At 44.6% G+C, this 72,089-nt stretch overlaps 1 pseudogene; it reads left to right on the top strand.

Moving 5' to 3' along the window:
- The first annotated feature begins 19,144 nt into the window (after nucleotides 1–19,144).
- LOC125541762 (monooxygenase 1-like) lies at nucleotides 19,145–68,716 on the top strand (annotated as a pseudogene).
- Nucleotides 68,717–72,089: the final 3,373 nt, after the last annotated feature.

The raw sequence follows: 72,089 nt of genomic DNA, 5'->3' as shown, positions 1-72,089 counted from the left end.
ATCGCCCGGTGCAACGCACGGGCATTTGTACTAGTTACAATTAAGACCGAAGAAACATTTAAACTTGACCCTAATGCACGTCACAGGCCTCCGGGACCACCATAGCAGCCACCAAAGGAAACAATGACGGACCACCTTCACATCCGAGCTCGAAGCGGCTTCATCGCTGATATGCAGCTTTGCGGACCTTCAAAGTGGTTCACCAAAAGCGAAACCATTACCGTTGAACGAATCAGACCGGGGCAACATCTCGGACACGCCATCAAACTCCAGATCTGGCACCCCCATACGACTAAGATGCCGGAGGAGAAAACCATACCTGTCATCCACGAACCACGAACCCAGCACACGATCCACCAACAAAGAGCTCAGCTTGGCGGCCACGATGTAAAGTAGGGTCTAGTATATTGTCCTTGTACACGTATTTTTATACGTATGTAATTGTAATTGTGATCTATATATTGAGACATGAGGCTAGATGTCAACCACCCACGCAAAACCCTAAACCTGTGTTTTAACTTGGTATCAAAGCCAGGTCAGGCCGCCGCCGCAGGTCCCTCGCACCGCCGCCCGATCCCATCTTTCGCGTCGCCGCCGCCTCTTGCTACTTCACGTACACGCATACGCAGGAATCCATCCAGCTGCTTGCTAGCTAGCTAGCTAGCTTTGCCCGTACGCTGCCGCCGCTTCCGATCGCTGCTGCGCATGCCATCTCCCGCGCCGCCGTCGTGCGCTGCTCCATCCGCGCCGTCGCTGCGATGTCATCCTCCACTATGTCCGTCGGCCAAACTGCCGACACCCTCGTCTCTTTCCCCGTCGCCACGATCCCCGCCGTGCTCGCCGTCCCGATGATCTCCGTCCGCCTCGGTCGCCAGAACTTCATGCTCTAGGGGGGCATCACCAGCACCGTTCTTGCCGGTGCCAACCTCCACGGACACCTCGATGGCACCAAGGCGGCACCGGCCAAAACACTCGTTGTCGGCATCGGCGACGCTGCCACTACCGTCGCCAACCCGGAGTACCACCAATGGTGGGTTCAAGATCAGCGCGTCAAGGGGCTTCTTCTCACCTCCATGGATGAGGATATTGCATGCCAACTCATTGGCTGCGAGTCAGCGCATGCTGTGTGGACAGCCCCGCCATGTTCGGCGTCCAGACCCGTGCCAATGTCCGCCACATCCGGCGGCAACTTCAGTCACTGAGGAAGGATGATTTGTCCGCTGCGGAATACATGCACAAGATGAAGGCCCTTGCCTACACTATGGCCGTCGCAGCTCCCCGATCTGCGAGGATGAGCTTATCGATCACATCCTCACTGGCCTCGGCTCCGCCTACAACTCCATCACCGCCTCCTTGGGCGTGAGTAACGCACCCATGCCCTACTCCAGCTTTTACTCTTTGGTTCTGTCCTTCGAGGCGCTGCAGGCACAACATGTTGGAAATATGCCCTAGAGGCAATAATAAAAGCATTATTATTATATTTCCTTATTCATGATAATTGTCTTTATTCATGCTATAATTGTGTTATCCGGAAATCGTAATACATGTGTGAATAACAGACACCAACATGTCCCTAGTAAGCCTCTAGTTGACTAGCTCGTTGATCAACAGATAGTCATGGTTTCCTAACTATGGACATTGGATGTCATTGATAACGAGATCACATCATTAGGAGAATGATGTGATGGACAAGACCCAATCCTAAACATAGCACAAGATCGTATAGTTCGTTTGCTAGAGTTTTTCCAATGTCAAGTATCTTTTCCTTAGACCATGAGATCATGTAACTCCCGGATACCGTAGGAGTGCTTTGGGTATACCAAATGTCACAACGTAACTGGGTGACTATAAAGGTAGACTACGGGTATCTCCGAAAGTGTCTGTTGGGTTGACATGGATCAAGACTGGGATTTGTCACTCCGTATGACGGAGAGGTATCACTGGGCCCACTCGGTAATGCATCATCATAATGAGCTCAAAGTGACCAAGTGTCTGGTCACGGGATCATGCATTACGGTACGAGTAAAGTGACTTGCCGGTAACGAGATTGAACGAGGTATTGGGATACCGACGATCGAATCTCGGGCAAGTAACATATCGATTGGCAAAAGGAATTGTATACGGGGTTGATTGAATCCTCGATGTCGTGGTTCATCCGATGAGATCATCGTGGAGCATGTGGGAGCCAACATGGGTATCCAGATCCCGCTGTTGGTTATTGACCGGAGAGTCGTCTCGGTCATGTCTGCTTGTCTCCCGAACCCGTAGGGTCTACACACTTAAGGTTCGGTGACGCTAGGGTTGTGAAGATATGTATATGCAGTAACCCGAATGTTGTTCGGAGTCCTGGATGAGATCCCGGACGTCACGAGGAGTTCCGGAATGGTCCGGAGGTAAAGAATTATATATAGGAAGTGCTGTTTCAGCCATCGGGACAAGTTTCGGGGTCACCGGTATTGTACCGGGACCACCGGAAGGGTCCCGGGGGTCCACCGGGTGGGGCCACCTATCCCGGGGGGCCCCATGGGCTGAAGTGGGAGGGAACCCAGCCCAAAGTGGGCTGGGGCGCCACCCCCCCAAGGGCCCATGCGCCTAGGGTTGGGGGAAACCCTAAGGGGGGCGCCCCCGTGCTTGGGGGGCAAGCCCCCCACCCCTTGGCCGCCGCCCCCCCTAGGAGATCCCATATCCTAGGGCCGGCCACCCCCCCTTGGCACCCCTATATATAGTTGAGGAGAGGGGAGGACTTGATACCTCAGCCTTGGCGCCTCCCTCTCTCCCCGTTACGTCTCTCCCTCGTAGTATAGGCGAAGCCCTGCTACTGTGACGCCCTGCATCCACCACCACGCCGTCGTGCTGCTGGATCTTCATCAAACTCTCCTTCCCCCTTGCTGGATCAAGAAGGAGGAGACGTCTCCCATCCCGTACGTGTGTTGAACGCGGAGGTGCCGTCCGTTCGGCGCTTGGTCATCAGTGATTTGGATCACGTCGTGTTCGACTACATCATCACCGTTCTTTGAACGCTTCCGCACGCGATCTACAAAGGTATGTAGATGCATCTGATGACTCGTTGCTAGATGAACTCCTAGATGGATCTTGGTGAAACGAGTAGGAATTTTTTTTTTCTGCAACGTTCCCCAACAGTGGCATCATGAGCTAGGTCTATGCGTAGTTCTTCTTGCGCGAGTAGAACACAATTTGTTGTGGGCGTAGATTTGTCAACTTTCTTGCCGCTACTAGTCTTTTCTTGCTTCAGCGGCATTGTGGGATGAAGCGGCCCGGACCAACCTTACACGTACGCTTACGTGAGACCGGTTCCACCGACTAACATGCACTAGTTGCATAAGGTGGCTGGTGGGTGTCTGTCTCTCCCACTTTAGTTGGAGCGGATTCGATGAACAGGGTCCTTATGAAGGGTAAATAGAAGTTGACAAATCACGTTGTGGCTTTAACGTAGGTAAGAAGACGTTCTTGCTAGAACCCTAATTCAGCCACGTAAAAACTTGCAACAACAATTAGAGGACGTCTAACTTGTTTTTGCAGCAAGTGGTTTGTGATATGATATGGCCAAAGTTGTGATGAATGATGAATGATCTATATGTGATGTATGAGATGTTCATGCTATTGTAATAGGAATCACGACTTGCATGTCGATGAGTATGACAACCGGCAGGAGCCATAGGAGTTGTCTTTATTTTTATATGACCTGCGTGTCATTGAGAAACGCCATGTAAATTACTTTACTTTATTGCTAAACGCGTTAGCCATAGTAGTAGAAGTAATAGTTGGCGAGCAACTTCATGGAGACACGATGATGGAGATCATGATGATGGAGATCATGGTGTCAAGCCGGTGACAAGATGATCATGGAGCCCCAAGATGGAGATCAAAGGAGCTGCGTGATATTGGCCATATCATGTCACGTTTATTATTTGATTGCATGTGATGTTTATCATGTTTTGCATCTTGTTTACTTAGAACGACGGTAGTAAATAAGATGATCCCTCAAACTAATTTCAAGAAGTGTTCCCCCTAACTGTGCACCGTTGCGACAATTCGCTCTTTCAAAACACCACGTGATGATCGGGTGTTTTATTCAGACGTTCACATACAACGGGTGTAAGACAGATTTACACATGCAAACACTTAGGTTGACTTGACGAGCCTAGCATGTACAGACATGGCCTCGGAACACAGAAGACCGAAAGGTCGAGCATGAGTCGTAGAGAAGATACGATCAACATGAAGATGTTCACCGATGATGACTAGTCCGTCTCACGTGATGATCGGACACGGCCTAGTTAACTCGGATCATGTAATACTTAGATGACTAGAGGGATGTCTAATCTAAGTGGGAGTTCATTAATAATTTGATTAGATGAACTTAATTATCATGAACTTAGTCTAAAATATATGTCTTGTAGATCAAATGGCCCACGTAGTCCTCAACTTCAACGCGTTCCTAGAGAAAACCAAGCTGAAAGACGATGGCAGCAACTATACGGACTGGGTCCGGAACCTGAGGATCATCCTCATAGCTGCCAAGAAAGATTATGTCCTACAAGCACTGCTAGGTGAAGCTCCCGTCCCACAGAACCAAGACGTTATGAACGCTTGGCAGACACGTGTTGACGACTACTCCCTCGTTCAGTGCGGCATGCTTTACAGCTTAGAGCCGGGACTCCAAAAGCGTTTTGAGAGACATGGAGCATATGAGATGTTCGAAGAGCTGAAAATGGTTTTTCAAGCTCATGCCCGGATCGAGAGATATGAAGTCTCCGATAAGTTCTTCAGCTGTAAGATGGAGGAAAATAGTTCTGTCAGTGAGCACATACTCACTATGTCTGGGTTGCATAACCGCTTGTCTCAGCTGGGAGTTAATCTCCCGGATGATGCGGTCATTGACAGAATCCTCCAGTCGCTTCCACCAAGCTACAAGAGCTTTGTGATGAACTTCAACATGCAGGGGATGCAAAAGACCATTCCTGAGTTGTTCTCAATGCTGAAATCAGCGGAGGTAGAAGTCAAGAAGGAACATCAAGTGTTGATGGTCAATAAAACCACTAAGTTCAAGAAAGGCAAGGGTAAAAAGAACTTCAAGAAGGACGGCAAGGAGGTTGCCGCGCCCGGCAAGCAAGCTGCCGGGAAGAAGCCAAAGAATGGACCCAAGCCCGAGACTGAGTGCTTTTATTACAAGGGAAGCGGTCATTGGAAGCGGAACTGCCCTAAATACTTAGCAGACAAGAAGGCCGGCAAAACAAAAGGTATATGTGATATACATGTAATTGATGTGTACCTTACTAGTGTCCGTAGTAGCTCCTGGGTATTTGATACCGGTGCAGTTGCACACATTTGTAACTCAAAGCAGGGGCTGCGGAATAAGCGGAAACTGGCAAAGGACGAGGTGACGATGCGCGTTGGGAATGGTTCCAAGGTCAATGTGATCGCCGTCGGCACGCTGCCTCTATATCTACCTTCGGGATTAGTTTTAAACCTTAATAATTGTTATTTAGTGCCAGCTTTGAGCATGAACATTGTATCGGGATCTCGTTTAATTCGAGATGGCTACTCATTTAAATCCGAGAATAATGGTTGTTCTATTTATATGAGAGATATGTTTTATGGTCATGCTCCTATGGTGAATGGTTTATTCTTTATGAATCTCGAACGTGATACTACACATGTTCATAATGTGAGTACCAAAAGATGTAAGGTTGATAATGATAGTTCCACATACTTGTGGCACTGCCGCCTTGGTCACATAGGTGTCAAACGCATGAAGAAGCTCCATGCAGATGGACTTTTAGAGTCACTTGATTATGAATCATTTGACACGTGCGAACCATGCCTCATGGGTAAGATGACCAAGACTCCGTTCTCAGGAACAATGGAGCGAGCAACCAACTTATTGGAAATCATACATACTGATGTGTGCGGTCCAATGAGTGTTGAGGCTCGCGGTGGCTATCGTTATGTTCTCACCCTCACTAACGACTTGAGTAGATATGGGTATATCTACTTAATGAAACACAAGTCTGAAACCTTTGAAAAGTTCAAGGAATTTCAGAGTGAGGTTGAAAATCAACGTGACAAGAAAATCAAGTTTCTACGATCAGATCGTGGAGGAGAATACTTGAGTCACGAATTTGTCACACACTTAAGAAAATGTGGAATAGTTTCACAACTCACGCCGCCTGGAACACCTCAGCGTAACGGTGTGGCCGAACGTCGTAATCGCACTCTATTAGATATGGTGCGATCTATGATGTCTCTTACCGATTTACCGCTATCTTTTTGGGGCTATGCTTTAGAGACTGCCGCATTCACTTTAAATAGGGCTCCGTCGAAATCCGTTGAGACGACACCGTATGAATTATGGTTTGGGAAGAAACCTAAGCTGTCATTTCTAAAAGTTTGGGGATGCGATGCTTATGTCAAGAAACTTCAACCTGAAAAGCTCGAACCCAAGTCGGAAAAATGCGTCTTCATAGGATACCCAAAAGAAACTATTGGGTACACCTTCTACCTCAGATCCGAAGGCAAGATCTTTGTTGCCAAGAATGGGTCCTTTCTAGAAAAAGAGTTTCTCTCGAAAGAAGTAAGTGGGAGGAAAGTAGAGCTTGATGAAGTATTACCTCTTGAACCGGAAAATGGCGCAACTCAAGAAAATGTTCCTGAGGTGCCTGCACCGACTAGAGAGGAAGTTAATGATAATGATCAAGATACTTCTGATCAAGCTCCTACTGAAATTCGAAGGTCCACAAGGACACGTTCCGCACCAGAGTGGTACGGCAACCCTGTCTTGGAAATCATGTTGTTAGACAACGGTGAACCTTCGAACTATGAAGAAGCGATGGCGGGCCCGGATTCCGACAAATGGCTAGAAGCCATGAAATCCGAGATAGGATCCATGTATGAAAATGAAGTATGGACTTTGACTGACTTGCCCGTTGAACGGCGAGCCATAGAAAATAAATGGATCTTTAAGAAGAAGACAGACGCAGATGGTAATGTGACCATCTATAAAGCTCGACTTGTCGCTAAGGGTTATCGACAAGTTCAAGGGGTTGACTACGATGAGACTTTCTCACCGGTAGGGAAGCTAAAGTCTGTCCTAATCATGTTAGCAATTGCCGCATTCTATGATTATGAAATATGGCAAATGGACGTCAAAACGGCATTCCTTAATGGTTTCCTTAAGGAAGAATTGTATATGATGCAGCCGGAAGGTTTTGTCGATCCTAAGAATGCTGACAAGGTGTGCAAGCTCCAACGCTCGATTTATGGGCTGGTGCAAGCATCTCGGAGTTGGAACATTCGCTTTGATGAGATGATCAAAGCGTTTGGGTTTACGCAGACTTATGGAGAAGCCTGCGTTTACAAGAAAGTGAGTGGGAGCTCTGTAGCATTTCTCATATTATATGTAGATGACATACTATTGATGGGAAATGATATAGAACTCTTGGACAGCATCAAGGCCTACTTGAATAAGAGTTTTTCAATGAAGGACCTTGGAGAAGCTGCTTATATATTAGGCATCAAAATCTATAGAGATAGATCGAGATGCCTCATAGGTCTTTCACAAAGCACGTACCTTGATAAGATATTGAAGAAGTTCAATATGGATCAATCTAAGAAGGGGTTCTTGCCTGTGTTACAAGGTATGAAATTGAGCTCAGCTCAATGTCCGACCACGGCAGAAGATATAGAAGAGATGAGCGTCATCCCCTATGCATCAGCCATAGGTTCTATTATGTATGCCATGCTGTGTACCAGACCTGATGTAAACCTTGCCGTAAGTTTGGTAGGAAGGTACCAAAGTAATCCCGGCAAGGAATACTGGACAGCGGTCAAGAATATCCTGAAGTACCTGAAAAGGACTAAGGAAATGTTTCTCGTTTATGGAGGTGACGAAGAGCTCGTCGTAAAGGGTTACGTCGACGCTAGCTTCGACACAGATCTGGATGACTCTAAGTCACAAACCGGATACGTGTATATTTTGAATGGTGGGGCAGTAAGCTGGTGCAGTTGCAAGCAAAGCGTCGTGGCGGGATCTACATGTGAAGCGGAGTACATGGCAGCCTCGGAGGCAGCACATGAAGCAATATGGGTGAAGGAGTTCATCACCGACCTAGGAGTCATACCCAATGCATCGGGGCCGATCAAACTCTTTTGTGACAACACTGGAGCTATTGCTCTTGCCAAGGAGCCCAGGTTTCACAAGAAGACAAGGCACATCAAGCGTCGCTTCAACTCCATTCGTGAAAATATTCAAGATGGAGACATAGAGATTTGTAAAGTACATACGGACCTGAATGTAGCAGATCCGTTGACTAAACCTCTCCCTAGGGCAAAACATGATCAGCACCAGAATTCCATGGGTGTTCGATTCATCACAATGTAACCAGATTATTGACTCTAGTGCAAGTGGGAGACTGTTGGAAATATGCCCTAGAAGCAATAATAAAAGCATTATTATTATATTTCCTTATTCATGATAATTGTCTTTATTCATGCTATAATTGTGTTATCCGGAAATCGTAATACATGTGTGAATAACAGACACCAACATGTCCCTAGTAAGCCTCTAGTTGACTAGCTCGTTGATCAACAGATAGTCATGGTTTCCTGACTATGGACATTGGATGTCATTGATAACGAGATCACATCATTAGGAGAATGATGTGATGGACAAGACCCAATCCTAAACATAGCACAAGATCGTATAGTTCGTTTGCTAGAGTTTTTCCAATGTCAAGTATCTTTTCCTTAGACCATGAGATCGTGTAACTCCCGGATACCGTAGGAGTGCTTTGGGTATACCAAACGTCACAACGTAACTGGGTGACTATAAAGGTAGACTACGGGTATCTCCGAAAGTGTCTGTTGGGTTGACATGGATCAAGACTGGGATTTGTCACTCCGTATGACGGAGAGGTATCACTGGGCCCACTCGGTAATGCATCATCATAATGAGCTCAAAGTGACCAAGTGTCTGGTCACGGGATCATGCATTACGGTACGAGTAAAGTGACTTGCCGGTAACGAGATTGAACGAGGTATTGGGATACCGACGATCGAATCTCGGGCAAGTAACATATCGATTGGCAAAAGGAATTGTATACGGGGTTGATTGAATCCTCGACGTCGTGGTTCATCCGATGAGATCATCGTGGAGCATGTGGGAGCCAACATGGGTATCCAGATCCCGCTGTTGGTTATTGACCGGAGAGTCGTCTCGGTCATGTCTGCTTGTCTCCCGAACCCGTAGGGTCTACACACTTAAGGTTCGGTGACGCTAGGGTTGTGAAGATATGTATATGCAGTAACCCGAATGTTGTTCAGAGTCCCGGATGAGATCCCGGACGTCACGAGGAGTTCCGGAATGGTCCGGAGGTAAAGAATTATATATAGGAAGTGCTGTTTCAGCCATCGGGACAAGTTTCGGGGTCACCGGTATTGTACCGGGACCACCGGAAGGGTCCCGGGGGTCCACCGGGTGGGGCCACCTATCCCGGGGGGCCCCATGGGCTGAAGTGGGAGGGAACCCAGCCCAAAGTGGGCTGGGGCTCCACCCCCCCAAGGGCCCATGCGCCTAGGGTTGGGGGAAACCCTAAGGGGGGCGCCCCCTTGCTTGGGGGGCAAGCCCCCCACCCCTTGGCCGCCGCCGCCCCCCCAGGAGATCCCATCTCCTAGGGCCGGCCACCCCCCCTTGGCACCCCTATATATAGTTGAGGAGAGGGGAGGACTTGATACCTCAGCCTTGGCGCCTCCCTCTCTCCCCGTTACGTCTCTTCCTCGTAGTATAGGCGAAGCCCTGCTACTGTGACGCCCTGCATCCACCACCACGCCGTCGTGCTGCTGGATCTTCATCAACCTCTCCTTCCCCCTTGCTGGATCAAGAAGGAGGAGACGTCTCCCGTCCCGTACGTGTGTTGAACGCGGAGGTGCCGTCCGTTCGGCGCTTGGTCATCGGTGATTTGGATCACGTCGTGTTCGACTACATCATCACCGTTCTTTGAACGCTTCCGCACGCGATCTACAAAGGTATGTAGATGCATCTGATGACTCGTTGCTAGATGAACTCCTAGATGGATCTTGGTGAAACGAGTAGGAAATTTTTTGTTTTCTGCAACGTTCCCCAACACAACAGAGTGCGGTGGAGGGGTGGTCTCCCTCCGCGAACGCCATGACCCGCTCGGGTGCATACGGCGCGGGAGAACGCGCGCCCTACTCCAATCCATATCCCTCCCAAGAGGGGGGGGGCGCCCGGCTGATGGAAATGGCCAGCCAGGGCAGAGCCGCCGGGGCGGTAATGGCGGCAACACCGGCGGCCGTGACCGCAACGCTGGGTATGCTGGCAATGGCCGACAAGGAGGAGGGGGCAACAACGGCGGAGGCGGTGGGCGTCGCAACCGCTAGCGTCCCCGGTGCCAAGGTTGCAAGAACCGGGGCCATGAAGCCGACGACTGCCGGAAGCACTATGATTAGGATCACAACTCCCGCTCCGCCAACTCGGCCTCCACCAACACCGTCGATTTTCCTTGGGTGCTGGATACCGGGGCTACGGATCACTTGACTAATGATCTTGAGAGCCTCCAGGTTCACGAGCGCTATGGCGGCAAGGATCAGGTTCGGGTGGCCAATGATGCATGTTTGTCTATTTCACACATTGGTCATTCGCGTTTACCCGGTTCATCTCTTACACTGCGTACCATCCTTCATGTTCCACACATCAGCCAACATCTTCTCTCTATTTATCGTCTTTGTGATAATGAAGTGTTTGTTGAATTTCACCGTCGTTTTATCCTTGTTAAGGACAAAGCAACCAGGCGCGTCACCCTTCACGGTAGAAGTTACCGGAGGGGGTCTATCCGGTCCCTTTCGCTCGTGTGTCATCTTCATCATCTCGCCATGCCCACTCTGGTGTTCAAGTTTCGTCGTCGCAATGGCATCAACATCTTGGTCATCCTACAAATAATGTGGTCACTTCCATTGTTCGGAGTCATGAACTTCCGTGTTCTAGTTCAAATAATTCACCGTTAGTTTGTGATGCCTGTCAACGTGCTAAGAGTCATCAACTACCTTATTCTACTCCGTTTCATATCACTACTGTACCTCTTGAATTAATACATTCAGATGTTTGGGGTCCCGCTCTTGCTTCATCGGGAGGGTACAAGTATTATGTTAGTTTTATTGATGACTACACGCGCTTCACTTGGATTTATTTTCTCAAACACAAGTCTGATGTTGAGCAAGTTTTCTGCAACTTTCAGGCTCATGTCGAATGCCTTCTGGATTATAAAATCAAGGTTGTTCAGTCCGATTGGGGTGGTGAATACCACAAACTCCATCGCTACTTTCAGCGCACGGGCATCTCTCACCGAGTGTCATGTCCACATACCTCTCAGCAGAACGGTATTGCTGAGCGCAAACACCGACATTTGGTCGAGACCGGTCTTGCTTTGCTTGCGCACTCCTCTCTTCCACTTCGGTTTTGGGATGATGCTTTATGGCATGTTACCTCATCAACCGTATGCCCACTCCGGTTCTCAATAAGGACACGCCTCTGTTTCGTCTGTTTCACGTTCAGCCCAACTACTCCTCCCTTCGGATTTTTGGGTGTGCTTGCTGGCCTAGTCTCTGCAAGTACAATGCTCACAAGCTTGAATTTCGTTCCAAGATGTGTCTTTTCCTTGGCTATAGTCCTTTGCATAAGGGCTATAAGTGTCTTGACCGTAGCTCCGGTCGGATATACGTCTCTCGTGATGTTGTTTTCGATGAAACTGTGTTTCCTTACTCCCAACCTGGCGTCTCGGTTGATCCTGCTTCTCTTGAACATGCACTCACTTTCCCCTCCGATGAACCGGTTTCAGATGTCCATGTGCGTAAATATGACCTGTCCTATTTGTCACCTAACTTGTCCTTTGTAGGTGATATTGTTTTGAGTTCCCCCCAGGCACATGTTGCTGCTCCGAAGCCTCCTTATGCGCCCGACGTGCATGTCCCGCCGCCCGAGGCCGGCGTGGCTGCCTCGCTAGAGGGAGCGCCCGCAGACGCGGCTGGGTTGCCACCCTCGCCCTGTGCGCCGCCCAGGCCGCCACCCTCGCCTGGGCTGGTCCAGCCCACCATTGTCTCTCGGCCCGTGTCGCTTCTTGCTGAGGTTTCCTCAGCCGCGGCACCCTCGGCCGAGGCCTCGTCGCCGCCGCCTTCTCCTACCGGCGATGCAGCTCCGGCGCATGCTATGGTTACACGCCATCGTGATCATACGCGCAAGGAGAAATCTTACACTGATGGCACGGTTCTGTATGACTCTCGCCGCCGTGCCTTCTTCGCCGCGCCAGTTTCCCATCGTGATGCTCTGGGTGAACCTGCTTGGCGTGCCGCCATGTTCGAGGAGTTTGCTACTCTCCGTCACACTAACACCTGGGTGTTGGTACCTCGGCCACCTGGTGTTAATATTGTGAGCTACAAGTGGATTTTCAAAATCAAGCATCGTCCAGATGGGTGTCTTGATAAGCACAAAGCTCATCTTGTTGCTCGCGGTTTCACTCAACAACATGGGATTGACCATGGAGATACTTTTAGCCCGATGGTGAAGCCTGCCACGGTTTGCTTGGTTCTGTCTCTTATTTTGTCTCGTGGTTGGAGCCTCCGACAGATTGATGTGAGCAATGCCTTTTTACATGGGTTCTTAGCTGAAGATGTGTATATGCAGTAGCCCCTTGGGTTCGACGATGCCACTTATCCCTCTCATGTCTGCAAACTTCAGTGGTCTATTTGTGGTCTCAAGCAGTCGCCCCATGCATGGTATGCTCATTTGAGTCAGCACCTTTCGCAGCTCAGTTTTGTTGCCTCCAGATCAGATGCATCTTTGTTCATCTTCTCCTAGGGTATTATACAGATATAAATGATGGTGTACGTTGATGATATTGTGATTGGTGGTTCTACCCCTACCGTGGTGGATCGTCTTGTGCAGTCGTTGTCTGCTAGCTTTCCCATCAAAGATTAGGGTCGCCTCGAGTCCTTTCTTGGTTTGGAAGCGTCCTTTCATTCAGGGGGCATGACCTTGACGCAGAAAAAGTATGCTTTGGATCTTCTTCATCGCGTCAACATGGAGAACTGCAAGGCCACTTCCACTCCGCTTGCTACATCCGAGAGTCTCTCACGTCATAGTGGTGCACTACTGGGTAGAGATGACTCCTTTCAGTATCGCAGTGTGGTTGGAGCACTTCAGTATTTGACCCTCACTCGTCCTGATATCTCCTTCGCGGTGAACAAAGTGTGTCAGTTCCTGTCTCAGCCAACAGATGATCATTGGGAAGCAGTGAAGCATATTATGAGATATGTCAAAGGTACGCTAGACATGGGACTATGGATTCGTAAGTCCAGATTCACTGGAGCGAGTATATTCATCGATGCAGACTGGGCAGGCTGTGTTGATGATAGGCGCTCCACTGGTGGTTTTGCCATATTTGTTGGACCCAATCTTGTATCTTGGAGCTCGAAGAAGCAACCCACAGTCTCGAGATCAAGCACCGAGGCAGAGTATAAGGCATTGGCCAATGGCGCAGCTGAAGCCATTTGGATAGACTCAGTTCTCACAGAACTTGGATTCCCACGGCAGCGCACTCCTATATTGTGGTGTGATAACTTAGGGGCGACTTACCTGACAACGAATCCAGTGTTCCATGCTCAGACTAAACACTTGAGATCGATTTCCATTTTGTGAGAGAACGAGTAGCTGCTTGTGAACTGGAAGTCAGGTTTATTTCTACAGATGATCAGTTAGCGGATCTATTTACTAAACCCGCTACTAGACAGATGCTAGACCGCTTTAGAACCAATCTGAATCTTGTATATAGTTCAGATTGAGGGGGCATGTAAAGTAGGGTCTAATATATTGTCCTTGTACATGTATTTGTATACGTAGGTAATTGTAACTGTGATTATTTATATATTGAGACGTGAGGCTGGATGTCAACCACCCATGCAAAACCCTAAACCTGTGTTTTAACTCAGGGAAAGCGAGGAGATGGCGCAGCCGCCTCCGGTGGACGAGCCTAGCTAGCCTGGAGCCGAGGGGGATGCCGTTGAGCTCCCCGGTGGCGACGATGAACTCTTGTATCACCCGCTGCATGGCGCTCACATGGCGTTCGTCAACACCGTCGCCGAAGCACACGCGCGCAACCAGGGCGAACACGGCGGCGTAGAGGTGATCGCGGACGACCACCTCTCCCGGGGCCTGGGCAGACAAGCCAACGACAAGGCGCTGAATGGCCTCCCGCTGCAATGGCGCGAGGTCACCCAGGTGTGAAGGGTGAAGTGTCTCGACGGTGAGGTTGCATCGGAGTGCGACCAATGTCCAAACATATCCGTACTACTCATGGGTGAAGTTAGATTAAAAATTATATGGATAGATTGTCATAATAGCTTGGCAAGTGGGCAGTGAACAAATAGATGCTCCAAGACTCATTCGTTACCACAAAAGCAACGCTTTGTGAATTCTTTCCAATTTCGTTTTAAAACTTCAAATCCAAGGTGGATGCCCATGCTCTTCGGAGTTTAAAATTTCAAATCCAGGTTATATCTTGCTTGTACTCCATCCGTTCGGAAATACTTGTTTGAAAAATGGTTGTATCTAGAACTAAAACAGATATAGAAACAATCATTTTTAGAACAAGTATTTCCAAACGGAGGGAGTAAAAGATAGAGTACAACAAGACGGGGCAAAGGAGACCTGCGTGTGGAAGCCGGGAATGGCCAGTGGCCGGGGGAAGTGTGTCCGCCGGAGCTAGGGAGAGCAAGGCGCGCGGGAAGCCGGGACATCGGCCACAGAGAGCAGCTTTTCTTATTATCGACTTGTACTGTTTAGTTCGAGCCATTTGGCTTTGATGATTAAGTAAATATCCAAGTAAAGTTATGGAATATGTAGCCTGTTCTTGGATGGGAAGTGTCGCTCTGAACCGAGTGGCATCTGATCCCGCCTCATCTACGGCGTGGAACACTTGGATTCGTAATACTAGTGGAGAACGCTTTTGCCTCGTGCTGGCTTTGGCTCTTGACTTAAGATTGGTAGCTTAATGTCAGTAGCGGAATCCTTTGAGATGGCGACAACCTATGGTCACAGGCTCACCGCGGTCGATCCGTAGTTGATCTGATCAAGGAGCCATACAATTTTCCCCATTTTTGCATCATTCACAGCTAGTCTGAAGCTGTGCCGCACTGTCCACTGCCCACCTACGGAACTCCATTATTTTTTTTTCCGAAAATGTTAACGTCCACCTGTGGGCGTTTGCATCTCGCCCACACGCGTGGATCCGCGTCCGTTCGTGAGCGCACGAATCTTGACATGTTTCTAGTGCCACGTAGGACTGGCCTGGTGTGTGGGCGTTCAGCCGGTCGCCCACACGGCCGTTTCACCACACAGGAGGGGCTGGTGTGTGGGCGTTCAGCAGTTCGCCCACACGCCACTTTGCACGCACACACAATGGCTAGTGTGTGGGCATTTGGCATCTTGCCCACACGCCTTTCTCCTCTCCCACACCCAAGCTGCTACTTGCCATGTGTTTTTACACTGCACATGGCAACTGCCCCTAGTGTGCTTTTATAAGCAGGTGGTAACTCTCTTTTTTTATCCGAGTTTGCCATGTGTATTGCAGGGTACACGGCAACTGCCTAGTGTGCACGTAAGCAGATGGCAACTCTGTTTTACCGAGTTGCCATATGTTTTTGCATGGTACATGGCAACTGCCCTAACGTGCACATAAGCAGATGGCAACTCTTCCTTTTTACATGGCAACTGCCCTAGCATGCTTGTGATCACATGGCAACTCTCTCAACTGCCTAGTGTTAGTATGTGGCAACTCCTAAAGTTATGAAATCATGGCAACTACATTAGATCAGACCATACATGGCAACTGCAGTTGAGTAACCATGGCAACTGCAGTTGTCCGACATGGAAACCGTAGTTCAGCGACATGGCAACTGCAATTAAACGAACATGGACGAGGGTCTGGACCATGGCAACTGCGGGCACACGGTGACCGTCACGCGTGGCGTGCGGGACCAGGAGGTACGAGGCCTGACATACGGGCGTGTGGGCGTTATCAACTTCGCCCACACGCACGCGTGTGAGAGGGATCGGGAGGGAAAAAAAGAGGCGTGTGGGCGCTAATTGTTTTGCCCACACGTAGGTGTGTGGGCTGTTCCTCTTATACACCACACAAAATGTGTGGGCGGACTCTCTAACGCCCACACGTGTGGCACTTATCGGCGTCCTTTTTTTTAAGGGAGACCAGCAACGTTGGGCTTTTTCATTATGATATGTAGGGAGCAATATGTACATTGATCAAGGCGGTCATAAGAAGGAAAAAGAAGAGGAAACTAAAAAGAAGAAAAAGAGGAAGAAACATCACATGCGAAAAATCTCTCAGCCTGGGTCCCCGAAGGACAACAGCAAGCAGATCGTGCCCCCAGTCTCCACATATCCAAGTCTCCTCGTATCTCCCTTAATGAGGTTTCCACCGTGGATACTTTGTTGTTGAAGATTCTGTTGTTTCGCTCGAGCCATATCCTCCATGACACTAGAATCATCATCGATTTGATGCCCTTCTTTTGTTCTGCCGTCGTCTTGGAGACAATTGATATCCACGTCTCTTTGAAGTTTTCTGGCTTTTACCAACCAATGGGATCAAGTGAACTGCATCCTGCCCAAGCAGCAACCTTTTGACAGATCGTCCTAGCATGCGGACATTCCCAAAGAATGTGCAGCGAGGTCTCTAAGTTTCACAGGCATAGTGGGTAGAAATAGTTGTTTGGCCAGCCGCGATGTTGTAGGCGATCAGCACACCACAACCTATCCAACATGAGCAGCCAGATGAAAAACTTGCAGCGAGGGGGGGGGGCAAGCCCGCCAGAACATGTTTGGGAAAGGAGAGTCTACCCTGCCAACAAACTGCAGCTTGTAAGCGGCCGCAACGGAGTAGGCTCCTGATGCGGTTGTTTGCCAGGTGATCGAATCCGCGACACCGGCGGTGAGGCTTGCCTCTGCATTCCGGACCAGTCTCCAGAGACAGCGGAACTGCTCTAGGAAATCATCAGAGAAAGGTGGTCTTCTGATGTCCTGGATCCATCTGTGTCCATGCAGCACCTCCCTAACATATCGGGTCTTTGCTCTTGTTCGTCGATACAGCCGGGGCAATTTCTCGCAAAGGGAGTGTCCCCATCCATGTTGATTCCCAGACCAAAGCAGTTTCGCCGTTGTCAATCCTGACAATTGTGGCAGCAGCAAAAGGGGTCGGTCCCGCTCGTCGCATGGAATGGCCGAGCCGATCCAAGGCCTGGTTGGTTCAGCCCAGGACAGCCAGAGCCAACGGAGACGGAGCACTCTGGCAAATTTTTGGAGATCATGGATCCCGAGACCACCCAGCTCCACCGAGGAGCACACTTCGCGCCAGCTGACCTTGCTCTTGCCACTAGTAAGGTTTTCTTCTTGCGCCCAAAGGAACTTTCTGCAGATTTTATCTATGTCCTTCAGGAAGCCGACGCTTGTATGGATTGTGGTGAGCGCAAATATATGCATAGCCGTAAGCACCGAACGCAGGAGTGTGCGTCTGCCGGCGACGTTCATCAGTCTACCTTTCCAGCTGACTAACTTTGCCCTAATTTTATCGAAGACGAATTGCAGGTGCAGCTTTCTGAGCCTACCTAAGGTTATTGGAAGGCCAAGGTATGTGATCGGGAAGGCAACGCGTGCCCCAACAAAGTCCACTAGGACTTGGTCTAGATCGATCTCCTGGCATTGGATGGGAGCAACAATTGACTTTTGGGGGTTCATCCGCAGCCCTGTGGCCTCGCCAAAGTGATGCATGATATCCAGGAGGCAGGAGACATCCTCTCCGTTGGGGTTGGAGAAGAGAATGGCGGCATCGGCATACAGACTGAGTCTCAATGGCATCCCTACCAGGAAGGGGTGTTAGGAGTCCAGAGCTTTGTGCTGCCTCGAGAACACGATGCAGCGTGTCGATCGCCAAGATGAATAAGAACGGGGACAGAGGGTCCCCCTGCCGTAGGCCACACATGTGTTGTATCATTGGGCATGGGATTCCATTGAGGAGGACAACAGAGGAGGACGAGGCCAAGAGCACGGAGATCCAGTTGCACCACGTGAGCGAGAAACCTAGATTTTGCAGCAGCTCCAGCAGGTATTCCCATGAGATTGAGTCAAAAGCCTTGGCAATGTCCAGCTTAAACAACAGCATCTGCTTCTTTTTTCTATGGAAACTGGTGCGGCGTTCCTGATGAATAGGTAGCTGTCATGGATGCATCTATTTTTTAGGAAGGCACTCTGGGCAGGAGATATGATGCTGGCCATTCTAGGTGCAAGTCTGATGGACAGGATCTTGGCAATGAGCTTTGCGAAGGAATGCACCAAGCTGATTGGCCTGAACTGTCTGATTTCGAAGGCCTCAGCAATCTTAGGTAGGAGCACTACATTTGCAGAGTTCTGGATCCCTAAGTTTGACCAGTTCATGTGGTAGAACTGATTTAGGGCACCGATGATATCCTGCTTGATAGTATCCCAGCAGCTTTGGTAGAAAATCCCCGAAAAGCCATCTAGACTCGGGGCGATCCGTCGGTGTTTACTTGATTGCTTGCCAGACCTCCTCTTCAGAGAATGGAAGATCCATTCCCTTGTTGTCGATCTGCGGCAAGTTGATCGCATCCCAGTTGATTGTGCAAGTGCGCGTGAGCTTCATACCCATGATGCTATGAAAATGGTCGTTGATCACCTCCTCTTTCTTCTTGTGATCAGTCACTCTGCAGTTCCCTTTCTTAAGCAATAAGATGAAAAAATTTCACCGTCTTGCATTGATCTTGGCATGGAAGAAAGTTGTGCTGGCATCGCCCGCCCTAAGCCAATTGATGCGGGAGCTCTGCTTCTTTCGCACCCGCTCGATCTCATCTAAACCTAACAGCCGTAGCTTGAGCTTTTTACGTAGCTCCCACTCTGCATTAGATAGGGACCTATTTTCCTAAGCGGTGTCAAGGCGTAGGATAAGCTCTTGAGTCATGTGGAACTGCAGCTTTGCATCACTAAACAATCCTTTACTTCATTAATTTTCTTGATTCGCTTTCAGCTTGTATGGCAGCCACGAAGGAGATGGGGACCGGAGAAGAGGAGATTCACGGTGTTCTAATCATCGGGGGTGGAATCTGTGGCCTTGCAATTGCACTTCCTCTTCACATGTATGATCCTTTTATGCAATGAGTTCAATCAGGGATAGTGTTGGAGTATTTCAGTAGCTTAGCCGAAAATGTCAAATGCAGAAAAGGTATAGACATCCTTGTTCTCGAGAAGGCCGAGAGCTTGAGGGCAACGGGGGCAGGAATCAGCATAAAAGTCAATGGGTGGAGTGCGCTTGAGCAGCTGAAGGTTGGCGAGGAGCTGCGGGAATTTGTCGTAAATCTTACTTTGTATGTCTGAGCCTGATTGCTGTTGCTTCTTGCTCTTGCTGTGAACTTTTAACTACCAGTCGCCAATTATGACAGACAATGGCCATGTTTGACAGGCATAGTGTTATCGAGCGGAAATTATGTTTCTAAGATATTGCTTGTTCCGTTGTTTTCATGTTGACAACTCTGGTTTCACTGCTGTAGAATGGATAAGAAGACCATTCATGATGATAGGGTGATCAATAAGGTATCATTCAGGTGAGTACGGACATGACAACACTAATTTTACTAGCCAGCACCCGCGGAGCTACATGTAGTTCAGGAGGGGCTACTGTCGTGGATCTAAGACTGACAGTAGAATGGGGGTAGGTATGAGGAGGCAAGATCCTAGCTATGGCGAAGTTGTACACGCGAGTTTTATGAGTTCAGGCCCTTTGCGGAGGAAGTAACAGCCCTACGTCTTGGTGCCCGGAGGCGGTCGACTGGATTATGTATGCATGTGTTTATAAGGGGTGCGAACCCTTGTGCCAGTGGAGGGGGTGGCTTATATAGAGTGCGCCTAGACCCCAGCCAGCTCACGTTACAAGGGTTTTAAGGTACATCAAGAGGGGGGCTTTACTGATAACGCTAGCAATTAATTGACATAAATGCCTATTAAGTCTATGAAGAAAACGTCCGACCATTGTCGTGCAGAGTGACTTTAGATCTTCTATTGGTCGAGTGATAATTGTCGTGGTCGAGTGACTTTGAGTCTTCCGAGTGGAATGTCTCGTAGTCGAGTGGATGATGCTATCCTTCTGGTGCTTCTGGTTTTAGGATGATGTCCTAGGGGAGGGTGTCTAGGTCAGGCCTATGACCCTACCCTAGGTACATAGCTTCATCATTAGCCCCCAAATGGTTCAGGGTTTGAGTGGAGAAGGAGTTGAGAACACCTTTGATTCAATTTTCGCGCTTCGGAAGCACCTGATTGGGACCAAATGAGCAATCATGATGACTGCAACTTCTTTTTCAGTCGCCTTAATCGATTCATGGTTTTGTCGAGTGAACTTTTACTGCTAAGCTCCGAGTGCTGACATGGGAAAAATCTTCCGTCTGATAGGCTGCTCTGCTGCTCGCGGATCTTGTGGGATTCGAATTTTGGGAAGCGCGCGGGGCGGAGGAGGCCGCAGTAATTGGGTTGGATTAGGCAGGGCCGCCTCGATCACCGTGCCACCTTTTTCGCCACGTATCGCATGCGCGACTATTGCGGGATTCGGTAGGATCGCTTGGGCCGACTGGTTAGCCACTTGGAAGTGACCTCATATAAGGTGCCAGATCGAGGTTTTTTGCATAGTGCGTTCCCATTCTTCCTCTTTCTCCCCCATTTTCTCCACCACATCTCCCTCTGCTCCCGGCGCCGCCGCTCTGTTCGAGCTCCGCCCGCTGCCATGGGGAAGGAGAAGACGGTGGCCTTGGAGCATGCAAAGAAGGTGACGGCGAAGGGGAAGGGGAAGAAGTCCAGCCGGGGCGGATCTTCGTCGAGGTCCGGTCTGCCGTGCGGCTGGATCCAGGGCGACTGGATTCAGTCGATGATTCGCCAGGACGACATCGACGATCTGGTTGAGGGGGACTGATTCCCCACGAATCGGCATGGCTTCCGGGGGCGAGACCGAACCGCATCCACAGGAGGGTGAGTGCGTTCTCCTCGCCACCCATGTTGACCACATATTTTCTTTTCCACCCCATCCTTTTTCCGAGGTTTCTTGAACTTCTTTGGAGCACAAATCCACCACTTTTCCCCCAACACCATCGTGTACCTTGTTTCCTTCGTGTCCATGTGCGAGAATTTCTTGGGTTGTAGACCACACTGGGGCCTCTTCAAGCATATTTTCACGTGCCGTTCTCAGTCGGTCAAGAAGGCCAACCCGAGTGATGAGAGGACGCACGTGATCCAAATGTGTGGGGGCCTTGGGATTCAAATGAGAGGTAAAAGAACTTTCCCAGCCATGATCCTTCCTGACTCCAGCTGGTTATATTGCAAATGAGAGGATTCAAATGAGAGGTAAAAGAACTTCCACCTGGTTATATTGCAAAGACCAGCCGACTCCAGGTAAGTCGACCGGACTTCCCCCCTTCTCCATGGCTCGAGTCGAGAAGCCCTCCGCCTTGAGAGTGATCCCGGAGGAGAAAGCGCCGGTGAAGGTGTTGGTCGAGCGGGTGGTCCAACTCATCCGTGATGGCATGACTGGCATGGATCTGTTGGAGGTCTTCCTTAAACGACGCATTCAGCTGCTTCAGGCTCATGACCATCCGATGTGGATGTATTCGGGTATTGAGGACTCCACTCGGATCCACACAGAAGAGGTCGACGAGGACACTGTGGAGAAGTGGCTGAGAGGTATCACTGGCAACAAGGATAACCCTAGGGGGTAGGAGAGTCCCTCCACTCGACAACTCATGCCAACCAGACAAGGTCTAACTCTAAACTGTCGAGTGTTCTCTTGACTTATCATGTAACTGCTTGTTGTCAACCGACTGATTTCTGCTTCGCTTGTTGTCATTCAGGCCCTTACTGAGATGTACTCGATGCCCAACGGGGAGTAGGAGCAGGATCCGGAGGGGGAGGCGAGCGGAGGCGAGAGCGGCGAGTGGCACTCTGATGAAGAGGAGGACGAGGAGAGTGACGACCTGAGTGAGTAAGAAGAGGTCGACTCACCTCCCCGTAGGGAAAAAGCGATCCAAGCACGCTCACGACCCGGCAAGCATCCATGACAAAACGACCGCACCGACTTGGCAGTCGTCGAAGCGCCCTCGTACGTCTTCTCCGGTGCCGACTGAGAGGGCAACGAAGCAACCGAAAGATGCACCTTTCCAGCGCCGACTGATAAGGCGCCGAAACAACTGAAAGTTGCGTCGTCAAAACCGCCGAAGGCCTTGCCCAAGATCAAAGTGGCCATTCCTACTGTTTTCCGGTAATAGTCAGACCTGATTTCTTGGTTTAGTACGAGTTGAGTTTTGGTCGACCCATCGTGATAGGCATGACCGACTGGATCTTGAAATTTGTAGTGCTGCTACCTCCGGGACTTCCAACCACAAGTATGAAGATGAAGAAATGGAAGATGCAATCACTTCCAACCCGGGTACAACTCTCGTAATCCTGTCTTCAGTTACTCAGTCGATTAAATTCTGACGATTAATCTGGGGTCGACTGATCTTTTAGCAGCTCCTCCCAATGTCATTGAGCTTCCAGATGATGACTGATACGTCTCCAACGTATCTATAATTTTTGATTGCTCCATGTTATATTATCTACTATTTTGGACATTATTGGGCTTTATTATCCACTTTTATATTATTTTTGGAACTAACCTACTAACCGAAGGCCCAGCCCAGAATTGCTGTTTTTTTTGCCTATTTTAGGGTTTCGAAGAAAAGGAATATCAAACGGAATGAAACCTTCGGGAACGTGATTTTCTCAACAAACAAGACCCAGGAGACTTGGACCCTACGTCAAGAAACAAAAGAGGAGGCCACGAGGTAGGGGGGCACGCCTACCCCCCCAGGCGCGCCCTCCACCCTCGTGGGCCCCCTGTTGCTCCACCGACGTACTCCTTCCTCCTATATATACCTACGTACCCCCGAACGACCAGATACGGAGCCAAAACCCTAATTCCACCGCCACAACTTTCTGTATCCACGAGATCCCATCTTGGGGCCTGTTTCGGAGCTCCGTCGGAGGGGGTATCCATCACGGAGGGCTTCTACATCATCACCATAGCCCTTCCGATGAAGTGTGAGTAGTTCACCTCATACCTACGGGTCCATAGTTATTAGCTAGATGGCTTCTTCTCTCTTTTTGGATCTCAATACAATGTTCTCCCCCTCTCTTGTGGAGATCTATTCGATGTAATCTTCTTTTTGCGGTGTGTTTGTTGAGACCGATGAATTGTGGGTTTATGATCAAGTCTATCTATGAACAATATTTGAATCTTCTCTGAATTCTTTTATGTATGATTGGTATCTTTGCAAGTCTCTTCGAATTATCAGTTTGGTTTGTCCTACTAGATTGATCTTTCTTGCAATGGGATAAGTGCTTAGCTTTGGGTTCAATCTTGCGGTGTCCTTTATTGTATTATTGCCATCGAGGATAACAAGATGGGGTTTTCATCATATTGCATGAGTTTATCCCTCTACATCATGTCATCTTGCTTAAGGCGTTACTCTGTTTTCATGAACTCAATACTCTAGATGCATGCTGGATAGCGGTCTATGAGTGGAGTAATAGTAGTAGATGCAGGCAGGAGTCGGTCTACTTGTCTCGGACGTGATGCCTATATACATGATCATACCTAGATATTCTCATAACTATGCTCAATTCTGTCAATTGCTCAATAGTAATTCGTTCACCCACCATAGAATACTTATGCTCTTGAGGGAAGCCACTAGTGAAACCTATGGCCCCCGGGTCTATCTTCATCATATTAATCTTCCAATACTTAGTTATTTTCATTGCCTTTTATTTTACTTTGCATCTTTATCATAAAAATACCAAAAATATTATGTTATCATATTTATCAGATCTCACTCTCGTAAGTGGCCGTGTAGGGATTGACAACCCCTTATCGCGTTGGTTGCAAGGATTAATTTGATTTGTGCAGGTACGAGGGACTCGCGCGTAGCCTCCTACTGGATTGATACCTTGGTTCTCAAAAACTGAGAGAAATACTTACGCTACTTTACTGCATCATCCCTTCCTCTTCGGGGAAAACCAACGCACTGCTCAAGAGGTAGCAAGAAGGATTTCTGGCGCCGTTGCTGGGGAGTCTACGCAAATGTCAATATACCAAGTACCCATCACAATCCTTATCTCCCGCATTATATTATTTGCCATTTGCCTCTCGTTCTCCTCTCCCCCACTTCACCCTTGCCGTTTTATTCGCCCTCTCTCTCTCTATCCTCCCTCTCTTTCCCGTTTGCCTCCTTTTGCCCTTTGCACCTTCTGCCGTTATGTCTGAAATTGGGGAAATTACTGTCGATATGGACAATAATAATATCATGAAAAATTCTGATGCTCCTGCTAAAGAACCCCCCATCTTACATACAAAAATATTCCGTGTTGGTAGTGGTAATATTATTGGAAAAGGAGTTATTCAAGATTTCTTCACTTGTGTCGGTACTTTACCTTCTATGGGTAGTTCTATCCTTCACAGAACTAGTAGTCTTGCGGACGCTATTCCCATGCTTGTAGTTGAACTTGAAAGACAATTCATGCACATGCATCCTTGCATACAAAGGATTTTCCTAGAATTTTCTAATATTGAGCATTCTTCTGTTAAGCGTGTCGCTACTATCTTTTTGGCACATGATTTTAGATTCATAATAAAAGAGGCCAAAGAAATCTTTGCACATTATAGGGTGGACGCTTGCCGTCCTCCCATAGAGGCTATCCTTTTTGATCAAGAAGAAATAATGCGTTTTCAATCTCTAGACTATGTCGCTTTCAATGAAAATCTTAGAAAAAGGGTTCCTACTAATGTTTTAGTTGATAGAATTTCTGAGCTTAATGATGATTTGGCCATCCGAAATAATGAACTAGGATATTATCTTGAATATAGGCTCATAAAGTTCTGTCAAAAGAATGCTTATAATGATGAATTGGTTATGCAATACGAAGGACCAAAGGAGGAACCTATACCTCCCAAGGTTGATCTTGGGGACTTTTGCCCCATTAAATTTAGCCCTTTTGATTACTTTTGCTTGCCTCAAAGAAAACTTGCTGCCGAATGTAGAGAATATGAAATGAGTTTTAATGATCTATCTTACTATTATGGCAATACCTAGATCTATCCTTGCTTTTTATGCCTAGCTAGGGGCGTTAAACGATAGCGCTTGTTGGGAGGCAACCCAATTTTATTTTTATTCCTTGCTTTTTGATCCTGTTTAGTAATAGATAATTTATTTAGCCTCTGTTTAGGTTGTGTTTTTTGTGTTTAATTAGTGTTTGTGCCAAGTAGAACTGTTGGGAAGACTTGGGGAAAGTCTTGATATCTTTCCGTAAAAACAGAAACTTTAGCACTCACGAGAACTGCTGCCATTTTTATTTGGAAAGTGATATTTAGTTAATTATTTTTGCAGATGATTAATAGATGAATTCCTCACGTCAAGAAATTTATTTTAGAATTTTTGGGATTCCAGATCTTGCGCTAGCTACAGATTACTACAGACTGTTCTGTTTTTGACAGATTCTGTTTTTCGTGTGTTGTTTGCTTATTTTGATGAATCTATGGCTAGTAAAATAGTTTATAAACCATAGAGAAGTTGGAATAAAGTAGTTTTAACACCAATATAAATAAATAATGAGTTCATTACAGTACCTTGAAGTGGTCTTTTGTTTTCTTTCGCTAACGGAGCTCACGAGATTTTCTACTTTGAGTTTTGTGTTGTGAAGTTTTCAAGTTTTGGGTAAAGATTTGATGGATTATGGAACAAGGAGTGGCAAGAGCCTAAGCTTGGGGATTCCCATGGAACCCCCAAGATAATCTAAGGAAACCTAAAAGCCAAAGATTGGGGATGCCCCGGAAGGCATCCCCTCTTTTTGTCTACTTCTATCGGTAACTTTACTTGGAGCTATATTTTTATTCACCACATGATATGTGTTTTGCTTGGAGCGTCTTGTATGATTTGAGTCTTTGCTTCTTAGTTTACCACAATCATCCTTTCTGTACACACCTTTTGAGAGAGCCATACATGATTTGGAATTTGTTAGAATACTCTATGTGCTTCGCTTATATCTTTTGAGTTATATAGTTTTACTCTAGTACTTCACTTATATCTTTTACAGCACGGTGGTGGATTTGTTTTATAGAAACTATTGATCTCTCATGCTTCACTTAGATTATTTTGAGAGTCTTAAATAGCATGGTAATTTTCTTAAATAATCCTAATATGCTAGGTATTCAAGATTAGTAAAAAAATTCCTATGAGTGTTTTGAATACTAAGAGAAGTTTGATGCTTGATGATTGTTTTGAGATATGGAGGTAATAATATCAAAGTCGTGCTAGTTGAGTAGTTGTGAATTTGAGAAGTGCTTGTGTTGAAGTTTGTAAGTCCCGTAGCATGCACGTATGGTAAATGTTATGTAACAAATTTGAAACATGGGGTGTTCTTTGATTGTCTTCCTTATGAGTGGTGGTCAGGGACGAGCGATGGTCTTTTCCTACCAATCTATCCCCCTAGGAGCATGCGCGTAGTGCCGAGGTTTTTGATGACTTGTAGATTTTTGCAATAAGTATGTAAGTTCTTTATGACTAATGTTGAGTCCATGGATTATACGCACTCTCACCCTTCCATCATTTCTAGCCTCTTCGGTACCGTGCATTGCCCTTTCTCACATTGAGAGTTGGTGCAAACTTCGCCGGTGCATCCAAACCCCGTGATATGATACGCTCTTTCACACATAAACCTCCTTATATCTTCCTCAAAACAGCCACCATACCTACCTATTATGGCATTTCCATAGCCATTCCGAGATATATTGCCATGCAACTTTCCACCATTCCGTTTATCATGACACATTCATCATTGTCATATTGCTTAGCATGATCATGTAGTCGACATAGTATTTGTGGCAAAGCCACCGTTCATAATTCTTTCATACATGTCACTCTTGGTTCATTGCATATCCCGGTACACCGCCGGAGGCATTCATATAGAGTCATCTTTTGTTCTAGCATCGAGTTCTAATCATTGAGTTGTAAATAAATAGAAGTGTGATGATCATCATTTTCTAAAGCATTGTCCCAAGCGAGGAAATAAAAAAAAGAAAAAAGAAAGGCCATATAAAAAAAGAAGAGAAAGGCCCAAAAAATGAGAGAAAAAGAGAGAAGGGACAACGTTACTATCCTTTGCCACACTTGTGCTTCAAAGTAGCACCATGATCTTCATGATAGAGAGTCTCTTGTTTTGTCACTTTCATATACTAGTGGGAAATTTTCATTATAGAACTTGGCTTGTATATTCCAACAATGGGCCTCCTCAAGTGCCCTAGGTCTTCGTGAGTGATGACCCAGAAGTATAGGGGATCTATCGTAGTCCTTTCGATAAGTAAGAGTGTCGACCCCAACGAGGAGCAGAAGGAAATGATAAGCGGTTTTCAGCAAGGTATTCTCTGCAAGTACTGAAATAAGTGGTAACAGATGGTTTGGTGATAAGATAGATTGTAATGAGCAACAAGTAACAAAAGTAAATAAAGTGCAGCAAGGTGGCCCAATCCTTTTGTAGCAAAGGACAAGCCGGAACAAACTCTTATAATAGGAAAAGCGCTCCCGAGGACACATGGGAATATCGTCAAACTAGTTTTCATCACGTTCATATGATTCGCGTTCGATACTTTGATAATTTGATATGTGGGTGGACCGGTGCTTGGGTGCTGTTCTTACTTGAACAAGCATCCCACTTATGATTAACCTCTATTGCAAGCATCCGCAACTACAACAAAAGTATTAAGGTAAACCTAACCATAGCATGAAACATATGGATCCAAATCAGCCCCTTACGAAGCAACGCATAAACTAGGGTTTAAGCTTCTGACACTCTAGCAACCCATTATCTACTTATTATTTCCCAATGCCTTCCTCTAGGCCCAAATAATGGTGAAGTGTTATGTAGTCGACGTTCACATAACACCACTAAAGGCTAGACAACATACATCTTATCAAAATATCAAACGAATACCAAATTCACATGACTACTCATAGCAAGACTTCTCCCTTGTCCTCAGGAACGAACGTAATTACTCACAAAACATATTCATGTTCATAATCAGAGGGGTAATAATATGCATATAGGATCTGAACATATGATCTTCCACCAATTAAACCAACTAGCATCAACTACAAGGAGTAATCAACACTACTAGCAACCTACTAGCACCAATCCCGGACTTTGAGATAAGAATTGGATACAAGAGATGAACTAGGGTTTGGAGATGAGATGGTGCTGGTGAAGATGTTGATGGAGATTGCCCTCTCCCGATGAGAGGAGCGTTGGTGATGACGATGGTGATGATTTCCCCCTCCCGGAGGGAAGTTTCCCCGGCAAAACAGCTCTGCCGGAGCTCTAGATTGGATCCGCCACGGTTCCGCCTCGTGGCGGCGGAGTCTCGTCCCGAAAAGTTCCTTCTTATTTTTTTTCTCATAGAAAGACTTCATATAGGAGAAGATGGGCGTCGGAGAGCCACCAGGGGGCCCACGAGGTAGGGGGCGCGCCCTAGGGGGGGTGCCCCCCACCCTCATGAGCAGGGTGTGGGCCCCCTGGCCTTTATCTTTGGCGAGGATTTTTCTTTATTTATTTTAAGACGTTGCGTGGAGTTTCAGGACTTTTAGAGTTGCGCAGAATAGGTCTCTAATATTTGCTCCTTTTCCAGCCCAGAATTCCAGCTGCCGGCATTCTCCCTCCTTATGTAAACCTTGTAAAATAAGAGAGAATAGCCATAAGTATTGTGACATAAAGTGAAATAACAGTCCATAATGCAATAAATATCAATATAAAAGCATGATGCAAAATGGACGTATCAACTCCCCCAAGCTTAGACCTCGCTTGTCCTCAAGCGAAAAGCCGATAACAATAAATATGTCCTTATGTTTAGAGGTAGAGGCGTCGATAAAAATAAAATACAGACATGTAGGCGTCATGATTATTCTCATAACAGCAACATATATAGATTTTGTCATATGATTACTTATGTTCAAGTGATGATCTATTCACAATGCAAAAGTATAAATCATAAACCTTATTGGGCTCCGGCAAACTATAATCTCAGTCATTGAAGCAATTGCAATTTATCATAACATCGGAAAGAGCCTATGTCAGAGCTAAAAAGCAAGTCCACATACTGAACTATCATTTAGTCCTCCATAATTGCTAACACTCATGCGATACTTGTGGTTACGGAGTTTTAATCGGATACAGAGAAAGATAGGGGCTTATAGTTTTGCCCCACAACCTTTTACCTCAAGGGTAATGTCAACAATAATGGTTCATGCTCCCCTACATCCAATTAGATATATATATATATATATATATATATATATATATATATATCATGTTCTTTCCAACATGCTGAGCTTTCCAAAGGATAAAATGAAAAAGAAAAGGTGAAGATCACCATGACTCTTGCATAAGGTAGAAGATAATAATAAAGGATAGGCCCTTCGCAGAGGGAAGCAGAGGTTGCCATGCGCTTTTAGGGTTGGATATATAAAATCTCAATGCGAAAGAATGTCACTTTATATTGCCCCTTGTGATATGAACCTTTATTATGTAGTCCGTCGCTTTTATTACTTCCACATCACAAGATCGTATAAAGCTTATTTCTCCCGCACCAATCAATCATACATATTTAGAGCAATTTTTATTGCTTTGCACCGATGACAACTTACTTGAAGGATCTTACTTAATCCATAGGTAGATATGGTGGACTCTCATGGCAAAACTGGTTTAGGGATATTTGGAAGCACAAGTAGTATTTCTACTTGGTGCTGAGAATTTGGCTAGCATGAGGGGGAAAGGCAAGCTCAACAAGTTAGAGGATCCATGACAACATACTTTATCTCAGATATAAGAAATACATAACTCATTACGTTGTCTTCCTTGTCCAACATCAACTCTTTAGCATGTCATATTTTAATGAGTGCTCCCAATCATAAAAGATGTCAATGATAATATATCTATATGTGAAAACCTCTCTTTCCTTATTACTTCCTATTAATTGCAACAATGACCAAAGCTATGTCTGCCAACTCCCAACAACTTTTAATCATCATACTCTTTCTATGTGAAGTCATTACTCTCAATAAGATCAATATGAAATTTTTGTTTCTTTTTATTATTTTCTCTTTTCTTTTATTCACCCAAGATCATGGCAAAATAATCAAGCCCTTGACTCAACACTAATCTTTATTATATATAGCTCACGGACTCGATTACATAGAGAGATCATAAAGCAAAACTCAAAACTAGATCATGCCATAAAATTTATTCTACTAGATCAAGATACTACTAATAGGATCGAACTAAGAAAAAGGTAAAGATAGGAGTTTTCATTGTGATACGATACCGGGGCACCTCCCCCAAGCTTGGCAGTTGCCAAGGGGAGTGCCCATACCCATGTGATTATGTCTCCTTCTTTGTTGTCGGTGTAATATTCTTGGCGATGATTCCCCTCAGGATGCGGTTCTCCTCCTCGAGCTTATTGACTTGATGTTTGAGGTCCATTATTTCCTTACAAAGCTTTCCTGTGACAGCTAAAGCTCCTTGCACCCAAGGGTGTTGCATAGCTGCAGGAGAACAAGTGACACTCCTCTTCATATTTTTATAGGTAAGAAATCTAACATTAGAAGGGATAACCGAGTTTGGAATAGCTGAGCTCTGTAGTTCCCCCATCGTGAACCCAGCTCGGAGGTGAGAGGTGACTTCTTGATCCTCCATAGCATCTACTCTCATCAAGTCAGCTTCCATCTCTTCCTCCCTTGCTGGCCCAAAATGGTCAGCGTCGCTGTTTGCCCTTGGTTCCGGTGCCGGATTAGATACCCGGCTCTCCCCGATTGACTCTTGAGAAGACATCTTGCTCTAATCTGCAGCGACAACAACTTGAAAACAAAAACAGAGGGGGATTGCGTGATACAGGATTCAAAACCTTCGGGAAGTTATATAATGAATTTTTACCAACCAAAATACGTAACGTGCAAGAAAACGGAGTCTGGAAGGCACACGAGGTGCTCACGAGGTAGGGGGGCGCGCCCACCACCCTCGCGGGGCCCTCGTGTCCTTCCCGGACTGCTACTTATTTTTCTATTTTTCTAAATATTCCAAAACGGAGAAATATTGCCTTAAAAATTGTTTTGGAGTCGGTTTACTTACCGTACCACATACCTATTCCTTTTCGTAGTCTGAAACGGTCTGGAAAGTGTCCCTTATGTATTCCTCCAGGGTTACGGTTTCAATAATATTGGTTTCAACATTTATGGGATTACCTAAGATATAATGTTTAATTCTTTGACCGTTTACCACTTTGGGATTTGTGCCCTCGAAGTTGTTGATTTTTATGGCACCGGAACGATAGACCTCTTCGATAACATAGGGGCCTTCCCATTTAGAGAGAAGTTTTCCTACAAAAAATCTTAAACGAGAGTTGTATAGCAATACATAATCATCTACATTAAACTCACGCTTTTGTATCCTTTTGTCATGCCATCTTTTAACTTTTTCTTTAAACAACTTGGCATTTTCATAAGCTTGGGTTCTCCATTCATCAAGTGAGCTAATATCAAATAACCTCTTCTCACCGGCAAGTTTAAAATCATAGTTGAGCTCTTTAATAGCCCAATACGCCTTATGTTCTAGTTCGAGAGGTAAGTGACATGCTTTTCCATAAACCATTTTATACGGAGACATATCCATAGGATTTTTATATGCAGTTCTATAGGCCCATGATGCATCATCAAGTTTTTTGGACCAATTCTTTCTAGACCTATTAACAGTCTTTTGCAAAATTAATTTGAGCTCTCTGTTGCTCAACTCTACTTGACCACTAGACTGTGGGTGATAAGGAGATGCAATTCTATGATTAACATCATATTTAGCAAGCATTTTACGGAAAGTACCATGAATAAAGTGTGAACCACCATCAGTCATTAAATATCTAGGGACCGCAAACCTCGGAAAAATAACTTCCTTAAGCATTTTAATATAAGTGTTATGATCAGCACTACTAGTTGGAATAGCTTCTACCCACTTAGTAATGTAATCAACAGCAACTAGAATATGTGTGTATCCATTAGAGGCAGGAAAAGGTCCCATATAATCAAAGCCCCAAACATCAAACGGTTCAATAACAAGAAAATAATTCATAGGCATTTCATGACGTCTACTAATATTACCAATTCTTTGACATTCATCACAAGACAAGACAAACTTACGGGCATCCTTGAAGAGAGTAGGCCAATAAAAACCAGATTGCAATACCTTATGTGCAGTTCTATCTCCAGCACGGTGTCCTCCATAAGCCTCGGAATGACACTTGCGTAGGATCTGTTCCTGTTCATGCTCAGGTACACAACGTCTAATAACACAATCTACTTCTTCTTTATAAAGATGTGGGTCATCCCAAAAGTAATGTCTTAAATCATAGAAAAACTTTTTCTTTTGTTGGTATGTGAAGCTAGGTGGTATAAATTTAGCAACAATACAATTAGCATAATCAGCATACCATGGAGTACTACGAGAAGTACTTATAACATTTAATTGTTCATCAGGAAAGCTATCATTAATAGGTAGTGCGTCATCAACAATATTCTCTAGCCTAGACAAGTTGTCTGCAACGGGGTTTTCAGCTCCCTTTCTATCAACAATATGCAAATCAAATTCTTGTAGCAAGAGAACCCATCTAATAAGTCTAGGTTTAGCATCTTTCTTTTCCATAAGATATTTAATAGCAGCATGATCAGTTTGAATAGTTACTTTAGAATCAACAATATAAGATCTGAACTTATCACAAGCAAATACAACTGCTAAAAGCTCTTTTTCAGTAGTAGCATAATTCCTTTGAGCATTGTCTAGAGTCTTACTAGTATAGTGAATAACATTTAATTTCTTATCAACTCTTTGCCCTAGAATAGCACCTACAGCATAATCACTAGCATCACACATAATTTCAAAGGGTAGGTACCAATCAGATGGCTAAACAACAGGTGCAGTGACTAATGCTTTCTTAAGTATTTCAAATGCTTTTACACAATCATCATCAAAGACAAATGGTATATCTTTTTGCAATAAATTAGTCAGGGGCCGAGAAATTTTTGAGAAGTCCTTAATGAACCTCCTATAAAATCCAGCGTGACCAAGGAAACTTCTTATACCTTTGATGTCCTTAGGACATGGCATCTTTTCAATAGCATCAACCTTGGCTTTATCAACTTCAATACCTCTTTCAGAAACTTTGTGCCCCAAGACAATACCTTCATTAACCATAAAGTGGCACTTTTCCCAATTCAAGAAAAGATTAGTTTCTTCACATCTCTGCAAAACTCGATCAAGATTGCTCAAGCAGTCATCAAAAGAGGAACCATAGACGGAAAAGTCGTCCACAAAAACCTCACAAATCTTTTCACAGAAGTCAGAGAATATAGCCATCATGCATCTTTGAAAGGTAGCAGGTGCATTACATAAACCAAAAGGCATACGTCTATAAGCAAAAGTACCAAAAGGGCATGTAAAAGTAGTCTTTGATTGATCTCTAGCCGACACAAGTATTTGAGAGAAACCAGAATAACCATCTAGAAAGCAATAGTGTGTATGTTTGCATAATCTTTCTAGCATTTGATCAATAAAAGGTAAGGGGTAATGATCTTTTTAGTAGCTTTATTTAATTTGCAGAAATCAATTACCATCCTATAACCTGTGATAATTCTTTGTGGAATCAATTCATCTTTATCATTAGGAACAACAGTAATACCTCCCTTCTTAGGGACACAATGGACAGGATTTACCCACTCACTATCAGCAACGGGATAAATTATACCTGCCTCCAGAAGCTTTAGTATTTCTTTTCTTACCACTTCTGTCATTTTAGGATCCAGACATCGTTGAGGATCACGAACTGGTTTGGCATCTGCTTCCAAATTTATTTTATGTTGACATAGAGTGGGACTAATGCCCTTAAGATCATCAAGAGTATATCCAATAGCAGCACGATGCTTCTTCAGAGTTTTCAATAATCTTTCTTCTTCATGCTCTGAAAGGTTAGCACTAATAATAACAGGATATATCTTCTTTTCATCAAGATAAGCATATTTAAGATTATCAGGCAAAGGTTTAAGCTCAAACACGGGATCACCCTTGGGTGGAGGAGGATCCCCTAAAATTTCAACAGGCAAATTGTGATGCAGCATAGGTTCCTGTTTAAAGAATACTTCATCTATTTCCCTTCTTTCATTCATGAACATATCATTTTCATGGTCTAGCAAATAGTGTTCTAAAGGATCACTAGGAGGTACGGCAATAGAAGCAAGACCAATAATTTCATCCTTACTAGGTAATTCTTCCTCACGATGTTGTTTACTAAATTTAGAGCAATTAAACTCATGAACCATATCATCCAAGCCAACAGTAACAACATTCTTTGTGCAATCTATGGTAGCATTGACAGTACTTAAAAAGGGTCTACCAAATATAATGGGACAAAAGCTATCTTGTGGGGAACCAAGAACAAGAAAATAAGTAGGATATTTAGTCTTCCCACACAAGACTTCAACATCTCTAACAATTCCAATTGGTGCAATAGTATCTCTATTAGCAAGTTTAATAGTAACATCAATATCTTCTAACTCAACAGGTGCAATTTCATTCTTAATTTTTTCGTATAAAGTATGCGGTATAACACTAGCACTTGCACCCATATCACATAAGCCATGATAACAATGATCTCCTATTTTAACAGAAATATCAGGCACGCCTACCACAGGTCTATGTTTATCTTTAGGACAAGGTTTAGCAATTCTAGCAGTTTCACCTTCGAACTGAATAACATGCCCATCAATATTATCAGACAAGAGATCTTTAACAATAGCAATATTAGGTTCTACTTTAACTTGCTCAGGAGGTGTATAAGTTCTAATGTTGCTTTTACGAACAACAGTTGAAGCTTTAGCATGATCCTTTATTCTAACAGGGAAAGGTGGTTTCTCAACATAAGAAGTAGGAACAATAGGATCATTATAAGTGACAGTCTTTTCTTCAACTTTAATAGGTGCCGCTACCTTTACTTCTATGGGAGGATGATATTTAAACCACTTCTCCTTAGGGAGATTAACACAAGTAGCAAAAGATTCACAGAAAGAAGCTACTATCTCAGAGTCAAGTCCATATTTAGTGCTAAACTTACGGAAAATATCGGTATCCATAAAAGATTTAACACAATCAAACTTAGGTGTCATACCTGACTCCTTACCTTCATCGAGATCCCAATCTTCAGAGTTGCGTTTAATTCTATCCAATAAATTCCATCTGAATTCAATAGTCTTCATCATAAAAGAGCCATCACAAGAAGTATCGAGCACGGTGCGATTGTTATCAGAAAGCCGGGAATATAGATTTTGAATAATCATTTCCCTTGAGAGCTCATGATTGGGGCATGAATATAACATTGGTTTAAGCCTCCCCCAAGCTTGAGCGATGCTTTCTCCTTCGCGAGGCCAGAAATTATATATATAATTGCGATCACGATGAACAAGATGCATAGGGTAATACTTTTGATGAAATTCCAACTTCAATCTTTTATAGTCCCATGATCTCATATCATCACATAGCCTATACCATATCAATGCGTCTCCCTTCAAAGATAAAGGGAAGACCTTCTTCTTAGCAACATCATCGGGTATATCTGCAAGCTTAAATAATCCACAAACTTCATCCACATATATTAAGTGTTCATCAGGATGCTTTGTTCCATCTCCTGTAAAAGGATTAGCTAGCAGTCTTTCCATCATACCCAAAGGAAATTCAAAAGGAGTTTCATTTTCAATAGGTTCAGTAGGTTGAGGAGCAACTCTTTGCTCTACTGGACGGGGTGAAGATACCCCGAACAAGCCCCTCAGAGAATTACTTTCCATAGTAACAAGTGACAGTAAATTTCAGCACACTATATAAATTTTTCCTTACCAAATTCCACCTACCAAAGGCGCTACACTCCCCGGCAACGGCGCCAGAAAAGAGTCTTGATGACCCACAAGTATAGGGGATCTATCATAGTACTTTCGATAAGTAAGAGTGTCGAACCCAACGAGGAGCAGAAGGAAATGATAAGCGGTTTGCAGCAAGGTATTCTCTGCAAGTACTGAAATAAGTGGTAACAGATAGTTTGGTAAGATAGATTGTAACGAGCAACAAGTAACAAAAGTAAATAAAGTGCAGAAAGGTGGCCCAATCCTTTTGTAGCAAAGGACAAGCCGGAACAAACTCTTATAATAGGTAAGGCGCTCCCGAGGACACATGGGAATATCGTCAAGCTAGTTTTCATCATGTTCATATGATTCGCGTTCGATACTTTGATAATTTGATATGTGGGTGGACCGGTGCTTGGGTGCTATTCTTACTTTAACAAGCATCCCACTTATGATTAACCTCTATTGCAAGCATCCGCAACTACAGCAAAAGTATTGAGGTAAACCTAACCATAGCATGAAACATATGGATCCAAATCAGCCCCTTACGAAGCAACGCATAAACTAGGGTTTAAGCTTCTGTCACTCTAGCAACCCATCATCTACTTATTAATTCCCAATGCCTTCCTCTAGGCCCAAATAATGGTGAAGTGTTATGTAGTCGACGTTCACATAACACCACTAGAGGCTAGACAACATACATCTTATCAAAATATCAAACGAATACCAAATTCACATGACTACTCATAGCAAGACTTCTCCCTTGTCCTCAGGAACGAACGTAATTACTCACAAAGCATATTCATGTTCATAATCAGAGGGGTAATAATATGCATATAGGATCTGAACATATGATCTTCCACCAATTAAACCAACTAGCATCAACTACAAGGAGTAATCAACACTACTAGCAACCTACTAGCACCAATCCCGTACTTTGAGACAAGAATTGGATAGAAGAGATGAACTAGGGTTTGGAGATGAGATGGTGCTGGTGAAGATGTTGATGGAGATTGCCCTCTCCCGATGAGAGGAGCGTTGGTGATGACGATGGTGATGATTTCCCCCTCCAGGAGGGAAGTTTCCCTGGCAAAACAGCTCTGCCGGAGCTCTAGATTGGATCCGCCAAGGTTCCTCCTCGTGGCGGCGGAGTCTCGTCCCGAAAAGTTCCTTCTTATTTTTTTCTCATCGAAATACTTCATATAGGAGAAGATGGGCGTCGGAGAGCCACCAGGGGGCCCATGAGGTAGGGGGGCGCGCCCTAGGGGGGGCGCCCCCACCCTCGTGAGCAGGGTGTGGGCCCCTGGCCTTCATCTTTGGCGAGGATTTCTCTTTATTTATTTTAATACATTCCGTGGAGTTTCAGGACTTTTGGAGTTGCGCAAAATAGGTCTCTAATATTTGCTCTTTTTCCAGCCCAGAATTCCAGCTGCGGCATTCTCCCTCCTTGTGTAAACCTTGTAAAATAAGAGAGAATAGCCATAAGTATTGTGACATAAAGTGAAATAACAGTCCATAATGCAATAAATATCGATATAAAAGCATGATGCAAAATGGACGTATCAGTGAGCAAGCAAGTTGGATGCACACCCACTTAGTTTCTTTTGTTGAGCTTTCATACATTTATAGCTCTAGTGCATCCGTTGCATGGCAATCCCTACTCCTTGCATTAACATCAATCGGTGGGCATCTCCATAGCCCATTGATTAGCCTGGCGAAGAAGGACCTCAATCTTGCAGCTGCGCAAAAGGAGGCTCAGGAGAAGACTACACTTGCTGACAAAAAGCTGGCTTCGGTCGGTGCGCTAGAGGAGGAAATCACCAAGCTGAAGATGTCTCTTACCGAGTCCAACCGAGAGGCGACTTGTCTGAAGAAGGATAAGGTGGCTCTGAACGAGCAACTAGAAAGCATGTCTCGTAGGAGAAACAACCTGGAAGCTTGTCTGAAAGCACTTTCCAAGAAGCTCTTCCTTATGCTCGAAGGTAATTTTCTTTATCCGACTGATTTACTGTTTGCAAGTCATCATGAACCGGTCGACTCATTAACTCCTTGAATCTGCAGAATTCTGTCAAAACTTTGAAGAAGAAACTGGACGGATCGAGACAGGCTTGGACCCCATCCTTTCTCCTGTCGGCGATGAGGCTGCCATGAACGTGCTCCGACTGGAATCTCGTGTTGCCAGCGTTATGAGCTATCTTGATCGCCTGAAGGTGGTGGTGTCGCGCATCGATACGGCGCTCTGGCCAAGGGCAACGCTTCAAAATGACCTTGAGTCCTTGATGACTCGACTCAATGAGGTTCCTAGTCGACTGCGGGAATGGAAGAAGTCTTCTGCCCGATGCGGCGCTGACGTGGCCCTGTCGTTGGTTAGGGTCCACTGCAAAGAAGCTCGAGAAGAGAAGTTGACGGCGCTCAAGGTTGCCAAAACAAAAACGCATGACTTCCAATCCTTCATGGAAACTTCCATTGCTGCTGCCACTTGGATCGCTGACGGAATTGATCTGGATGAGTTTGTCGAGCCTGCAAGCCCTCCTCCTGCGGAGTGAACAAACTTTATACCTCGCCTTAAATTTGCCTCGGAATGCCGAGTGATTTTGTAACCGTTAAACTCCTTCGGGCCTGATGCCCGAGTACTTTTATCTTCGTTCTAGAACTTTAGGATTTATCTGAACTTGGTTTATCTTCTGAATGTGCTTGCGTTTGCCTTTGAGTGGAACTTGTTCTTCACTCGGAATAGTCTTTGTACTTGAGATGCAGTTCTGAGGAGGATGTCCCAGTCGACCTGCACTTCGTCGTCCTTGCAGATGAGAATGGAGCGCACGTTGTATTTGTGGCATAGCTCCAAAGAGAAGGTTGCAGTCGACCTGCACCTCATCGTCCTTGCGGATGAGGATGGAGCGCACATTGTATTTGTGGTGCAGCTCCGAAGAGAAGGTTGCAGTCAATCTACACCTCGTCGTCCTTGTGGATAAGGATGTGTTTCAGACTTAGGCGAGTACTGGACTGCAGCTAAGCCTCCGAGTGAGAGGATTGCTCACCCCTCGGTAGGATTTTTTAAACTTAGGCGAGTACTAGACTGCAGCTAAGCCTCTGAGTGTGAGGATTTCTCACCACTCGGTAGGATTTTTTAAACTTAGGTGAGTACTCGACTGCAGCTAAGCCTCCGAGTGAGAGGCTTGCTCACCACTCGGTAGGATTTTTTAAACTTAGGCGAGTACTGGACTGCAGCTAAGCCCCCGAGTGAGAGGATTGCTCACCACTCAGTAGGATTTTTTAAACTTAGACGAGTACTGGACTGCAGCTAAGCCCCCGAGTGAGAGGATTGCTCACCACTCGGTAGGATTTTTTTAAACTTAGGCGAGTACTGGACTGCAGCTAAGCCCCAGAGTGAGAGGATTGCTCACCACTCAGTAGGATTTTTTAAACTTAGGCGAGTACTGGACTGCAGCTAAGCCCCCGAGTGAGAGGATTGCTCACCACTCGGTAGGAATTTTTAAACTTAGGTGAGTACTGGACTGTAGCTAAGCCCCCGAGTGAGAGGCTTGCTCACCACTCGGTAGGATTTTTTAAACTTAGGCGAGTACTGGACTGCCGCTAAGCCCCCGAGTGAGAGGATTGCTCACCACTCGGTAGGATTTTTTAAACTTAGGCGAGTACTGGACTGCAGCTAAGCCCCCGAGTGAGAGGATTGCTCACCACTCAGTAGGATTTTTTAAACTTAGGCGAGTACTGGACTGCAGCTAAGCCCCCGAGTGAGAGCATTGCTCACCACTCGGTAGGATTTTTTAAACTTAGGCGAGTACTAGACTGCAGCTAAACCCCCGAGTGAGAGGATTGCTCACCACTCGGTAGGATTTTTTAAACTTAGGCGCGTACTGGACTGCGGCTAAGCCCCCGAGTGAGAGGCTTGCTCACCACTCGGTAGGATTTTTTAAACTTAGGCGAGTACTGGACTGCAGCTAAGCCTCCGAGTGTGAGGATTTCTCACCACTCGGTAGCATTTTTTAAACTTAGGCGAGTATTGAACTGCAGCTAAGCCTCCGAGTGAGAGGCTTGCTCACCACTCGGTAGGATTTTTTAAACTTAGGCGAGTACTGGACTGCGGCTAAGCCCCCGAGTGAGAGGCTTGCTCACCACTCAGTAGGATTTTTTAAACTTAGGCGAGTACTGGACTGCCGCTAAGCCCCCGAGTGAGAGGATTGCTCACCACTCTGTAGGATTTTTTTAACTTAGGCGAGTACTGGACTGCAGCTAAGCCCCCGAGTGTGAGGATTGGTCACCCCTCGGTAGGATTTTTTAAACTTGGGCGAGTACTGGACTGCAGCTAAGCCTCCGAGTGAGAGGCTTGCTCATCACTCGGTAGGATTTTTTAAACTTAGGCGAGTACTGGACTGTAGCTAAGCCCCCGAGTGAGAGGCTTGCTCACCACTCGGTAGGATTTTTTAAACTTAGGCGAGTACTGGACAGCCGCTAAGCCCCCGAGTGAGAGGATTGCTCACCACTCAGTAGGATTTTTTAAACTTGGGCGAGTACTGGACTGCAGCTAAGCCCCCGAGTGAGAGGATTGCTCACCACTCGGTAGGAGTTTTTAAACTTAGGCGAGTACTGGACTGCAGCTAATCCCCCGAGTGAGAGGATTTCTCACCACTCGGTAGGATTTTTTAAACTTAGGCGAGTACTGGACTGCAGCTAAACCCCCGAGTGAGAGGATTGCTCACCACTCGGTAGGATTTTTTAAACTTAGGCGAGTACTGGACTGTGGCTAAGCCCCCGAGTGAGAGGCTTGCTCACCACTCGGTAGGATTTTTTAAACTTAGGCGAGTACTGGACTGCCGCTAAGCCCCCGAGTGAGAGGATTGCTCACCACTCTGTAGGATTTTTTTAACTTAGGCGAGTACTGGACTGCAGCTAAGCCCCCGAGTGTGAGGATTGGTCACCCCTCGGTAGGATTTTTTAAACTTAGGCGAGTACTGGACTGCAGCTAAGCCTCCGAGTGAGAGGCTTGCTCATCACTCGGTAGGATTTTTCAAACTTAAGCGAAACGGATTCGCAGCTAAGCCCCCGAGTGAGAGGCTTGCTCATCACTCGGTAGGATTTGTTAAACTTAGGCGAAACGGATTCACATCTAAGGTACCCACTGGGGGATTTAGAACATATAAAAAAGAACAACAATCATGTAAGAGACTGAAAAACGGTGTCCTTGATAATCAAACTAAAGGGTATTTCTTATTACATCTCAACAGTCTGAATGCTTAAGTGTAAAAGGGGCAGAGCAGCTCCGCATTCCAAGTGCGTGGCTCGTCTTTCTTGTGCTCGACATTGTATAAGTGGTATGCTCCGTTGTGGAGCACTCTGGTGATAATGAAGGGGCCTTCCCAAGTAGGGCCGAGCTTGTGTGGTTTCTGCTGATCCACTCGAAGAACCAAGTCTCCTACTTGAAATGCTCGACCTCTCACATTTCTGGCGTGGAATCGACGCAGGTCTTGCTGATAAATGGTCGACCGGATCAGGGCCATCTCTCTTTCCTCTTCCAGGAGATCAACCGCGTCTTGCCGTGCCTGTTCTGCTTCATCTTCTGAGAAAAGCCTGACTCTGGGTGTGTTGTGAAGCAAGTCACTAGGAAGAACAGCCTCAGCTCCATAGACCAGGAAGAATGGAGTTCGGCCAGTCGACCGATTAGGAGTTGTCCTCGGGCCCCAAAGCACTGATGGAAGTTCATCGACCCAGGCACCTGCCGCGTGCTTGAGATCACGCATCAGTCGGGGTTTCAGTCCTTTGAGAATCAATCTGTTTGCTCTTTCAGCTTGTCCATTCGACTGGGGATGGGCGACTGAAGCGTAGTCGACCCAAGTGCCTTGGGAAGCGCAGAAGGCTCTGAACTCATCAGAATCAAAGTTCGACCCATTGTTAGTGATGATGCTATGCAGAACACCATATCTAAATGTTAACTCTGATGAAACCGACTGCTGTACTGGCTTCAAGAATTTTGATAGGTTTGGCTTCATTTTGTGAACTTGTCAACTGCCACGAGCACATGAGTGAAGTCGCTCCTACCCGTTCTCAGAGGTCCAACCATGTCCAAACCCCAAACAGCGAAGGGCCAGACAAGTGGAATGGTCTTCAGGGCTAACGCAGGCTTGTGAGACATGTTGGAATAAAACTGGCAACCTTCACATCTGTCGACTATTTCTTGTGCCATCTCATTTGCCCGTGGCCAATAAAATCCTGCTCGGTATGCTTTGGCCACAATGGTCCGAGAGGATGCATGGTGACCACAGGACCCCGAGTGGATGTCGTTGAGGATCACTCGACCTGCTTCTGGTGTTATGCATTTCTGGCTGACTCCAATTACACTTCTCTAAACAGCTGCCCTCTGATCACGGTAAAAGCTTTGGATCGGCGGACGATCTGTCGGGCCTCTTCTTCGTCCTCTGGGAGTTCTTTTATAAGGATGTACGCGATGTATGGAACTGTCCAGTCAGTAGTGATCACCAAAACCTCCATGATCAAGTCGACCATGGTCGGGACTTCGACTTCAGTCGGATCAGTGGCGCTCTTTGGTTGTGGGGGCTCTTCAGTGAAAGGATCTTCCTGAACTGAAGGTGTATGAATATGTTCCAAAAACACATTACTGGGAATGGCTTCTCTCTTGGAACCTATCTTCGCCAAATCATCCGCTGCTTGATTTTTCAGTCAGGCTATGTGATGGAGCTCTAAACCCTCAAACTTCTTCTCTAACTTTCTCACTGCATTGCAATAGCCAGTCATATCCGGGCTTCTGACGTCCCACTCCTTCATTACTTGATGAACCACCAAATCTGAGTCGCCGTAGACCATGAGGCGACGGACGCCGAGTCAAATGGCCATACGCAACCCGTACAAAAGTGCCTCATATTCAGCTTCATTGTTGGAGGAATCGAAATGAATCTAGAGAACATAGCGGAGCTTGTCACCTCGGGGGGATACCAATACTACCCCGGCACCAGAACCATTCAGCATCTTAGATCCATCAAAGAACATGGTCCAATGGTCCGAGTGAATCTGAGTCAGCAGTTGCTATTCGATCCCCTCGGTGAGGAAATCCGCTATTGCCTGGGACTTGATAGCTTTCTTTGCCTCAAACTTGATATCCAAGGGAAGGAGTTCAATCGCCCATTTTGCCACTCGACCAGTTGCATCTCTGTTGTTCAGAATTTCTGGCAATGGTGCGTCACTAACGACTGTAATGGAGTGATCAGAGAAATAATGTACAACCTTCTTCGTGGTCATGTAAATCCCATAAACAAGCTTCTAATAATGTGGATATCTTTGCTTGGATGGAGTTAAAACTTCAGAAACATAGTATACTGGGCACTGAACTTTATAGGCTTTTCCTTCTTCTTCCCGCTCGACCGTGAGTACTGTACTGACAACTTGTCCAGTGGCTGCAATATAAAGCAGTAAATACTCTTTGCTGATTGGGGCAGCAAGCACCGGCTGGGTGGAAAGCAGGGCTTTGAGATCTGCAAATGCTGCATCAGCTTCACGAGTCCACTCGAGCTTGTCAGATTTCTTCATCAGTCGGTAAAGAGACAAAGCCTTTTCACCGAGGTGAGAAATGAATCGACTCAAGGCGGCCAAACAACCAGTAAGCTTCTGGACATCATGCACGTGCACAGGGTGCTTCATCCGGAGTATGGCACCAACTTTCACTGGGTTTGCGTTGATCCCTCGTTCGGAAACGAGGAAGCCGAGTAACTTTCCGCCAGGAACTCTGAATGTGCACTTTGATGGGTTAAGCTTGATATCATATCTTCTCAGGTTGGCAAAGGTTTCAGCAAGGTCAGTCAGCAGGTCAGAACCTTTGCTCGACTTGACCACAATGTCATCCATGTATGCTTCCACATTCCGACTGATTTGAATGAGCAGACACTTCAGAATCATCCTCATGAATGTAGCTCCAGCATTCTTGAGACCGAACGGCATGGTGACATAACAAAAACACATGAATGGTGTGATGAAAGCTGTTTTTATCTCATCGGGTCCATATAGTCGGATCTGATGGTACCCAGAATAGGCGTCTAGAAGACAAATGCTCACACCCCGTAGTCGAGTCGACAATCTGGTCGATGTGGGGGAGAGGAAAATGATCTTTCGGGCAAGCCCGATTGATATGCTTGAAGTCAAAGCACATGCGAAGTGAGTCGTCCTTCTTGGGGACCATAACAACATTGGCGAGCCACCTAGAGTGGTAAATCTCTCAGATGAACTCAGCTGCCAGGAGCCGAGCCACTTCCTCACCAATTGCTTTTCTCTTCTGTACAACGGACCGCCGAAGATGTTCTTTGACTGGTTTTACTTTCGGGTCGACTCGCAAACGGTGCTCAGCTAGTCCCCTGGGTACACCCGGCATGTCAGAAAGTTTCCATGCAAAGACGTCCCAGTTCTCACGGAGGAATTGGATGAGCGCTTCTTCCTATTTGCTGTCGAGTGAAGTTGATATATGAGTAGGAGCAGCATTAGGATCGGTCGGGTGAATATGAACCGGCTTGGTTTCACCGGACGAAGAAAATGCAGAATCTGTGGCAGGCTTCTTGGAGCGCAGCAAATCACTTGGATCTGCATTTTTCTGGTATTCTTGCATTTCGACTGCTGCCATTTGTGCATCAGTGATTTTTGAGCCTTTCTGTAAGCACTCTTCTCCTTTCTGCCGATTGCCAGTGATCTTGATCACTCCTCTGGGACCAGGTGATGACCCACAAGTATAGGGGATCTATCGTAGTCCTTTCGATAAGTAAGAGTGTCGAACCCAACGAGGAGCAGAAGGAAATGATAAGCGGTTTTCAGCAAGGTATTCTCTGCAAGTACTGAAATAAGTGGTAACAGATAGTTTTGTGATAAGATAATTTGTAACGAGCAACAAGTAACAAAAGTAAATAAAGTGCAGAAAGGTTGCCCAATCCTTTTTGTAGCAAAGGACAAGCCAAGACAAACTCTTATATAAGGAAAAGCGCTCCCGAGGACACATGGGAATATCGTCAAGCTATTTTCATCACGTTCATATGATTCGCGTTTGGTACTTTGATAATTTGACATGTGGGTGGACCGGTGCTTGGGTGTTGTTCTTACTTGAACAAGCATCCCACTTATGATTAACCTCTATTGCAAGCATCCGCAACTACAACAAAAGTATTAAGGTAAACCTAACCATGGCATGAAACATATGGATCCAAATCAGCCCCTTACGAAGCAACGCATAAACTAGGGTTTAAGCTTCTGTCACTCTAGCAACCCATCATCTACTTATTACTTCCCAATGCCTTCCTCTAGGCCCAAATAATGGTGAAGTGTTATGTAGTCAACGTTCACATAACACCACTAGAGGCTAGACAACATACATCTCATCAAAATATCGAACGAATACCAAATTCACATGACTACTAATAGCAAGACTTCTGCCTTGTCCTCAGGAACAAACGTAACTACTCACAAAGCATATTCATGTTCATAATTAGAGGGGTAATAATATGCATAAAGGATCTGAACATATGATTTTCCACCAATTAAACCAACTAGCATCAACTACAAGGAGTAATTAACACTACTAGCAACCTACTGGCACCAATCCCGGACTTGGAGACAAGAATTGGATACAAGAGATGAACTACGGTTTTGAGATGAGATGGTGCTGATGGAGATGTTGATGGATATTTCCCTCTCCCGATGAGAGGAGCATTGGTGATGACGATGGCGATGATTTCCCCCTCCGGGAGGGAAGTTTCCCCGGCAGAACAGCTCCGCCGGAGCCCTAGATTGGTTCCGCCAAGGTTCCGCCTCGTGGCGGTGGAGTTTCGTCCCGAAAGGTTGCTTTTGGTTTTTTTCTCAACGAAAGACTTCATATAGGAGAAGATGGTCATCGGAGAGCCACCAGGGGGCCCACGAGGTAGGGGGCGCGCCCCCCACCCTCGTGGACAGGGTGTGGGCCCCCTGGTCTTCATCTTTGGCGAGGATTTTTCATTATTTATTATAAGGTATTCCGTGGAGTTTCAGGACTTTTGGAGTTGTGCAGAATAGGTCTCTAATATTTGCTCCTTTTCCAGCCCAGAATTCCAGCTGCCGGCATTCTCCCTCCTTAGGTAAACCTTGTAAAATAAGAGAGAATAGACATAAGTATTGTGACATAATGTGAAATAACAGCCCATAATGCAATAAATATCGATATAAAAGCATGATGCAAAATGGACGTATCAACTCCCCCAAGCTTAGACCTCGCTTGTCCTCAAGCGAAAGCCGATAACAATAAATATGTCCCCATGTTTAGAGGTAGAGGCTTCGATAAAAATAAAATACGGACATGAAGGCATCATGATTATTCTCATAACAGCAATATATATAGATATTGTCATATGATTACTTATGTTCAAGTGATGATCTATTCACAATGCAAAAGTATGAATCAGAAACCTTATTGAGAACCAACAGACTGTAACCTCAGTCATTGAAGCAATTGCAATTTACCATAACATCAGAAAGAGTCTATGTCAGAGCTAAAAAGCAAGTCCACATACTCAACTATCATCTAGTCCTTCATAATTGCTAACACTCACGCAATACTTGTGGTTACGGAGTTTTAATCAGACACAGAGAAAGATAGGGGCTTATAGTTTCGCCCCACAACCTTTTACCTCGAGGGTAATGTCAAGAATAATAACTCATGCCCCCCTACATCCAATTAGATATATATATCAGGTTCTTTCCAACATGCTGGGCTTGCCAAAGGATAAAATGAAAAAGGGAGAGGGGAAGATCACCATAACACTTGCATAAGGTAGAAGATAATAATAAAAGATAGGCCCTTCGCAGAGGGAAGCAGAGGTTGCCATGCGCTTTTATGGTTGGATGCAAAAAATCTTAATGTGAAAGAACGTCACTTTATATTGGCTCTTGTGATATGAAGCTTTATTATGCAGGCCGTCGCTTTTATTACTTCCACATCACAAGATCGTATAAAGCTTACTTCTTCCACACTAATCATACATATTTAGAGCAACTTTTATTGCTTTGCACCGATGACAACTTACTTGAAGGATCTTACTCATTCCATAGGTAGATATGGTGGACTCTCATGGCAAAACTGGTTTAAGGGTATTTGGAAGCACAAGTAGTATCTATACTTGGTGCCGAGAATTTGGCTAACATGAGGGGGAAAGGCAAGCTCAACATGTTGTATGATCCATGACAACATACTTTATCTCAGATATAAGAAAACATAACCCATTATGTTGTCTTCCTTGTCCAACATCAACTCTTTAGCATGTCATGTTTTGATGAGTGCTCCCAATCATAAAAGATGTCAATAATAGTATATTTATATGTGAAACCTCTCTTTCCTTATTACTTCCTATTAATTGCAACGATGACCAAAGCTATGTCTGCCAACTCCCAACAACTTTTAATCGTCACACTCTTTCTATGGAAGTCATTACTACCAATAAGATCAATATGAACTTTTGTTTCTTCTTATTCTTTTTCTCTTTTCTTATATTCACCCAAGATCATAGCAAGAAAATCAAGCCCTTGACTCAACACTAATCTTTATTATATAGCTCACGGACTCGATTACATAGAAATATCATAAGGCAAAATTCAAAACTAGATCATGCCATAAACTTTATTCTACTAGATCAAAATACTACTAATAGGATCGAACTAAGGAAAACAGTAAAGATAGGAGTTGTGATTGTGATACGATACCGGGGCACCTCCCCCAAGCTTGGCAGTTGCCAAGGGGAGTGCCCATACCCATGTGATTATATCTCCTTGGTAGGTGAAGATGGAGGTGATGGTTAGTCGCACATCGAGCATAACAGGTCCTCTAGCTTGCGAATAATGCCCTTGAGTGCAAAGATATGCTCCTTCAACAAAATATTTTCACGTGTGAGATACTTGTTTTGAATACGAGTTAACTCAATTATCTGGAAAGCTTCGATCTCAGTTGGGTTAAGAAGGTTGTGATCAAGTTGAAGGATGTCTTCTGTTGCCGAAGCTTGGTTCTCCGTGGCCTTCTTGATCCCTTCATCCTTGTTGATCTCCATGGGTTCTTCCCTCTTCAGCTCTATCTTCATTAGCCAGGCATCTTTGTCACCGTTGTTGGAGGAGGGGGACGACTTGATGCCTGGCCTTGACAACCCTGATAGAGAACACCCCAAAACAAGAACAAAGGATTTTTGCGTGAAACGGGAGTCAAAACCTCCGGGAGAATATATAGTGAATTTTTACCGACCAAAATACGTATCGTGCAGGAAAACGAAGTCCGGAAGGCACACGAGGAGCTCACGAGGTAGGGGGCGCGCCCAGGGGGTAGGGCGCGCCCTCCACCCTCATGGGGCCCTCGTGTCCTTCCCGGACTGCTACTTAATTTTCTATTTTTCTAAATATTCCAAAACGGAGAAATATTGCCTTAAAAATTGTTTTGGAGTCGGTTTACTTACCGTACCACATACCTATTCCTTTTCAGAGTCTGAAACGTTCTGGAAAGTGTCCCTTATGTATTCCTCCGGGGTTACGGTTTCAATGATATTGGTTTCAACATTTATGGGATTACCTGAGATATAGTGTTTGATTCTTTGACTGTTTACCACCTTCGGATTTGTGCCTTCGAAGTTGTTGATTTTTATGGCACCGGAACGATAGACCTCCTCGATAACATAGGGGCCTTCCCATTTAGAGAGAAGTTTCCCTGCAAAAAATCTTAAACGAGAGTTGTATAGCAATACATAATAACCTACATTAAACTCATGCTTTTGTATCCTTTTGTCATGCCATCTTTTAACCTTTTCTTTAAACAACTTGGCATTTTCATAAGCTTGGGTTCTCCATTCATCAAGTGAGCCAATATCAAATAACCTCTTTTCACCGGCAAGTTTGAAATCATAGTTGAGCTCTTTAATAGCCCAATATGCCTTATGTTCTAGTTCGAGAGGTAAGTGACATGCTTTTCCATATACCATTTTATACGGAGACATACCCATAGGATTTTTATATGTAGTTCTATAGGCCCATAATGCATCATCAAGTTTCTTGGACCAATTCTTTCTAGACCTATTGACAGTCTTTTGCAAAATTAATTTGAGTTCTCTATTACTCAATTCTACTTGACCACTAGACTGTGGGTGATACGGAGATGCAATTCTATGATTGACGTCATATTTAGCAAGCATTTTACGGAAAGCACCATGAATAAAATGTGAACCACCATCAGTCATTAAATATCTAGGGACTCCAAACCTCGGAAAAACAACATCTTTAAGCATTTTAATAGAAGTGCTATGATCAGCACTACTAGTTGGAATAGCTTCTACCCACTTAGTAACGTAATCAACAGCAACTAAAATATGTGTATATTCATTAGATGCAGGAAAAGGTCCCATATAATCAAAGCCCCAAACATCAAATGGTTCAATAACAAGTGCATAATTCATAGGAATTTCTTGACGTCTACTAATATTACCAATTCTTTGACATTCATCACAAGATAGGACAAACTTACGGGCATCCTTGAAGAGAGTAGGCCAATAAAAACCGGATTGCAATACCTTATGTGCAGTTCTATCTCCCGCGTGGTGTCCTCCATAAGTTTCGGAGTGGCACTTGCGTAGGATCTATTCCTGTTCATGGTCAGGTACACAACATCTAATAACACCATCTACTCCTTCTTTATAAAGATGTGGGTCATCCCAAAAGTAATGTCTCAAATCATATAAGAACTTTTTCTTTTGTTGGTATGTGAAGCTAGGTGGTATAAATTTAGCAACTATGTAATTAGCATAATCAGCACACCAAGGGGTACTACGAGAAGTACTTATGACATTTAATTGTTCATCAGGAAAGCTATCATCAATAGGTAGTGGGTCATCAAGAACATTCTCTAACCTAGATAAGTTGTCTGCAACGGGGTTCTCAGCTCCTCTTCTATCAACAATATGTAAATCAAATTCTTGTAGCAAGAGAACCCATCTAATAAGTCTAGGTTTAGCATCTTTCTTCTCCATAAGATATTTAATAGCAGCATGATCAGTGTGGATAGTTACTTTAGAATCAACAATATAAGGTCTGAACTTATCACAAGCAAATACAACTGCTAAAAGTAATTTTCCAGTAGTAGCATAATTTCTTTGAGCATTGTCTAGAGTCTTACTAGCATAATGGATAACATTTAATTTCTTATCAACTCTTTGCCCTAAAACAGCACCTACAGCACAATCGCTAGCATCACACATAATTTCAAAGGGTAAATTCCAATCAGGTGGCTGAACAATAGGTGCAGAGACTAATGCTTTCTTAAGTATTTCAAATGCTTCTACACAATCATCATCAAAGACAAATGGTATATCTTTTTGTAATAAATTAGTCAGAGGCCAAGAAATTTATGAGAAGTCCTTAATGAACCTCCTATAAAATCCGGCGTGACCAAGGAAACTTCTTATACCTTTGATGTCCTCGGGACATGACATCTTTTCAATAGCATCAACCTTGGCTTTATCAACTTCAATACCTCTTTCAGAAACTTTATGCCCCAAGACAATACCCTCATTTACCATAAAGTGGCACTTTTCCCAATTCAAGACAAGATTAGTTTCTTCACATCTCTGCAAAACTCGATCAAGATTGCTCGAGCAATCATCAAAAGAAGATCCATAGACGGAAAAGTCATCCATGAAAACCTCACAAATCTTTTGTAACATCTCAAATTTTCAATTTGGAATGTTATACATTAGATCATCATTGCATATCATGTTTATTGCATTTTGGTTGATCCTAGAAATTTCACGCAACTCAAGGACGCTCGGAGAGAGTTGGGGATTTCGTTATTTTCATATTTGAGTTGTCTCAAATTTTGAAAATAGGATCATTTGATTTGATTTATTTTATCTTCAAATATTTCTATTATAAAAATTATGAGAGAGGGAATAAAATGACTTTCCCAAAATAAAAGAAATATTGGGGATTTAATAAAAAAGTCAAATAAGATTTTATTTGGTTTTATTCGCTATTTTATTTGAATTTAGGAAAAATGCGTGTTTTTAAAAATTGCATTTAGGCCCCAAATAAATGTTCATCCTGTGCGGCTTGATTTTAGAAGCTGGGGAAAATTTATTTCAGGATTTTTGGAGTCCGTTTAGTATTCCTTTTGTTTTTTTCGAGCGTAACTATTTTTTTTAAAGTCCGAACCGACCTTGGGCCGTAACCGGCCAGAACTCCGCCTGGCCGGGCCTTTTTATAGCGCCCGAGGCCCCAGGCCAAGCCCAAGCTGCGCCCCGCCCCAACCCTAACCCTAGGCCGCCGCCGACGCCCCGCCGCCGCCCGCCGGAGCGCCGCCGCCGCCGACATCGCCGCCCGCCGGATACGCCGCCGGAGCTTGTCTCGCCGCCGCCGGTCTTTCTCAAAAAACCGTTCGGTTTTCCGACGGTTTTGTTCATTTTTTTAGTTTCAGTTTTTTTAATAGATCGGTTTTTCCGGTTTATTTAATTAGCGAGCGTTCGTCCGTTCGTTCATTTTAACGAACGTTCGTCGTTTTTCTTTTTCTCGGATTAAATCCGCGATTTTTCAGATCGCGATTTCTGATCCGATTTTCGTTTTAGTCTAACTTTTTGCTCGTTTATCAGAATCAGGCGATTCAAGCGCCTGGAGTTTCGTCTCGGAACCCTCTTTCCGTTTAGCCAACTTAAACAAGTTTTTGCCACTGTAAAAATTGCCCTAGATTCAGAATAGTAAACGAAGCCTTTTTCTTTTGCCGTTTGTCTTTCGTTCGTTTTGATTCTTTTTGCCAACCGGAGTTCTTAAGATGAACTTTCTGGTTATATCTCTTATTTGAGTTTTACCTGTGCATTAGTTGAGTACTTATTGTATGCTTGTTTGTTTGCGATTGAGTACCCGGAGTGCGCCGCTTGCTACTTTGAATCGCTAGGTTTCCCGGATCATCAGCAAGGCAAGTAACACTTTGATCATGTTTTTTTCCTCTACCAGTTTTGTTGCATTAGATCAAACCTCACACATTGCATGATTAGGATCTAATTAAATTGTGGGTTTGGGAAGTAGTTGAGGTAGTACCTATTACCTGTTATTATCAAACCTTTGGAAGTTACTTCTACGTTTGCCTATATTGCCATGCTATGCTAGTAGGCGTGGATTGGGTGAGTGTATCCATGACAGATGTGAGATTGTTAACTAATGGTTTATTTAAGGTGGCAACTTAAATACACATCTAGGTGGATTGAGCACCTGGGTATTCCAGCGATTGCCTGTTTTCTTTTGTACCGCCACCCAGGCTTAAAGGGATCATGAGATTATTCATGCTAGAAACTTCCGTGTGCAGCCACAAGCTATTATGGGCTCTAGCATAATTGATTAAGTCATGCGAACTCTTACAGTGGTAGACTAGCAGATGTTGGGGAAAGTAGGTGTAACGGTCTACCCGATCGTAAGGTGCTAGCGCTTCTGAAAGACTATGTCTCGGTCATCCGTCTTCTCAAACACCATGTAGTGTGAGAAACCAAACGGAGGCGATCGAGTCTTGTGGGGAAAAGTGCGCAAACCTCTGCAGAGTGTATAAACTAATCATGATTAGTCGTGTCCCCGGTTATGGACATATTGAGTATCTAGTACCTGGATTATCATGTGAATCTCAACATGTTACTCTAAAATTAAATTTGTTGGGTTTTGTTAATGATGATGCTTAATTGGGATTGAGAATGCTGTCAACCATTCTCAATGTTTAACAACTACCATGATAGTTAAATAAAATTTATTCCTTTGCAGTAGGGAAAAATTGGCTTTACGCAAAACTGTAACCATAGAGCTTTCCACCAGCCAAATATGCATATAGATTAGCCTATTTCATTCCACTCTCTATGTGTTATTTTGCCAGCATATTCCATGTGCTGACCCGTTTCGGGCTGCAACGTTAATGTTGCAGACTTTTCAGATGACGATTAAGGTGTTTTAGGTCGTGGTTCTATACTCAGTGATGTCGTTGGAGTTGATGGACTCACTTATCTTCCAAGCCTTCCGCTGTTATCGTTATTAGATGGCCTTAAGCCATATTTATTGTAATAAGTTCTCTTTTGAGACACTCGATGTAATAAGTGTGTGATTGCTACTCTGTGATAAATCCTTCAAGCACTGTGTGGTGTCAGCATTACTGATCCAGGGATGACACATGAGCACAGAGATTGGACCGTTTGAGGTCTGGTCGCTACAAGATGGTATCAGAGCACACGCTGACTGTAGGACATGACCACTAAGCTAAAGACCTAGATCACTACTCACTCTCTTCTCTTTCTGACTTCTCATCTTTTCTACTCTTTTAGGATGGCGGATGCAAGGAACAAGTTCACGCAACCAGATGAAGGTACACCCTTTGGACGTCACTTGAAGGAAGTCACTAGATACCTGAACATAGGAGTACCAAGCTTCACCGGAACCTACAACGCCACTTTACCTGAAGAAGAGAGCTGGATGATTCAAGTTCAAGTTCCAGGAAGGACGTTCATGCCAGTCACTGAGCCCATAGAGTTTTCTTTTGATGCACCAACTTGGAGTCTAGGAAAGAGCATGGCAGCTCACATCGCCATGAGATGTATTGGAGAAGTATACCGCAATGATCTCAAGGATACTATCTAGCAGATTTGTGGGCGCCGAGATGATCACTGGGAGATGATCAGCACCAGGAAGGATAGATCAGTTCCAGCTTTTATCCAGGAGTTAAACCAGCACATTCGACGTCAGGAGAACCAGATGTGCGCCGACATGATAGATCTGAAGAAGGCAAGGACAAGAATCAAGGAACTGGAGGAAGAACTCAAGGCTACACATGAAGATTACGAAGAGGAAATCAAAGTTTTAGTGGAGAAGAATGACGATCTGATCAAGAAGATCGGAATATTTATGGGAGGCCCTACACCAGTAGAAGAAGACGAAGAACCCAAGGAGATTCGCCCGGAAGACTACATCATCATCGATGACACCGACTCAGATCCAGATGATAGCGATGATGACTATGTTGATGAAGTTGGAGCAGATATAATGGAGTCTGCAAACGAAGAATATTTCTAGTAGACCACCTCATCAGTAGTAGTAGTCCACCATGTAAATATAGTAGTCCGAGCACTTTTGCGATAGTTAGATCGATTGTATGCCCTTGTTTGATTGATTGAATGAAGTGAATTGTTTGCTTTTGCCTCATGTGCATATGGGTAGTGTTTTCTCTTAAGACCCCCTCTATTCTTAAATCTCATCTTTTCTAAACCCTCAGATGCCTCCGAGACGTGACCCCGGATTTACTTTCCCACCGGAGCTCACCCAGTTGATCCAGCAGTAGAACACATTGATGCAGTTGCTAGCCCAGAATCAGAATCAGGGGAACAACAACAACAACAACAACCCACCACCACCACCACCTGTTGATCACTTAGCCTGTTTTCTTAGGCTGAATCCGTCGGTGTTTTCCAGTAGCACCGAGCCGATAGTAGCAGATGATTGGCTCCGCAAGACAGCTAGAGAGTTGACCACAGCAGGATGCACGGATGCGGAAAAGGTGAAGTTTGCCGCACATCGGCTTGAAGGACCCGCAGCATCATGGTGGGAGAATTTCACAGCCACTTTCCCTGTCGACACTGTCACATGGGACCCGTTTCAGCAGGCTTTTCGAACTGCCCATGTTTCAGCAGGAGCTATGGTCATGAAGAAGCGAGAGTTTCGCAACTTGCGCCAAGGAGGAAGGACAGTTGGCCAGTATGTGGAGGACTTTAGTAAGTTAGCACGTTATGCCCTAGATGATGTTGCTACAGATGCAGCTAAGCAGGAGAAGTTTCTGAGAGGACTGAATGATGAGTTGAGCATGTAGTTGATGGTAGCAACCTTCAACAACTACCATGAGTTGGTAGATCGTGCTCTCATGATTGAAGGGAAGCAGCAGCAGATTGAGACCCGCAAGAGGAAGTATGGACAAGGGAAGTACACTTCAGGAGCTCAGCAGAAGCCATGTTTTACCCCTAGACCGGGAGGACATTTTCAGCATACCCATGAAGGAGGTAGCTCGCACAATCACAATGGAACCAAAAATGGTAATGGAAATGGAGGAAGCAACGGCCAGAACCGCACCAACCCATCAACCCCAGCCAAGAGAGACATGAGCCAAGTCACTTGTTTTAAGTGCCAGAAGACCGGACATTATGCCAATGAATGTCCTGAATCACAGAATGGTAATGGCAATGGAAGCTCTGGGAAGAAGCCGAACCCTTTCAACAGGGGACAGGTGAACCACGTTAACGTGGAGGAGGTTGAAGAGCAGCCGGATGCAGTAATCGGTAAGATTTTGGTTAAGTCATTTACTGCACTCATTCTTTTTTATACCGGTGCATCACATTCATACATATCAAGGGGATTTTTGGATAAGTATAACCTGCCCACCAAAGTTCTTAGAACACCTATGTTAGTAAGCTCACCAGGAGCGGAGTATATGGCTAGCCAAGGATGTTTTCAAGTGCCATTAAGTATAGGTAGGCATGTATTCCCCTCAGATTTGATAATATTGGAATCACAAGGTTTGGATGTAATTCTGGATATGGATTGGTTGTCGATGTATGGAGGAAACATCGATTGCGCTAGTAAGTTGATCTTGCTTACCACCCCAGAAGGGAGAAGGATCAAGTATGTATCCCGGCATGTGCCAAAGAGGACTCAAGTAAATTGTTTAACAGGAGTTGTGCAGGAGGAGGTACCAGTAGTGATGGATTTCCCCGAAGTATTTCCAGAAGAGTTGCCAGGCATGCCACTAGATAGAGATATTGAGTTTTTGATTGAGCTTTTGCCAGGCACAGGGCCAATATCTAAGAGACCATATAGGATGCCCACAAAGGATTTGGTGGAGATTAAGAAGAAGATTAAGGAGTTACTGGATAAAGGATATATTCGCCCAAGTTCTTCGCCTTGGGGATCGCCAGTACTTCTAGTGGAAAAGAAGGATGGATCATTAATGATGGTTGTTGATTATCGAGGTTTGAATGAAGTAACCATCACTACCAATGATCAACGATCTATTTGATCGATTGCAAGGAGCTAAGGTATTTTCCAAGATCGATCTGCGATCAGGATACCACCAGTTGAAGATTCGAGAACAAGATATACCTAAGACAGCTTTTACCACCAGGTATGGGCTGTACGAGTATACCGTTATGTCATTTGGTCTGACTAACGCACCTGCATATTTTATGAACATGATGAACAAAGTGTTTATGGAGTTCTTGGATAAGTTCGTCGTAGTGTTCATTGATGATATCCTGGTTTACTCGAAAAATGAAGAGGAGCATAAGGAGCATTTGCGTTTGGTTCTTGGAAAGCTCAGAGAACATCAATTATATGCCAAGTTTAGCAAATGTGAGTTTTGGTTGAAGGAAGTCGGATTTCTCGGACACGTTATATCGGGAGAAGGTATAGCAGTAGATCCCACTAAATTTGATACCGTGACCAATTGGGAAGCCGCAATAAGAGTTGGAGAGATCCGGAGTTTTCTTGGACTCGCAGGATACTACCGGAGGTTTATTGAGAATTTCTCAAAGATTGCGAAGCCTATGGCGGAGTTGTTGAAGAAGGATACCAAGTTCAAATGGACTGAGGAATGTGAGGCTAGTTTCCAGGAGTTGAAGAAACATTTGGTTACCTCACCAGTGTTGATTTTATCGGATCAGACCAAGGATTATGAGGTGTATTGTGACGCTTCACGTCGAGGACTTGGAGCAGTGCTTATGTAGGAAAGAAGAGTTGTTTCATATGCCTCACGATAGCTTAAGCCCCATGAGTTGAATTATGCTACACATGATTTGGAATTAGCAGCCGTAGTGCATGCATTGAAGACTTGGAGACACTTTCTGATTGGAAACCATTGTGAGGTGTACATGGATCACAAGAGTTTGAAGTATATTTTCACCCAGAAGGAGTTGAACCTCGGACAAAGTAGATGGTTGGAGCTCATCAAGGATTATGATATGAAATTGCATTATCACCCCGGAAAGGCAAACGTAGTAGCTAACGCGTTAAGCCGTAAGAGCCATGTCAACACCCTAATGACAGGAGATTTACCAAGGGAGTTAGCCGAAAATCTTCGTGACCTATGTTTGGAGATAGTCCGAGAGGCTATGTAGCAGCATTGGAGATTCAGTCTACTTTGATGGATAAGATCAGAGAAGCCCAGAAGACTGACAAGGAGATTGCCTCTATAAAAGAGAAAATGAGCTAAGGGATTTCGTGAAGATGAGCACGATACCTTATGGTTTGAAGACCATGTTTATGTGCCTAATGATTCGGAGATCAGGAAGTTGATTCTGCAAGAGGCCCATGAGTCACCATATTCGATTCACCCAGGAAATACCAAGATGTATTTGGATTTGAAGGATACTTTCTGGTGGACCGGAATGAAGAAGGATATTGCGGAGTATGTAGTAGTTTGTGATGTATGTCAGAGAGTAAAGGCAGAGCATCAGAAGCCAGCAGGATTGCTACAACCATTGCCGATACCCGAATGGAAGTGGGATAAGTTAGGCATGGATTTTATTACAGGATTGCCCAGAACACGTTCAGGCTATGACTCGATATGGGTTGTAGTCGATCGTTTGACAAAGGTAGCTCATTTCATTCCAGTGAAGACTACCTATACCAGTGCAAAGTTGGCAAAGATATACATGACTAGAACCGTTTGTCTGCATGGAGTTCCAAGGAGCATAGTATCATATAGAGGAACCCAATTCACCTCAAAGTTCTGGAATCAGTTGCATGAAACTTTGGGTACCAGACTAGAGTTTAGCACAGCTTTCCACCCGCAGACAGATGGACTGACCGAGAGAGTCAATCAGATTTTGTAGGATATGCTAAGAGCTTGTGCGTTAGATTACGGATCTAGTTGGGACAAGAATTTGCCATATGTAGAGTTCTCTTACAACAACAGCTATCAATCTAGTTTGAAGATGGCCCCTTTCGAAGCCTTGTACGGAAGGAGGTGCAGGACCCCATTGTCTTGGGATGAAGTTGGAGACCGCCAGTTGTTTGGACCGGATCTGATAAAGGAGTCTGATCAGAAAGTGAAATTGATTCGCGATAGGCTCAAGGTAGCTCAATCCAGGCAGAAGAGTTATGCAGATTCTAAATGCAAGGAGACAGTTTACGAAGTCGGAGACCGAGTTTATCTTCGAGTATCACCACTTCGAGGAGTATAGCGCTTTGGAGTTAAGGGAAACTTAGCGCCACGTTTTGTAGGCCCATACAAAGTTTTGGAGCGTATGGGAGAAGTAGCCTATAAGTTGGAATTGCCCGAAGGATTGTCAGGACATCACGACGTGTTCCACGTATCCCAGTTGAAGAAGTGCCACGCAGAGATGGCTGATATACCGCTAAGAGATATGGTACCACTTGAAGCAATTCAGTTGGACAGTGATTTGACCTATGAGGAGAAACTAGTTAAGATTCTAGAGTATGCCAGTCGAGTCACCCGCAGTAAGGTTATCAAGTTTTGCAAAGTTCAGTGGAGCCACCACACGGAGGATGAAACCACCTGGGAGCGAGAGGAAGATTTGCTGAAGGACCACCCTCACCTATTTTCTAGCCAACCCGAATCTCGAGGGCGAGATTCATCTTAAGGGGGGTAGGTTTGTAACATCCCAAATTTTCAATTTGGAATTTTATACATTAGGTCATCATTGCATATCATATTTATTGCATTTTGGTTGATCCTAGAAATTTCACGCAACTCAAGGACCCTCGGAGAGAGTTGGGGATTTCGTTATTTTCATATTTGAGTTGTCTCAAATTTTGAAAATAGGATCATTTGATTTTATTTATTTTATCTTCAAATATTTCTATTATAACAATTATGAGAGAGGGAATAAAATGACTTTACCAAAATAAAAGAAATATTGGGGATTTAATAAAAAATCAAATAAGATTTTATTTGGTTTTATTTGCTATTTTATTTGAATTTAGGAAAAATGTGCGTTTTTCAAAATTGCATTTAGGCCCCAAATAAATGTTCATTCTGTGCTGCTTGATTTTAGAAGCCGGGGAAAATTTATTTCGGGATTTTTGGAGTCCATTTAGTATTTTTTTTGTTTTTTTTCGAGCATAACTATTTAAAAAAAAGTCTGAACCGACCTTGGGCCGTAACCGGCCAGGACTCCGCCTGGCCGGGCCTTTTTATAGCGCCCGAGGCCCCAGGCCAAGCCCAAGCCGCGCCCCTCCCCAACCCTAACCCTAGGCCGCCGCCGCCGCCACCGCCCGCCGGAGCGCCGCCGCCGCCGACATCGCCGCCCGCCGGATCCGCCGCCGGAGGTTGTCTCGCCGCCGCCGGTTTTTCTCAAAAAACCGTTCGGTTTTTCGACTGTTTTGTTCGTTTTTTTAGTTTCAATTTTTTTAATAGATCGGTTTTTCCGATTTATTTAATTAGCGAGCGTTCGTCCATTCGTTCGTTTTAACGAACGTTCGTCGTTTTTCTTTTTCTCGGATTAAATCCGCGACTTTTCAGATCGCAATTTCTAATCCGATTTTCGTTTTAGTCTAACTTTTCGCTCATTTATCGGAATCAGGCGATTCAAGCGCCTGGAGTTTCGTATCGAAACCCTCTTTCCGTTTAGCCAACTTAAACAAGTTTTTGCCACTGTAAAAATTGCCATAGATCCAGAATAGTAAACAAAGCCTTTTTCTTTTGTCGTTTGCCTTTCGTTGCTTCGTTTGTTTTGATTCTTTTTGCCAACCGGAGTTCTTAAGATGAACTTTCTGGTTATATCTCTTATTTGAGTTTTACCTGTGCATTAGTTGAGTACTTATTGTATGCTTGTTTGTTAGTGATAGAGTACCCGGAGTGCGCCGCTTGCTACTTCGAATCGCTAGGTTTCCCTGATCATCAGCAAGGCAAGTAACACTTCGATCATGTTTTTTCCTCTACCCAGTTTTATTGCATTAGATCAAATCTGACACATTGCATGATTAGGATCTAATTAAATTATGGGTTTGAGAAGTAGTTGAGGTAGTACCTATTACCTGTTATTATCAAACCTTTGGAAGTTACTTCTACGTTTGCCTATATTGCCATGCTATGCTAGTAGACGTGGATTGGGTGAGTGTATCCATGACAGATGTGAGATTGTTAACTAATGGTTTATTTAAGGTGGCAACTTAAATACACATCTGGGTGGATTGAGGCACCTGGGTATTCAAGCGATTGCCTATTTTCTTTTGGACCGCCACCCAGGCTTAAAGGGATCATGAGATTATTCATGCCAGAAACTTCCGTGTGCAGCCACAAGCTATTATGGGCTCTAGCATAGTTGATTAAGTCGTGCGAACTCTTACAGTGGTAGACTAGCAAATGTAGGGGAAAGTAGGTGTAACAGTCTACCCGATCGTAAGGTGCTAGCACTTCTGAAAGACTATGTCTCGGTCATCCGTCTTCTCAAACACCATGTAGTGTAAGAAACCAAACGGAGGCGATCGAGTCTTGTGGGGAAAAGTGCGCAAACCTCTGCAGAGTGTATAAACTAATCATGATTAGCCGTGTCCCCGGTTATGGACATCTTGAGTATCTAGTACCTGGATTATCATGTGAATCTCAACATGTTACTCTAAAATTAAATTTGTTGGGTTTTGTTAATGATGATGCTTAATTGGGATTGAGAATGCTGTCAACCATTCTCAATGTTTAACAACTACCATGATAGTTAAATAAAATTTATTCCTTTGCAGTAGGGAAAAATTGGCTTTACGCAAAACTGTAACCATAGAGCTTTCCACTAGCCAAATATGCATATAGATTAGCCTATTTCATTCCACTCTCTATGTGTTATTTTGCCAGCATATTCCATGTGCTGACCCATTTCGGGCTGCAACGTTAATGTTGCAGACTTTTCAGACAACGATTAAGGTGTTTTAGGTCGTGGTTCTATACTCAGTGATGTCGTTGGAGTTGATGGACTCACTTATCTTCCAAGCCTTCCGCTGTTATCGTTATTAGATGGCCTTAAGCCATATTTATTGTAATAAGTTCTCTTTTGAGACACTCGATGTAATAAGTGTGTGATTGCTACTCTGTTATAAATCAAAAGGCATCCGTCTATAAGCAAAAGTACCAAAAGGGCATGTAAAAGTAGTCTTTGATTGATCTTTAGCCGACACAGGTATTTGAGAGAAACCAGAATAACCATCTAGAAAGCAGTAGTGTGTATGTTTGCATAATCTTTCTAGCATTTGATCGATAAAAGGTAAGGGGCAATGATCTTTCTTAGTAGCCTTATTTAATTTGCAGAAATCAATTACCATCCTATAACCTGTAATAATTCTTTGTGGAATCAATTCATCTTTATCATTAGGAACAACAGTAATACCTCCCTTCTTAGGGACACAATGAACAGGACTTACCCACTGACTATCAGCAACGAGATAAATTATACCTGCCTTCAGAAGCTTTAGTATTTCTTTTCTTACCACTTCTTTCATTTTAGGATTCAGACGTCGTTGAGGATCACAAACTGGTTTGGCATCTGCTTCCAAATTTATTTTATGTTGACATAGAGCGGGACTAATGCCCTTAAGATCATCAAGAGTATATCCAATAGCAGCACGGTGCTTCTTCAGAGTTTTCAATAATCTTTCTTCTTCATGCTCTGAAAGGTTAGCACTAATAATAACATGATATATCTTCTTTTCATCAAGATAAGCATATTTAAGATTATCAGGCAACAGTTTAAGCTCAAACACGGGATCACCCTTAGGTGGAGGGGGGTCCCCTAGGATTTCAACAGGCAAATTGTGTTTCAGAATAGGTTCCTGTTTAAAGAATAGGTGCGGCTACTTTTACTTCTATCAGAGGATGATATTTAAACCACTTCTCCTTAGGGAGATCAACATAAGTAGCAAAAGATTCACAGAAAGAAGCTACTATCTCAGAATCAAGTCCATATTTAGTGCTAAACTTACGGAAATATCGGTATCCATAAAATATTTAACACAATCAAACTTACGTGTCATGCCTGACTCCTTACCTTCTTCGAGATCCCAATCTTCAGAGTTGCGTTTAATTCTATCCAATAAATCCCATCTAAATCCAATAGTCTTCATCATAAAAGAGCCAGCACAAGAAGTATCGAGCATGGTGCGATTATTTTCAGAAAGCCGAGCATAAATTTTTTGAATAATTGTTTCTCTTGGGAGCTCATGATTGGGGCATGAATATAACATTGATTTAAGCCTCCCCCAAGCTTGAGCGATGCTTTCTCCTTCGCAAGGCCAAAAATTATATATATAATTGCGGTCACGATGAACAAGATGCATAGGGTAATACTTTTAATGAAATTTCAATTTCAATCTTCTATAGTTCCATGATCTCGTATCATCACATAGCCTATACCATGTCAATGCATCTCCCTTCGAAGATAAAGGGAAGACCTTCTTAGCAACATCATCGGGTATACCTGCAAGCTTAAATAATCCACAAACTTCATCCACATATATTAGGTGTTCATCAGGATGCTTTGTTCCATCTCCTGTAAAAGGATTAGCTAGCAGTTTTTCTGTCATACCCGAAGGATACTCATAAGGAATTTCATTTTCAATAGGTTCAGTAGGTTGAGGAGCAACTCTTTGCTCTACTGGTCGGGGTGAAGATACCCCGAACAAGCCCCTCAGAGGATTACTTTCCATAGTAACAAGTGACAGTAAATTTCAGCACACTTTATAAATTTTTCCTTACCAAATTCCACCTACCAAAGGCGCTTCACTCCCCGGCAACGGCGCCAGAAAATAGTCTTGATGACCCACAAGTATAGGGGATCTATCGTAGTCCTTTCGATAAGTAAGAGTGTCGAACCCAACGAGGAGCAGAAGGAAATGATAAGCGGTTTTCAGCAAGGTATTCTCTGCAAGCACTGAAATTAGTGGTTATAGATAGTTTTGTGATAAGATAATTTGTAACGAGCAACAAGTAACAAAAGTAAATAAAGTGCAGCAAGGTGGCCCAATCCTTTTTGTATCAAAGGACAAGCCTGGACAAACTCTTATATAAGTAAAAGTGCTCCCGAGGACACGTGGGAATATCGTCAAGCTAGTTTTCATCACGTTCATATGATTCGCGTTCGGTACTTTGATAATTTGACATGTGGGTGGACCGGTGCTTGGGTGATGTTCTTACTTGAACAAGAATCCCACTTATGGTTAACCTCTATTGCAAGCATCAACAACTACAACAAAAGTATTAAGGTAAACCTAATGATAGCATGAAACATATGGATCCAAATCAGTCCCTTACGAAGCAACGCATAAACTAGGGTTTAAGCTTCTGTCACTCTAGCAACCCATCATCTACTTATTACTTCCCAATGTCTTCCTCTAGGTCCAAATAATGGTGAAGTGTTATGTAGTCGACGTTCACATAACACCACTAGAGGCTAGACAACATACATCTCATCAAAATATCGAACGAATACCAAATTCACATGACTACTAATAGCAAGACTTCTCCCTTGTCCTCAGGAACAAACGTAACTACTCACAAAGCATATTCATGTTCATAATCAGAGGGCTAATAATATGCATAAAGGATCTGAACATATGATCTTCCACCAATTAAACCAACTAGCATCAACTACAAGGAGTAATTAACACTCCTAGCAACCTACTGGCACCAATCCCGGATTTGGAGACAAGAATTGGATACAAGAGATGAACTAGGGTTTTGAGATGAGATGGTACTAATGAAGATTTTGATGGAGATTGCCCTCTTCCGATGAGAGGAGCGTTGGTGATGATGATGGCGATGATTTCCCCCTCCGGGAGGGAAGTTTCCCCGGCAGAACAGCTCTGCCGGAGCCCTAGATTGGTTCCGCCAAGATTCCGCCTCACGGCGGCGGAGTTTCGTCCCGAAAGGTTGCTTCTGGTTTTTTTTCTCGACGAAAGACTTCATATAGCAGAAGATGGTCATCGGAGAGCCACCAGGGGGCCCACCAGGGCGCGCCCCCACCCTCGTGGACTGGGTGTGGGCCCCCTGGTCTTCATCTTTAGCGAGGATTTTTCATTATTTATTATAAGGTATTCCGTGGAGTTTCAGGACTTTTGGAGTTGTGCAGAATAGGTCTATAATATTTGCTCCTTTTCCAGCCCAGAATTCCAGCTGCCGGCATTCTCCCTCCTTATGTAAACCTTGTAAAATAAGAGAGAATAGCCATAAGTATTGTGACATAATGTGAAATAACAGCCCATAATGCAATAAATATCGATATAAAAGCATGATGCAAAATGGACGTATCACCAGGCATTTTCAATCTGATGTACATGTAACATGGACGAGCCATGAAACGTGCATAGGCAGGCCTACCCAGAATGGCATGATAATCACTCTTGAAATCCACTACTTCAAATGTCAACTTTTCTTTGCGGTAATTCTTGGAATCACCGAAAACCACATCAGGGGCGATCTGGCCGAGTGATTCAGCCTTCTTGCCGGGTATAACGCCATGGAAACTCATATTGCTTCGCTGAGCTTGGACATCGGAATCCCCATTCCCTTCAAGGTTTCTGCATAAAGGATATTCAGGCCGCTACCACCATTCATCAGCACTTTAGTCAGACGAGTGCCTTCAACAACTGGGTCGACCACCAACACTTGCCTTCCAGGGGTGGCTATACGTACTGGATGGTCAGACTGGTCGAATGTGATGGCAGTCTGGGACCACTTCAAATAACTTGGTGTTGCCGGAGCAACCATGTTCACTTCTCTGTTGATAACTTTCAATCAACTTTTGCTCTCAACATCAGCAAAAATCATCAGAGTGGAGTTGACGTTGGGAAAACCATCATCATCCTCTTCCTTATCCTCACCCTTGTCCAACTCTTTTTCCTTCTCCTTGGGTTATTTCTCTCGGAACTGTTGGATCAAGAGTCAAGACTGCCGAGTGGTGTGCTTAGGATAAATCAGATTACCCTCTTCATCTTTCTTGGTGTGAATGTTACATGGCAAATCAAACACATCATTTATGTCTTGATCTTTCACTTTCTTGGGGTTCCAGGGCCCTTTGGGCTTCCCCTTGAAATTTCCTTGAGCCACAACTAAAGCCTCTCAAGGAGCAGCTGGTTCAGCTTTATGCTTCTGTTTCCAATTGGAAATACCTCCACCGTTGTCCTGGGCGACTGTTTTATGCTTGCCACTCTGGAGTCGGTCTTCTTCTTCGCCGTTAGCGTATTTGGTGGGAATCTCCATCATCCGAGTCAGGGACATATCTCCTGTCTGACCGAATTTCAGATTCAACTTCCGATACTTAACGCCTTCCTTGAAGGCACAAACTGCTTGGTGATCTGACACATTCTCCACTGTATGGTGTAACGTGACCCATCTCTGGATACAGTCTCTCAGGGTTTCATTCGGTTTTTGCACACAACTCTGCAATTCAGTCAACCCCGCTGGTCGCTTGCAAGTACCTTCAAAAGTCCTAACAAACACTCGGGCGAGTTCCTCCCAACTGAATATACTGCCGGCTGCCAACTGGTTCAGCCATGCCCTGGCCGAGCCTTCCAACATCAGAGGAAGGTGCTTCATGGCGACTTCATCATTGCCACCACCTATTTGTACAGCCACTCGGTAGTCCTCAAGCCAAGTGTCAGGCTTAGACTCACCCGTAAATTTGCTGACTCCAGTCGCCAACCTGAAATTGGGAGGAATCACTGCAGCTCTGATGGCTCTGTTGAAACACTCGGGACCTGAAACGTGCACTCTACTGCCAGTCGGGTAATCTCTGTCATGGCCTTCTCTGTGTGCTTTGTTCCTGTCAACCAGACCTTGAACGAGAATAGATCTCGCATCAAAGTCTGGCTCCCTTGGGTTGACTGGTATTCTTCGCTCGCCGCTGTGAGGGCGTCTCTCATCATGTCGCCGAGGCACATATGACCCACTCCTCGGAGGAGGCGTGGGCACTCGACGTCGGTCGTCGTGGCCGAGACGATGATCATATTGCTCATGGTTTCTGTACTGATCTTGCCTGTGCCCACGTCCTTCACGCCGCGGGGGCGATCTTGGGCTGTGGACCGACTGTACTGTATCTGCCACCACTAACCTGCTATGAATCCTATTCCGCGACTGAGACACTACTGTGTTCTGTTCCCCAGCTGCTCGGAGCAAGGCCCGGATCTGCATCAAACCCCTGCCTGCCTCCGACTGGGAAGGCTGGATTGACTCTGCTATTCGGGCTGCAGCTGTGAGATTTTGAATCGGAGTGTGATATACCTGAGTTTGAGGCGGAAAAAGTTTCCGTCGACTGGATTCAGGGATCCGCTGCCGAGCAGGCTCGTCGAGTGCATGCTGCAGGTTCTCTAATCGAGTGCGCTCAGCCAAGTTTTCCAGGCGCGCTTCTTCCAAGGCCCGGGCCTCGGGGGTTTCTCCAACGATAGGAGTGTGAAGTGCATCCATATTGCGGTGGCGAAGCTCTTCTCTCCGCTGCGAAGAAAGGGGCTCGGGGCGGTACTCTTCGTGAATGCGTGACGGATTGCCGCCACCATTACCACCGTCGTTGCGGGGGAAGCCAGGAGGACTAGGTGGTCCGTTGACCATCAAGACTTCTGCCACGGGATCGCTGCTGTCGCACTCGGATGCGGTCTCGACGGAGCCAGTCGACAGGTCGAACAGGCCGTAGAGAGTTTCGTCGGGCTCGATTGCCGCGACCTGTGAGGTGGCCGACTTGCGGGCCACCGCGTGTCTCATCCACCGCTGGAGCCGCGACCGACCGAAATGCTTGTGCCGGCGAGCGGCAGGGGATGAGGACACCATAGGAACCGACCAATACTGGGTCGACGGTTGCCGGAGAAGGACGCCGCGGACGCACGCGCGGAAGTGCGTGGCCCCGCGGACGGGGAGCGCATCGACGTTGACTGGAGCTTCCTGAAGTCAGGCGGAGTCGTCGACAACGAACACGAGCGCGCCGAGACGGATCTCGCGGCCCTCAACTAGTCCGCCGGCGGAACCATGATGATGAGAATTGGAAAAATCGCAAGTCCACCAAAAAGTCGCTAAGACACCTGCCCCACGGTGGGTGTCAACTGTCGTGAATCTAAGACTGACAGTAGAATGGGGGTAGGTATGAGGAGGCAAGATCCTAGATATGGCGAAGTTGTACACGCGAGTTTTACGAGTTCAAACCCTTCGCGGAGGAAGTAACAGCCCTACATCTCGGTGCCCGGAGGCGATCGACTGGATTATGTATGCGTGTGTTTACAGGGGTGCGAACCCTTGTGCCAGTGGAGGGAGGTGACTTATATAGAGTGCGCCTAGACCCTAGCCAGCTCACGTTACAAGGGTTTTAAGGTACATCAAGAGAGGGGTGTTACTGGTAAGTAACGCTAGCAATTAAATGACATAAATGCCTATTAAGTCTATGAAGAAAACGTCCGACCATTGTCGTGCAGAGTGACTTTAGATCTTCTGTCCGTCAAGTGATAATTGTCGTGGTCGAGTGACTTTGAGTCTTGCGAGTAGAATGTCTCGTAGTCGAGTGGATGATGCTATCTTTCGGGTGTTTCTGTTTTTAGGATAATGTCCTAGGGAAGGGTGTCTAGGTCAGGCCTATGATCCTACCCTGCGTACATAGCTTCATCAGCTACTGCCCCCAACCTTACAAATTAGACATTTGTAAATCCAACTACAAGCTACTGCTACATACTGGTTTTGTGTCTCTGTGTGAATGCTCTGTTCGCTTCAAGTGTAGGAGTGAATGCCGGTGCTTAGAAAAGAAGCGACCTTGTGGAAACGCTGGCCAGGCATTTACCAGGAGGATGTATCCGCTTCGGATGCCAGGCTGAAGCTCTTTCTCTCGACGCCGTTACCCGCTGTCCAATCGTCTCAACCAACGACGACTCAACCATCAGTGCAGAGGTGGTAATCGGCTGCGATGGAGCAAACTCAGTGGTGGCCAAGTTCCTGGGACTGAAGCCGCCGAGGTTCCTGCCTATGTGGGCAGCACGGGCCATGACCACCATTCCAGAAGGGAACAGCTTCAGGAACCCGGCGCTCATCCGGCAGGCGGCTCTGCAGGCAATGCAGGGGTACCCTGAGGACGTCCTCGACGTGGTGCGAAGCTGCGACCTGTCATCCATGAGCCTGACGCAGCTCTGCTACCGGCCGCCGTGGCACCTGGTCCTCCAGCCGTTCCAGGAGGGCACGGTGACTGTCGCCGGCGACGCCATGCACGCCATGGGGACTTTCATCGGCCAGGGTGGCTCGTTCAGCCTGGAGGACGCTGTCGTGGTCGCCCGGTGCTTGGCCCGAACGGCGTCCGCAGCTCGCGGTGGTGACCACAGCCCGGCTAAGAGCGTCGAAGAGGCGCTCAAGTCGTACGAGCAGGAGAGAAAGGCGAGGATCCTGAGGCTGTCCGTGCAGGCGTTCCTCAACGGACAACTCATCGTCGCGACCTCCAAGCTCATGAAGGTGTTGATCAGAGCTGCCCTGGCGGTTCTCTTCACAGGAAATTCAGACAGCCACGGCGACTTCGACTGCGGTTCCCTCTAGCTAGTACAGATCATTCACACAAGTTTACGCGAAACAGTTTCCATTTGTTTGCTGATGCATCACAACTCTCCTCAACTATATGTACCACAGATTACCTTTTCACTTTAGCTATATGTAAGTTACCTGAATTTGGGTCAGTCGATCTTTTTGACCGCTGATTGCTGCTCCAAGATGCGTGCTGATGTTGTTTTTAGTAACATGCGTGCTGATTGTTTTTTCTATTCTGTGTGTTTGTCCAGTATTGGGCTGAGTTTTTTTTTTTGACTGACCCCTATTTTTGGTCAGTCGATTCATTGTTGGGCTGCCAGTTACTAGTTTTCTTATTGGGCCGGCAGTGACTCTGTCGTTTTTTGCTTCTGTCTTTTTTTCTGTCAGTTTTTATGGGTATATTTTGGATGATGGGTGAATATAAAATATATACAGGTATTATATAATATGTGTATAAATTATATTTTAGTGTGAAAAATACATTATTATATGCTTATTTCTTACATATTAAAATAGTGCAGTTTAAGTGAAAAGTTGTGTGTTTTAAGGTTCTTTTTTTTTATTTTTCTTTGTTCTTAAAGATTAATACCAATGTCACTAGTTCATTCTTTTATAATTTTTTAAATATATTATATAGTTTTTAATTTATTTTCTGTATTATTCTATAAAGGTAATACATTTGCCGCTAATTCGTTCCTCCTTAGGAAACTTTTTTCCTGCGAAATTCCACTATTATATGCTTACTCTTGTATATTTAAAAAAATTGTGCATATGGTGCACAAATTTTGTCATTGTTTGTTTAAAATTTTGTTCTGTTTTATTAAAAACAAATTAAGGGTAACACCAATGCCACTAATTCATTCTTCCTTATAAAATCTCATTATTTTGATTATGCTTTAGTTTTTATTTCATTTTTTTCTTCTAAAAAGTCAATACCAAATCCACTAATTCATTTTTTCTTATGAAATTTCATTATTTTGATTTTTTTTGGTTTTTATTTCATTTGGTAATACCAATGCAACTAAGTCATTCCTTCTTAGGAAACTTTGTTTTTATGAAAATCTCAATATTCTATACTTATTCTTGCATATTGCGCAATTTCTGTATGAATTGTGTGCAAATTTTGTCATTATTTGTTTTATTATTTTTCAATTTATTTCTTCTTAAAGGGTAATACAAATGTCATTACTTCAGTATTTCTTCTAAAACATCATCAATTTGATTATGTTTTAGTTTGTATTTCATTTTATTTTTCTTAAAGGGTAATACCAAAAGCCACTAATTCATTCTTTCATAGAAAACCTCATTATTTTGATTTTTTAGTTTATTTTATTTTTCCTTCTTCGATGGAAACACCAATACCATAAATTCATCCCTTTTTGAAAAACATCCACTATTATATGCTTATTCTTGCTTATTGTAAAAAAGCGCAATTTCTGTGTAAATTGTATGCAATTTTTGTCTTTATTTATTTATTTATTTTTACTTATGTTTCTTCTGGAAAGGTAATACCAATGCCACTAATTCATTCTTCCTTAGGAAATTCATTAATTTGATTTGTTTTAGTTTTAGTTTATTTTTATTTGTATGGGAAATACCAATGCCACTAATTCATTCGTTTTTAGGAAAGTTTTTCTTGCAAAATTGTGATATTACTTATTCTTGCATATTTTTAAAACAGTAATTTCTCTGTAGACTTTGTGCACATTTTTTTTCATTATTTGTTTTATAATTTTTAATTTATTTCTTTTCAAATGGTAATACCAATGCCATTAATTCATTATTTCTTATAAAACATCATTATTTTGATTTTGTTACAAATTTTTATTTTATTTTATTTCTTCTTAAAGGGTAATACCAAATCCAGTAATTCATTGTTTGTTTAAAAAAATGATCTTTTTATCTCTTCTTTTGTTGTATTACTGATGACCCACAAGTATCGGGGATCGCAACAGTTTTCGAGGGTAGAGTATTCATCCCAAATTTATTGATTCGACACAAAGGGGAGCGAAAGAATATTCTCAAGTATTAGTAGCTGAGTTGTCAATTCAACCACACCTGGAAACTTAATATCTGCAAGAAAGTGTTTAGTAGCAAAGTAATATGATAGTAGTGGTAACGGTGCTAAAAGGTAATGGTAGCAAAAGTAATATTTTTGGTGTTTTGTAGTGATGATACAATAGCAACAAAAAAGTAAATAAGCGAAGAACAATATATGGAATGCTCGTAGGCAATGGATCGGTGATAGAGAATTATGCCGGATGCGGTTCATCATGTAACAGTCATAATATAGGGTGACACAGAAGTAGCTCCAATTCATCAATGTAATATAGGCATGTATTCCGAATATAGTCATACGTGCTTATGGAAAAGAACTTGCATGTCATCTTTTGTCCTACCCTCCTGTGGCAGCCGGGTCCTATTGGAAACTAAGGGATATTAAGGCCTCCTTTTAATTGAGTACCAGACCAAAGCATTAACACATAGTGAATACATGAACTCCTCAAACTACGGTCATCACCGGGAGTGGTCCCGATTATTGTCACTTCGGGGTTGCCGGATCATAACACATAGTAGGTGACTATAGACTTGCAAGATAGGATCAAGAACTCTCATATATTGATGAAAACATAATAGGTTCAGATCTGAAATCATGGCACTCGGGCCCTAGTGACAAGCATTAAGTATAGCAAAGTCATAGCAACATCAATCTCAGAACATAGTGGATACTAGGGATCAAACCTTAACAAAACTAACTTGATTGCATGATAAATCTCATCCAACCCATCACCGTCTAGCAAGCCTATGATGGAATTACTCACGCACGACGGTGATCATCAAGAAATTGGTGATGGAGGATGGTTGATGATGACGATGGCGACGGATTCCCCTCTCCGGAGCCCCGAACGGACTCCAGATCAGCCATCCCGAGAGAGTTTAGGGCTTGGCGGCGGCTCCGTATTGTAAAACGCGATGAATCCTTCTCTCTATTTTTTTCTCCCCGAAAGTGAATATATGGAGTCAAGGTTGAGGTCGGTGGAGCGTTAGGGGGCCCACGAGGTAGGGGGCGCCTAGGAGGATAGGGCGCACCCCCACCCTCGTGGACAGGTGGTGGCCCCCCTGACGTGGATCTTTCTTCCAGTATTTTTTATATATTTCAAAATAATTCTCCGTTGATTTTTAGGTCATTCCGAGAACTTTTATTTCTGCACAAAAATAACACCATGGCAATTCTGCTGAAAACAACATCAGTCTGGGTTAGTTCCGTTCAAATCATGCAAGTTAGAGTCCAAAACAAGGGCAAAAGTGTTTGGAAAAGTAGATACGACGGAGACGTATCAACTCCCCCAAGCTTAAACCTTTGCTTGTCCTCAAGCAATTCAGT

Source organism: Triticum urartu, chromosome 2A (genome assembly GCF_056163025.1).
Source record: "Triticum urartu cultivar PI428250 chromosome 2A, HENAU_Tu73, whole genome shotgun sequence".
Taxonomy (NCBI): Eukaryota; Viridiplantae; Streptophyta; class Magnoliopsida; order Poales; family Poaceae; genus Triticum; species Triticum urartu.
This window is presented reverse-complemented; position numbering and strand designations above follow the sequence as displayed.